General features: G+C 40.0%; 5 protein-coding genes across 7 annotated transcripts in view; 4 read left to right on the top strand and 1 right to left on the bottom strand.

Moving 5' to 3' along the window:
* agtr1b (angiotensin II receptor, type 1b) overlaps positions 1-1,418 on the top strand; it is a 14,112-nt gene extending 12,694 nt beyond the window's left edge. For both annotated transcript variants that reach the window (XM_074693280.1, XM_074693281.1), the window contains one exon: positions 1-1,418. This exon is cut by the window's left edge and continues 1,045 nt beyond it. In XM_074693280.1, coding sequence (XP_074549381.1) covers positions 1-164 — 164 coding nt within the window. In that variant the 3' untranslated portion in view covers positions 165-1,418.
* A 379-nt stretch (positions 1,419-1,797) lies between these two features.
* cpb1 (carboxypeptidase B1 (tissue)) lies at positions 1,798-7,641 on the top strand. 2 transcript variants are annotated; one of them, XM_074693278.1, is made up of 11 exons: positions 1,798-1,862; positions 2,457-2,532; positions 2,826-2,950; positions 3,047-3,146; positions 3,235-3,336; positions 3,438-3,542; positions 3,625-3,735; positions 3,836-3,926; positions 4,099-4,301; positions 6,947-7,031; positions 7,287-7,641. In XM_074693278.1, the coding sequence occupies exons 1-11, from the start codon at positions 1,798-1,800 to the stop codon at positions 7,472-7,474; spliced, it is 1,251 nt and encodes a 416-aa protein (XP_074549379.1). In that variant the 3' UTR covers positions 7,475-7,641. The 2 variants fall into 2 exon arrangements, with proteins under 2 accessions (XP_074549379.1, XP_074549380.1); XM_074693279.1 differs by having other exon boundaries at positions 1,800-1,862; positions 2,826-2,954.
* Positions 7,642-8,916: 1,275 nt separating this feature from the next.
* LOC141807342 (glycogenin-1-like) lies at positions 8,917-21,415 on the top strand. The gene is made up of 7 exons (XM_074693282.1): positions 8,917-9,063; positions 10,313-10,448; positions 10,573-10,747; positions 10,828-10,990; positions 17,286-17,412; positions 20,277-20,493; positions 20,613-21,415. Exons 1-7 carry the CDS (start codon positions 9,057-9,059, stop codon positions 20,745-20,747), a joined length of 960 nt encoding a protein of 319 aa, XP_074549383.1. The 5' UTR covers positions 8,917-9,056; the 3' UTR covers positions 20,748-21,415.
* Positions 21,416-23,603: 2,188 nt separating this feature from the next.
* Positions 23,604-25,448, top strand: LOC141807492 (elastase-1-like). Its single transcript, XM_074693564.1, has 7 exons — positions 23,604-23,637; positions 23,721-23,815; positions 23,923-24,029; positions 24,142-24,270; positions 24,504-24,640; positions 24,728-24,873; positions 25,287-25,448. The coding sequence occupies exons 1-7, from the start codon at positions 23,604-23,606 to the stop codon at positions 25,446-25,448; spliced, it is 810 nt and encodes a 269-aa protein (XP_074549665.1).
* A 2,747-nt stretch (positions 25,449-28,195) lies between these two features.
* Positions 28,196-41,302, bottom strand: csrnp1b (cysteine-serine-rich nuclear protein 1b). The gene is made up of 5 exons (XM_074693563.1): positions 41,043-41,302; positions 34,285-34,477; positions 32,400-32,659; positions 31,646-31,942; positions 28,196-31,544 (listed from the first exon to the last, which is right to left on the bottom strand). The coding sequence occupies exons 2-5, from the start codon at positions 34,457-34,459 to the stop codon at positions 30,567-30,569; spliced, it is 1,710 nt and encodes a 569-aa protein (XP_074549664.1). The 5' UTR covers positions 34,460-34,477; positions 41,043-41,302; the 3' UTR covers positions 28,196-30,566.
* Between the last annotated feature and the right edge of the window lie 30,000 nt (positions 41,303-71,302).

Below are 71,302 nucleotides of genomic sequence, written 5' to 3' on the forward strand. Positions count from 1 at the left end.
GGAACATTTTTCGCAAGAACCTGCTGCGTCTGCTATGCTGCTCACCCAGAGGAGCAACAGGGCAGCACCCGAGCATCAGCTCTAAAATGAGTGCCTTCTCATTCAGAGCCTCAGAGGCTTTAAGTCTCACAGTGAAAAGTAAAGCGTCATCTGATGTTAAGTGATAAAAAGAGCAAAATGTTAGCATCCCTGCTCTTTCTGTTGGCCGGTAAAGGGTCAGGGATGAAGACATTCCATGCTTTAAAACCCCAACTGTATAATCAAGCACTGAACCATGCAGAATAGTGAAATGTTGTATTCATGTCCCCCTGTGAGTCAAACCAAGAGATATTTTGCTGAAGTGAGGGATTGATATCCACAAGCATCATGTCACGCAACCAACATGCAAATTTATGTTTCTTCCCCTGCCTGTAATAAATGTTTGTCCCACACAAGAAAAAAATAAACAGGAATTTACTGTAATGATGGAGTGTTACCCTGCTGAAAAAAACTATACATAATTACACATAGCTTATCCCATTATTTATGTAAGAAATGCATGTTCTGCAGGATTTTGTCTCCAATGTGCCTCAAGCGTAAAGTGCAGTAATATATTGTCCAGTGATAACCACTCTGTGTGCGCTCAGCAGGTCGTTCACCGGTTGGAACAGTGATCAAGTGCTTTGCTAAGATGCCAAAACTTAAAAAAGAAAAAAAAGAAAAAAGAAAGCAGGTAAAACTCAACAACAAGCATCCCAAGCATGCTTTACTATCAGTTTGAACAAATACACTGCAAAAACTGAAACCTAAGCAAGTGTTTGTCTTATTTTTAGTAAGTAACTTTTAGTAAGTAAAAGTCTTGTAGGACTTAAAATGAGCCACTTTCACCAGGTGGATGTCTCATTTCAAGATATTGAAGGATGTAAATGACCCTGGCATCATTCATATTTCACAATATCTGACAAGCAAATGTTCTTACCCCATCAGCAGGTTTTTTTTTACTCTTTACAAGCAGTTCAGGTATCTTTTTTGTCTTTTGATATTTGAAATCAGACATTTTTTTCTGGTGAATGTGGCTCACGGTAAGTCTAACAAGACATTTTCTGCTAAGAGAAAAAGGAAAAAAGGCCAAACACTCCCTCAGATTGAAGTTTCTGCACTGTAGGAAAGTGTAGCAGATGTAAGTTTGTGTCAGCATAAAACCCCCTGTTTGACTTTGATAACGAGTATCTGCATGCTTTATGTGGTAGAGTCAAAATATGTGCTTCTTGTGAAAATGTTTGTGTTTGCATAAGATTGACTGAATCGCTGCCGACTCTGGGAGTAACATGCTGTACAAATGAATCACTCCAGGTTGTGTGATCATTGTCAATATATATATTTTGGTGGTTGTCTTGTGGTATTTAAACATGTTCATAGTGTTTGTTTTTCTTACTCTTCAGCTGTACAGTTTGTAAATATATATGATTTTATGAATAAAATGTATAAAATCAACATTATTCTTGTATTTTATCTTTATTACTAATGAAAACATGTCAGAAACAGTTAGGAATAACTGCTGATCTCACACATAAAGAATCAAAATCAAGTAACCTTGGCCCTTATTTTCACCAAGCACCTCTCCCATTGATTAATCATTGACTTCGTCACATCAGTCTCAGTTCCTCCACGTAACTTCTGGAAAAACAGGTGCACAGCACTGGCTCATTTTGGGAGGATGTATTACATGATATTGCATCGCAGACAGGGATTGGTGGACAGGCAGCAGATCAGGGGTTATAAGAGCTGTCAGGAGACCAGAGGAGCCTCACTGCCAACATGAGGATCCTTGTGCTTTTGGGATTGGTGGCTGTTGCCCTGGCCGATGTCACTCGCTTCGAGGGGTAAATCTGTAGTATTAATGTCTTTTCTTCAGTTATATAACTGGCATTTTGTTTAAGACTTTAATCAAAGAAGACAGGGCAGTGGATAGAGCATGGGGAACTATGTGGCCCATATCAACACCTCTGGCTTTTGAGACACGTTTAATCAACCATTTGTTAGAGTTACTATATCAATACATATGACTTAACACTAACTAGAAAACTGGTTTCAGCTTGTTTACAAGTCATTCAAGGGCTCATATTTAAAAAATAACCAGAACACTCAAAGAGTTCAACATATGCTAGTGTGTCACATCTATATAAACCTGCTGTGTGTTGAAACGTGGTCAGTTGCAGCATATATGGCCATAATTTTATAAAACAAAAGGCTGTGATTCTAACAAGAAAAACTTCTAATGGAGACATTTTTCAAACACATTTACTCCCAGGCCTTATAGAGCATTTCTGCACTGTCTCATCCAGTTTATCCAAAATTATTTTGAAAAAATACTAGGTTAAATGGTGGAATTGTACCACAAAGAACAACATATTAAAAAGGAGTTCATATATGTGATTATTAAACTGTATCTATGATTCCTCCTTCTATGTCACCAGAGAGAAAGTCTTCCGTCTGAAGCCCACACTTGATGAGCATGTGACCCTCATCAAGGGCCTCGCCAAGGACATTGAGGTGCACCACACTTACAGAAACCTACCTACGTCGTTTAACTGTTTTATATATATATATATATATATATATATATATATATATATATATATATATATATATATATATATATATATATATATATATATATAAATAAAGCAATTTAAAAAATGTAGACTACTTACATAAAGATATCTTACTTGAGAGTATTTACCCAGAGAAAGAATGTCTTTCAGCTTCTCAAAGAGCTTCAGCTTCTCTGATTGAGGTTTCCAGTCTCAGTACGTTCAAGTGTTTGACTTTGGCGCCATCTGCAGGTCGACTTCTGGAAACCCGAGAGCCCCGAGCTGGTGACCATCGACATTGATGTGGACATCCACGTGCCTGCCATCTACCTTGACATGGTGTACACTCTCCTGCAGCAGAGTGACATTGAATACGAGTGGGTCAAACGGCAGTTTTTCAAAATAAAAACATTACACAGACTTCCAGGTGGACGATTAAATCATCTTTGACACATTTTTAATCCCTCTTTCAGTGTGCTCATTGAGGATCTGCAGGAGGCCATTGAAGCCCAGGAGGACGGTGGACCCTCTCCCAGAACTCACAGCTACACCAAGTACAACACCTGGGACAAAGTAAGAGCCAAGAGGATCAGGATTGTCTGTCTCTTTCCTGGCTGGACTGCTGTTTCTCACTCTTAACTGCTTCCTGTCCATTTTTCAGGTCCATTCTTGGACCGCCTCCATTGCCTCTTCCAATCCCAGCCTGATCAGCAAGCAGGTTATCGGAAACACTTACGAGGGACGCCCCATGACTCTCCTGAAGGTAATCCAAGTTGTCGTCTATATCAGCCGTTTGCTTTGTGAAACTTTGGATACACCTTCCAGTTACATCTCATAAATATTGCTTGATGTTTGCCACCACAGCTTGGTAAGAAGTCCAGCTCCTCCAAGCCTGCTATCTTCATGGATTGTGGTATCCACGCCAGAGAGTGGATCTCTCCTGCTTTCTGCCAGTGGTTCGTCAAGGAGGTAAATGATACATCTAAATGGAGATTGAAAAGTTAAACAGAGTTTCCAGTTGGTAAAAGTTTTTTATTCCAACTTTCTCCAGGCTCTGTCCACCTATGGCAGCGACTCTCAGATGACCAGCCTGCTCAATGAGATGGACGTTTATGTTCTGCCCGTCTTCAACATTGACGGCTACGACTACACCCACAAGAGCGTATGTTACATTAGAGTGATATTCTAGACTACTAATGAGACCATTGTTTATCAAAAATAATTTGTCTGACATGACTGTTTCGTGTGCTCTGGGGCTTTAGAACAGGATGTGGAGGAAGACCCGCTCCAGGAAGTCTGGATCCAGCTGCACTGGAGCTGATCCCAACAGGAACTGGAACGCTGGCTGGTGCTGTAAGTCCGACAGTACACATAGTTGGATCTCAAAGGGGCATTAAACAAAATATACCAAAATCTCTATTTCAAATTAAACGACTCCAGGATAACACCACAATAGTTGTTTCCTATGACAGAACTTCAGTGAAAGAAAGATTAGTAGTAAAGCATATAATATATTTTCTCTCAGCCATGGGAGCCTCCTCCAACCCCTGCAGTGACACCTTCTGTGGTTACTCTCCTGAGTCTGAGATCGAGGTCAAGAATGTCGCCGACTTCATCCGTAGGAACAAGTCTGCCATCAAGGCCTACCTCACTGTCCACTCCTACTCCCAGCTGCTCCTCTTCCCCTACTCCTACACCTATGAGCTGGCTGCTGACCACAGTGAGCTGGTGAGTCAGCATTATCCAATACACAGGGCGTTACCATATGTTCAGCTGAATAAGGGTGATTGCCATATAAACTAACATGCTTAGTCACAATGACTATATAATTATACATCATGGCAGTGTCACATGTATCGCTATAGTGTGGTAGTGTTGTGTGTACAGTACTGATGGAAACACAGGGATAGGTCATGAGATTATAGATACTTAATTTTGTTTGGCTCATAATTTCTTTTAGAAGCTGTATTAAGATTTATCCGGCTTTATAATAATTTTTTGTTTTTGTTTTTACATATTGAAACCACTGTCTTTTGCACTAAATGCTACACAATATAACATATTGCAATTTTTTTTATGTAAAGTTTATTTTTTTCCTATGAGGAATGATGTAGTTAAAAAACAAAACATTTATTTAATTATACATTTATTTTAGCTGCATTAACATAGAAATACAGTTACTAGTGATGAGCATTTCAAGCCAAAACACTATTCTATAGTTACTGGTGATAAGTTGATAAATTGACAAAGTGATAAAACAACAATTTTTAACCCCAGCACACAGACTACATACTAGGGCTAATCATTATTCAAAAGAAAACTTTAATGCAACATTTTGTTATTTAGGCTTCATATGTTGGGATAAAATTCAGAAGCTTGTATTGGGAGTGGGGTTAATACAGTCTGATTTGTTGTATCAGTAAAGGATTCTATTTTTCATTTGTTTGACAGCAGTGTTTAACTGTACTGGGACAATGTGCTGCTACTATCGGCCACCGCAAGCATCAGTCTCCTTCTTTGTCCTGATGTTTTTGTGATGCAGTATAGTGGCATGTACAGTCTCCCGCCATTTTTGGTCCTTGTAGTTCACAGTTTTTCTCATAGACTGTGTAATGGACAGGGTCTCCCTGACATCACCTGTCTGTTTCTGAAATGGACTTTAAGGCAAATCGGCTGGCGCGGCCACATTAGAAGTGGGACGGGCTTTGAGTCTCCACACTAACAGCTATAGGGCGCCTGTCAGTCACATGAGCTGAGCTATGCCTCTGATTGGGTGAACTTGCGATCCTAATATCTTCTAAACTGCCAATTTGGAAAAAAAAACATGTTAATTTCTGCTGTTAAAACTGCTTTTTTTTGGCTTGGTGTGTATGTGACTTCCAGTACATCAGTGAGTCAACCTCAAGCGAACACTCATGAAACAGCAGATTCGTTTCACATTTTTAAACTGGACGTTGCAGCTTAGTTTTTCTCCGTCTCATAGCTCTACAGCCGTATCCCCAGCAGGTGTCCCTTAAGTTGTCTTCTTCCAAAAGATATAATATAGTTACCATTTTTCTTCACCTGTTCTGTAATACAGAACAGCAACTTTAAAACATGCTCATCTGTCAGGAATACCATATCAATGAGGAACTTTAAAAAACAATAAATTTTGTTCTTATAATAATACAAATCTGCACTTGTTAATACGACTTTTTGTGTTCTTAATGTAAAGTTTTTCACATGTTTCAAGAAAACTAAGACTTCAGCAGCCAGTGTGGAAGTCAGAGTCTCATTGAGTTGCATTCTATTCACAGCAAGGGGAAAGGATGATATTCCCATTGATTTTTAACAAAACAAAAAATATTTGAAAATTTGAAAACCATTATCCATCCTTAATAGTAACACAAAAGTCCCTTTCAGATGTTAATCAAACAAAAATCAAACATTTATAATTAGAAAATCCATGAAAATAAAATTGAAAAGCACATATTAACTTTAAAAAATGTCTGAGTTTCATTAAGACATCATTTTGCTAGATAGGAAAAAATGTGTATCTGCACAGGAATGCCCAAGAAATAGTCTTTTAAAATGTGAATGAATTGATAAAAAGTATATATTATTAAAGGTGTTTCCAAAAGCTTGAGCAAGAAATCACCCTAGTCCCATTATGTCTGTTATCTAAAGGCCACACTTAGCTGCTGCAAATCATTTACTCCCTGCTCACATGCCTCACTCTCATGGCTCTTTTACCTCTCACCAGGGTGTCCGAGGGCTGCACAGTTAACACTCACACCCCGGCTCCAGCTCTCGCACTGACTGAGTCACATCACACATCTCTGCCTCTCTATTACTCACATGTAATTTAAGCTCTCCTCTGACACTTTGCACATCAAAAGAACTCCAGGGATCTGTCATAATTCATCTGTGGGACCAGAAATATAATTTCCTGTTTGTGCATTTCTCTGAGGGACTTCATTTCCTCTTGGAGTGCACAAAAGCTTTAGTATTTTCTATAATATCTGGAAAAATGTTTCGTTTGATGTGTAATGGATGTTAGATGTTGAAGTGCAGAGAACATATTTTTATCATTTTATCCAGCTTTGTCTTTTAACCCTGAGGCCAAACTATTCAATTTGAAACAATAACTGAGGCGTATGCTTACTTCTAAAGCTGCTTTCATGACACACAAATCACCCAATTAATAACACTCAGATGCACAGAATAACTTGAGTTATATTAACCGTTAGCTTTCAGTAGCTAGTTTTAACTCATGTTTGCCAACTGGGGTCATATCACTCTGCTGTAAAGACATGCTTCTCAGTGCTCCTAAGGGTTCAGTGTTGTTTGGTGCTCATTTTCCTTTTAATACATCTCATCTTTCTATATTTTAGATGAAGGTTGCTGAGGGAGCCTCCTCTGCTCTGCGCAGTCTGTATGGTACTCGCTACACCAGTGGACCCGGTGCTACCACCATCTGTAAGTGAAGACAACACTGCTTTATAAAGAAACAGTGTATTAAGATAAAACTTGATAGCATTTTTTAAGCTTATGCTAATGTGCGTTATGTTTTTTTTTTTTTTAGAGGTTACAAACAACTGCTTACAACATTTTTTAGTTTCATTATCTGTTGTTTACAAAACAAAGAAATTTCAGGCCTCTAAAGGCAGTATTCATCCCAGTTCATCTGCATATTTTACTAAAATAACCCCTCCCTCCTTCACCCATCCCTAGACCCCGCTGCTGGAGGCTCTGACGACTGGGCCTATGACCTGGGAGTGAAGTATTCCTACACCTTCGAGTTGCGTGACACTGGTCGTTATGGATTCCTGCTGCCTGAGTCTCAGATCAAGCCCACATGTGAGGAGACCATGCTGGCCGTCAAGTACATCGCCGCCTACGTGCAGAAGAACCTCTATTAAGGAGCTGAACTGCTGGGACCCCTGCCAACTTGGCCCTTCTGTACCAGCCCCCTGCCCCTCCAATCGCTCAGCCATCTTCAGCCTGTAACCATGGATACAGGCACCACCCGCCATGTTTCCTTGCTGTGCTTGACAGAATATCAAGATGAGTGCAAACAATAAAATCAATGATCCATTCCCACATGCTGAATCATTTTTATGTGTATATGATAATACAGTGTCTGATGGGGTGAACCTTTGTCGTTTGTATGAAAATATACAACAAAAGAGGGAATTTGGGGGAATAAAATAATGATTATACTTTACAGGGTTTTTATAATAGGCTGCAAAACTTGTCTGCTGCCTTTATGATAAAAAAAAAACACTGCATGGTCCAAAAATGTTTTCAAAAGATCATACTGTGAGTTCCCTGAACTAATTCAGAGAACACGTACTTGTTCTCAACAACCAAAAAATACACAATCCCCCAAAACACCCACTTATATTCTGTATCATCCACTTTAAACCCTGCTTATCCTTTTTGTCAAGCTGGCACCACTCCAGCGGTGGAGGTCTGGCGGGTGGGGGTATCAGGCTTTTAAGATATTTAGCCCAGCAGCACAGCACAGTACGCGACGACCACAGAGCACTCCTTGGCAGCGTCTCCACTCTGCCAAGCATCTGCCCAAGTGGAGAAAATAAAGGAGCCAAAGAGCAGCAGGGAGTTTAGCAGCAATGGCACACATTTGTGAAGCAGACAGTGAAAACTGCCAAACAAGCAACAACAAAAATAAGTTTTATATAATAACTAAAATGTGTTTTTATCTTCATGTGTGTTGTTTTTGTTTTAGTGTACAAAAATAAAACAGCTTCATCCATCTCTCTCCACTATCTCTAAAAGTAACACCACTCGCTCTGGGAATGAACTCCAGACCTCCTGGGAGACCACTAAAAATAATCCCCTGTTGTGTAACACAGTACAAGATGACCAGGAGGAGCTTTTACCACACAACTGCTTCTGTTTGTCTTGACACAATCGCTGCTGTATCGCCTTTGATCCAACAGATGGCGACAAAACTCGCTGTGTATTTTTAGGAACATGGTGTTCCTAATCTCTGCACTTCATCACAGCATCATCACCATCCTTATATTGTCATCGCGGAGGAAACTGACACCAGACAAGGGGGATGGCTTGCAGTTGTTGGAAAGGTCATGGCTGCGGAATGTTGTCTTGAGAATGTGAAATTATGTCAGTTTGAAGTGAAGGTTGAAGCCGCCCTCTCCCAGAACAGCTGTCAAAGAAAAAGATAAAAAAAATAAATAAAATTGCAAAATATGAAAAATAATTAAAGTGCGTCACACTAGAGCTTCTGCTTTAACGTACAGTTATTGTAAAGTAGTGAACCCCTTGACCTACAAGGGGGTGTGGAGTCTCGTGTTAGGAGCAGGTGGGTGTGTAGACACGTCACGTGACGCTGCGACTTGCTACTGTCATACTAGTATAAATCCACCTCTGTATGTTCAGTCAGTCCTTTCCTCTAAGGAGAAAGGTGCCGTGTCGCAAAGTCCAGGCTACAAAGTAGCTTCGACTTCTTCCTCAGTCATGGCTGGTATGTAACATTTTATCCTTTCACCTCGTTAGACTGCGCACTCTTTTTCCACGCGTCTTAAAGTTTTTACCAGCTGAGTCTCGCGAACTTTGGTGGTCGTGGATATTTCGTTTGAAGCCTTAAACACGCTGTCGTTGAAGCTTTTACTTTGGTTGTTTGGTGAAATGTTTGTGCAGCAGCAGCAGTAGCGGTAGCAGCCTCCTGAAGTGGGCAGAGCGAAAGAACATTCTGTCTCCATGTGTGTTAAGCTGTCCATCATACCGACCACCAGCTAACTTAAAGGCACGAAGTTGGCAGCCATGTTTGAAACATGATAACTACATTTGACAGCCAGGGATGACCGTTTAACTTACTATTTGACAACCTGTTGGCGTTTGAGAAACTTAATTTCTTTCACATCAAAGAACATCAAACTTCTTCCTCTAATCTAATTTTTCTGACAAGTGCATAAAACTTCAACATTTAATCATACAGCAGGGGTCTTTCTTCAGGGCCCTTTAAATCTTAGCTTTGGGAACCCTGTGCTAAACATTTGTCTATTTGTGTTGCAGTCTGCTTTGAGGAAGTTGAAGGGGGTGTGTACAGCATGTACTGTACATTGTGGACAGTGGTTGAACTATTTACCCCCTTTTTTAATGCACCATGAGACTACAGGACTGTATGTACCCAGTGAAAAGGACAGTTTGGGAGACAGGGGGTGTGGCACCCTCTGCCTTGGAGAATGCACAACTTTTCCAACTTTTGAATGACCAGCCCAAAGCTATGGAAACTCAACCCCATTAGTCTTGGATACAAACTGAACCTTCTAGCTAAAATTTCCAATTTGTGGGACTACAGTTCCAACAATTTGCAATCCAAATGGGAGCAATGTTGGCCTACAGTCTCTCAAACTCCCCAGTGGACATGCTGACTTCATCATCCAATTTTATATGCTCTCTCACAGGCTACTCATTGTTCTAAAACATGACTTGGCAGCAACCTGACAGATTTTCCTGCTTGCCACTAGAAGTTGTGGTACAGAAAAGGCGCCTCGCAGCAAATAAAATGCACCTCAATGAGACTCTAACTTCGGCTGCTGAAGTTTTGTTGAAAAAAGTGAGAAAGTTTCCATAAATGCACAAAAAGTAAGAATTAATCAGAAGGTTAAGTCAGAGATAATTGGCGTCAACAGAACTAACCAGGAGTCGACTGTTATAACTTTCTTGATATGTTTTAGGATGATTTTCATGTTGGTGTTCTTCCTCTCTAGACCAGGCTTTTGTGACGTTGGCTACCAATGACAGCTACGCTCGGGGAGCCATGGTTTTGGGCAAGTCCCTTCGCAACCACAACACTTCCAAGAAGCTGGTGGCACTCATCGGTCCACACGTGTCAGAGCCTTGCCAGTGAGAACCACAAAAAAGTCGTGCAACATTTCTGGTTAACACCTGCTTTACAGGTCATGCCTATTCTTGTTTTCTCCATGGTTAGTTCATGATGAATCATGTGTTTTTTATTGTAAATCTTTAGGCATGTTCTGAAGAGGATCTATGACGAGGTGAGGGTGGTGAACGTCCTGGACAGCGGCGACACGGCACACCTAGCCATGATGAAAAGGCCTGATCTGGGCGTCACCTTCACTAAACTCCACTGCTGGACGCTGACTCATTACTCCAAATGTGTTTTTATGGACGCAGACACACTGGTGAGAACAAACTAGCTGTGAAAACATTTGAGATGTTTTACAGGTGTGCCTGTGTGGACATGTTTGTCTCTGCATCCTAGGTGCTCTCGAACATAGACGAGCTGTTTGACAGGGAAGAGTTGTCAGCTGCTCCTGACCCTGGTTGGCCTGACTGCTTCAACTCTGGTGTGTTTGTTTTCCGGCCTTCCAACGAGACATACGGCAAACTGCTCCAGTATTGTACAGAACACGGCAGCTTTGATGGTGAGTTGTGATGAGCACATTGGGCCTCTTCAGTTTTGTTGTTATTTACAATACAACACCTGTTTCTGCCATTTTGAAGTCGTATTGCTAAGCTAAACTGTCAACCTACCTGTAGGTTCAGTTTTAGGGCACGTTTGTAAATTCAACCCCCAACTTGAGGTGGATTATCCCATGTAGAAATAATCTCCAACTTTTAAAACTCACTAATGTAGCCTTAACCTTTAATCTTTTACTTGTCACAGAGTTTTTGTTTATAGATAACATCTATTTAAGTCATTCATGAGCGTACCCCCACTAAATGTTCCCCATTCCACTGTTAAAAAGAAACTAGTGAAGATAAGGTATGTGTGGACTTGAGAGTATTTATGCTTCACCAACACTCAAAACTGATGTCATCGATCTTTTCACCGTCCTAAAACAAATATTTAGGCCTTGCGTAACGTCCAGTTCTTGGTAGAGTGATGTTAAACCTGGTTTGTTTATCCTTGGGTCTAAGTAAGGCATTCATGAAGCCCAGTGCCCGGGCACAAGGCCCTCCTGTCACACACACTGTCCAGCTCCCTCAGCTGAGTTATTCTCAGGGGTTCACCAGAGCAGGGTGGGGGTTAAATTTGAGAGGCCCTGAGCCGCACACAGCTCTGGTTGACATTCAGCAGCTCTTCTAAGTGAGGCGTACTGTAACTGAATTGTGGTCATATTGGCTCTGGATCAGGCTTACAGATCCAGTTTAGTTTACAACATAAATTGCAGAATTTTTAGAACATAGCGGAAGACAGAAGTCCTATCTTAGCTGGAATTTCTTTCACTGATCACAGACTTTTTAATATCTTTATTACATTATTGCAGCAGGCAAAGGGTTTTATGTAACTTCGCTTGAGCTGTGAATACTTTGTCAAATAGGTCGTCTTAGAGCTGATATACGTGTGAAACAACTGTCAGTAGTTTAAAAATATAAACCCAAGCCCCAAATATGTAACAATACATATTCAAGATTAATTTATTAGTAGTACTGATATATTAGGTAGGGCTACACAGAATAAATTAAATAAATTGATAAGAAAAAAAATTATCGTATCAATCAATGGATTGATTAAAGCTGACTGTACTGCACTCTGTGCAGGTGTACACACAGAGTATTAACATTTACCCTCCTCCACTTCACTCTGTACTTTAAAAACTCACAGTAGTAAAGCCTTGATTTTCAAGTGGGAATTTGATCTTAAAAAAAAAAAAGAATAGTATTGTTAAAGAAGATTTTTGCATAGCATAATTGCCTAACTCAAAGAAATCCAAATAAGATAAATAAGTTAATAAGATTAACATAAATAATGAAACCAAACAAATAGACATCAATTTTTTTTCTTGTCTGAAAATTTTTAAATATGACTTAGGAGATAATGCTATGGGGCTAACAAAATGAAAATATGTTTTTGGTTTAAAACAAAGGCTTTATATTTCTAAAACAGGGCTAAAACTGTAATCACAATAATGTATTACAAGTAGAAATTCTTGTATTTCTTATTTGATTGCTCAATTAATTGCGTTATAATTATGACTTTATTCAATTAATGTAATCATTTATTACTGCAGCCCTTGTATCAGGCAATTTATCAAACAAAATAGTCCAGATTAGAGCAAAGAGATGTGTTACAGCTGTAGAAATAATGGGGGGACTATGCCGGTCTTACGCCTGACTCCACCCCCCGGATGACTAGAGTTGTGAGACTGGGTTCCCACCTAGATGATGAACCTGTTTTTACTCATGTTAGGCTGTTATGTCAAATTGTTGCAGTGTATTTCATTTTGAGAGTCAACCAGAACACAAAGGGGTGGAGTCTGTGTTGATTAACCCATTGACTTGATTTGAGACAGATCTGATATGATTTAGCTATCAAACTCAAGATTCATTCTTAGTTTGTTTCAGAGCATGATCCACAATGCTCACCCAAAGAGAAACCATGTTGTTGTCCTTACTGGCTCTCCGTGTCCATGACAGCACCTGCTTTGGGTTCATGCTGGTTCAACTCTAAACAAACTATTTTCTCTAGCTGCTGTGACCTCAAAAACTCCACCCAACAAAGGAAATATTTGTAAGATAAACAAGACAAATAACTTGTAGTAGGGCTTGGGACTGCCATTGTTTGTGCTTGTTAGTAGTATCGAGCGTCTTTAAATGCAAATGACAGGCTGCTCTCCCCTCTGTGATACTGTGTGAGATTCCATCAGGGGGAGTTCATAGGAAAATCCAATTAGTGCACCGATTCGCAGCCAACACTTTTAAGTGCCGTCTCTTCCTGGCTGCTGCAGTGTTTGTTAGCAGGAATGTTTTAATCACGGCCACAACTACAAATATATTTACAGCAAAGAAAGACTCATTATGTTCATTTAATGCAATGCTGGAATCTGAATGCCTGATGGGCTGCTAATGAATTAATGAATGAATCTGTTGTATTTATAGCCATGGATGTTCTCTTGAAGAGCTTTGACCTTTAGCACTTTACTTCCAGGAACACATGATGCACACCTGCAGCAGTCCATTTCTCTATACTTCATGGTCAGTTTTAGAGGAAACTCTGAGGAAAGACGATAAGAAATTGAATTCTACGATTGAACCCAGAGGCACTTTCTCCTCATATGTAGCTCCACTGCTGTCTCTGCCAAGACAAACTGGCAGAGTCAGATGCACATTCTTGTTGAGCTCCTCTCATCCTCTCAAAATGAAGATCCTCTCCTGCATATGAAGTTATGAAATCCCCAGAGGAGGTTGTGGCTTTGGACAAACAGCTGACATGCGCCTTATTTTAAACTGCAGCAGTCTGCGGTGTCACTGTGTGTACAGTGCTGTGCTTTTAGGAGCTTCATGTGAACGTTATGGTAGAGGCCAACTTCTCATCTTGTGCCAGCGTCCGTCCAATGACTGACCATTTGGCTTCAAGGTGAAGCAATTCGGGATGAATGGACAAAGAGCTTGCGTCAGGACTTTGCCTGGCTTAAGTCCAGTGGTCTGGCTGGGCAGTGACAGACTTGATTATGTAACAGAGGAGATGTTTACTAGACAAAAAGGGGTTTTGATAAGACTGAGTCAGATCTACTTATGAATAAAAGTGTATCTGACCTACTTAAGAACAGATGCACCTATAACTCTAAGATATCTGTCTACACACACACACACACCTCAGCATCCCACTTTTACATGATTTAGTTTTAGATGCAGTCTAAATGTTGCTTAAAAACAGATTGTCACGGTTTGTGAATTATTTAAGTCTCATAATTTAACATTTTATTATTTCAGTGGTAATGTACTGAAAAACTGTGTGCTACTTTCCATAGACTGAAGGACAAGGCTGTTTTCCAAACTGCTGCATACTGCCTACTGTTTTTGCATGTAGTATGTCATATGACTGTTCTTTTGGATCTGTTTTGTAGCATGCAACTCTAGTTTTTAGTTTCAGTTACAGTTTATTGAAAAAGCACTTCCATACAATCCATGTATGGTTTAAAAAAAGTAAATAAGTAGTTTCTTAGCTTCTGTTAATTTATAGAAGTAAATATCTCTTTTACGACTAGAAGTGACAAGACTTACTTGTGTTTTTATTGCATCTCCTCACTTCAATCCCACAAACTAACATTAATGCTGTTGTGTTGTAGTTAAAAATGCTGACTCATTTCAGTAGGTGGCGTTAATTCACCAAAACCTGCCACCCACACAGACAAACAGCGTTAGCACCTTGCATTGTGGGAAACGGTATGCTAGGTAGACTGGTCTGTTGCGTACTAAGACATTTTCCTGGAAAAGAAGGACATCTGGAGATTTTTGGCATACTGCAGACTTTGCAAGTTTGTGCATACTGTGTACTGAATACTGAAGTTCAGCTGAATTAGTAGGCACTACTAGTGTGGAAGGTGGTTTTAAAAACAGCCCAAGTTTGTTATTGCACAATTTGGGAAACATTGGCCTGACCAGTACCATACAAGAAACTGTCTAAATATACAAAACCATGCAAAAAGGCCAAACTGTACAGTTCTTTGAGTGTCTGCTTGAGGCTGGCTCCGGTGTGTGTGTGTCACATACATACCAAGACAAAAAAAACATGTTTACAGCCTGGTACGAAAAAGGACTTAAGTCCAAATAGCTAATTTCTCTACATATTGTATGGGGGATTATTTTTTTGACTTGGCAGTCTAGAAGAGGCACCGCTCAGCTGATTGAGAGGCAGGCACCCTGTAGCTCTGCGTACTGAATTTCAGCTAAAATACTAGCCACTACTGGCATGGTAGGCGGTTTTAAAAACAGCCCAAGTTTGTTACTGCACAATTTGGGAAACATTGACAAGCAACTGTCTAAAAATATAAGACCATGCAAAAGTGCTAAAATGTACAGTTTGTTGAGTGACGCTTGAGGCTGGCTCTGGTGTGTTTGTGTCACATACATACCAAGACAAAAAAACATGTTAACAGCCTGGTACAAAAAAGGACTTAAGTCCAAATAGCTAGTTCCTCTACATATTGTATGGGGGATGATTTTTTTTCTGACTTGGCAGTCTAGAAGAGGCACAGCTCAGCTGATTGAGAGGCAGGCACCCTATAGCTCTTGGGCAATGTCCACACGCAGCCGGGTATTTGGGAAACAGCATATATTTTTTTTACGTTTACGCCTGTCATCCACACGGAACTGCAGCTTTACGTCACTAAAAAAAGATGTTTTCTGTAAAATCCGGCCAAAGTAAAGATTTCGGAAATTTCTGGTTTCATGGTTTTGTGTGGACGCCGTTAAACAGAGTTTCTAGTTCTCATACGTCACAGCTGAATGACGTGGGCTCATTCTGATTGGCTGGCACGGGTTTTACGTCTGGAAAACACTGCTAAATATGGGTTTGACATGCCTCAAGCTGCACTTATCGGCTGATTCGCCCGCTGTGTGTGGCACAAGTATTTTTAAAAACAACCAAGGGGGTGAAACTCATTTTTGAACATACCTGGCTACATGTGGACATGGCCTTAGTGTGAAGGTTCAAAGCCCATATGATTTCCAATATGGCTTACGATGATTTGATTTAAAACTCTATTTCAGAAGTAGACTGGTGATGTCACAGAAACTACATCCATTCATTATACATGCTGTCCCTTACTATTTGGCATACTGTTGATTTTGTTCAGTTTCACATACTTCATTGTACATTTTGGCAAAATCAGTACATGTCTTCATGTTATTGGCAGTTTCCAAAAACAGCCCAAGAACTTTTGAAATTGGAATGAAAGAGAAGTTTTCAGACAATGAGTCATTCAGTCTTATGCTTGAAAATCTCTTTATCCACTTGGCTCATTTGTTGCATGCAAACTTCTTTCTTGTTAAAGAGCAGACAAGCTAGCATTGCTGTTTGAGAGCAGCCTATAACTGTTCAACCTATAGGCGCTGCAGCCTCTGTTCAGAGCTAAAATCTGGTCAGTAACAGCAGAGACACGTATTGTATGTCAGTCAGTGAGTGAGCAAACAGTGGCAAATAAATCTTTTGTCAAACCTGGTGATGAGTGAGTCCTCTCTGCTGTGTGGATTAGCCACAAGAACCCAGCCCTCCTATATACTGAATTTAAATATAGCCTCAGACCTTTGTGCAACTCCCTGATCTTTGAAATGTTGCCATCGTTGAGAGTAGAGTGTCACAGCAATGCACATGTGACAGACATGTTCTGTACATCCTGTCTCTCTCAGCATGTGCAGCTACTGTCAATCTGTGCTGTGCACTTCCAGGACTTCATGTGACGAGAGACAAAAACCAGCTGAGAGACTCTTGAGCTCTGGTTTAGCCTGAAGTTAATTTCAAATAACTTGAGCAATTTGGATGGAAGGAAGTGACTGTAGCCCCAGGCTCCGAGTGTGTGAGAACATCTCTCCTTCATCTTCATCTCAACGTTCTGCTGATCGCTGCAGACCGAGCGGAAAACGCTAATTAATGTCGCTGCCACAGGTGGGCGAGCATTCGTCTGCACGCTAACCCAGCTTTTTCGCCTTTGAAGAGCGCCATCCAGTCGTACGCTAAACCAGTCAAAGAATTTAACAGGCAGGGTTTCATAAGCTTAGTTAGCTGTTATGCAACCATATCAGTGTTTCTCACAGCATGTGATGAGAATAACGTCAAATGGAAATTGCTCATAACACCCTGTATTATGAGTTACATCACAGGTGGAGCTGCAGATCTGCATCAACACTTCTGCTTCATTTTGCTGATTATTTTTATACATTAGTTCATTAAATTCTTATTGAATTAAAGTTTTTTTTCCCATATTTGTCTTGCAGGAGGTGATCAAGGTGTTTTGAATGGCTTCTTCAACACCTGGGCAACAGCGGACATAAGCAAACACCTCCCCTTCATCTACAACCTCAGCAGCATAGCCATCTACACCTACCTTCCAGCGTTCAAGCAGTAAGTGTCAGGTCAATACACAAATCCTGTTCCTCAAAACATTCACACAATAGTGGATTTTTTGAGCTATCGTTGCATATTTACACGGTTTTCCTCCTCCACTGTGTCTCAAACCTCATGTATGAGACAGAAAGCCAAGCTGTAAGCAGACCCTCCATCACAGGTCACATGTCGCACCATGACATGACATCAGGTTACGAGCGAACCGTAGGATTCCAGCGGCTCTGCTCTAGTCTCCCCCTGCAGGCCCCAGCGCCGGGTTGGATATCCAACAGCTGAAACCAAATCCTCAAATAGACGGGGTTTATTTAAACACCTTTAATGTTCTCCACCCTGACTCGTCATTGTGCGCCCCGTTTTAAGCCCTCTCCCCCTCGCCTCACCCAAACCCCTCTCCACCATAGAAACAAACTCATCAACAAGCTCATGGGTTTGGCATTTCCTGGCGTCCGAATCAGGTTGATGGGGTGATAAACTTGTATTTACTCGTTGGTAGATGTCAGCAACAGTTGTTTATGTGTCCTGGGAAACACACAAAAAGCCCCGATCCCCTTCAGGGACAGACTCCAGCTTATTTGTGTACATGTGCTGTTTGCCAGTTCTGAGGAGATATCCCTTTCTGTTGTGTTTGGCAGGGTCTATGATTGAGCTTCAAGTGTAAAGTAATCTAGCTGAAGACAAGCAGGCTATTCTGTTACCACTACTGCAACAACAGAAAGAGAGTCATTAAATCTTATTTTAGGACGTGATTTTTGTTGTTAGGGGGATGGCAAAGCTCCCTGAAACTCCATGATAATATCCCTCAATTAAAATTATATGGCCATGCCGTCATAATGAAACATACTGAAACTGCAATTTGACCAAACATCCCACCCAAACAGAGTTCTAAGACACTGAAAATGGAGGATTTCAGACATAATGAAAACTTTAACTGCGCTTCCAGGCCTGAATAATGTTGTTTGTATGTATTGTTCATGCACTGCAAGTCCAAAGCTGTTGGTTTGTTTATATTAGCCTGGCACTGAACCGTTGAACCGCAACTTCTAAATGAAACCTGGCCTTTCTTGACCATTATACTGTGGTATCACAGCAAATTAATGTTACACTCAGATTTTAACTCACTCGTCTGTAAAATGTCACACTTGCAACTAGAGATGGGTACCTTTCACATTGAAAACGATATGGTACTGTTGCCCTGTACCTGGGTGATCGGTATCAGTACACAACAGTACCAATTTTCAGTACTTCTGTGTGTGTTTATGTGGTAATTAATATGAATTTGTTTAATGATAAAATGTCAAAGTTTTCCAGTTTAACATGTATTTCTCAATACATAAACTTTCAAAGCTGTGTTCATGTCCAGCATGGACAATTGCCTTCACTTCCACCGCCTCACAGTCACAAGGATGCATTTAGGTACCGAAAGATGGTACCATTTGATTTTACATTAATTGGTACCGGGTACTACAGACAGACTTTGGTCCATACCTATAAAAGTACCTAAATTGGTACCCATCCCTACTTGCAACTTGCTTAAGAAGGCTCATTAAGCATTAGCCATAGACTGTGTAAGGTTAGCATGGAGGTTTCAAAATTCTGCTTGAGAAACAGATGAGTGACATCACAAAAACTATGGTGACAGGTGCCATAATGAAAATGCTGAAATGAGCTACTTTGACTTAATTTTTTTACTTATTTATTTTTGTATGAGGCTGTCAACATATTTATTTTGCTAAGATTTCATTGTGGCTTTTTTGAATATGTATGTTTTATGGTTTGATTGGTTTCTGATACTCCTGGAGCTGGCCTTAAGTTGAGGAACTGTGGGTTCTGCACTGGCTTTATTCCCCAAAGCTGGAGGTTCCTGCTTGACATAAGCATGTTGGTCTTTTATTTACGTAACAGGCTAAACGTAAATTATCACCACCTACTGGACAAGTGCCCCAATGTTGACGTTTTCAGTTGTTTTGGGATACTTCTGCTCTCCAAAAAAATTAAGAAAAACCTCCTGTTATATATGTATTTAACTCTATAGAGCCCAGCAAAGTGCTGGTGTGACATTTTACCCAATAGTTTGTGATAGGTGGTCAATTTGAAACTAGAAAAGATACGTGGATCATTCTTTTTGTATATAAAATCTGGGGAGTTACACTTTCATGTTGCTTTTTCAACATGTCCCAGAGCGTGTGTCCTTCCACTGATGTCTCTACAGAAATCCAGTCATCATGCTTTTTTTTTTTTTTTTTTACATTTTTGAGGGATACAGACATGATGTTTCTGTATTTAGAGAAAATATTTTAAAATGTTCATTGTGTTATGGTTTATTGCACTTTTTTAGCAGTTTACCAAGTTCTGTACATAATTCTACACATTTTTTTAAAGTTTGCGATAGAAAGGGTTGTACTGATGTATAGCCAATGTTTTATGCAAAAAATGACACTACAGCATGTTAAAATGTAAAGATATTCTCTGGCACTTGGTATGTTCAAAAAGGGTTAATGGAAATGGAAGAGAAGATATTCTTTGAAAATATCTCAACTTGTAACATTTTTGATAATCAATATTTTTGTCCACTTTTTTAAAGTCAAAGAACACTCCGTTCTTAGTTTTTTTTTCCATAGCTAATGCTATGTTGGTCATTAAAAACCATCAGTGTTTTTGGCCTTTCCTTTTCTAGAGTTTAGTGTCTGGGTTGTAAAGGATGTTTTGTAACAGAGTCCATGATTGTTCTTCACTTATGCTACTGCCATGCCTCAGTGGACACAGCTCATGCTACTTTATACATGTGAGGAACTTTTAGATCAGTAGTCTTTCTTTCAAAAAGATTCGTCAGTCTTCCTCACTTGCTTTGTTTCTGGTTTCAGATACGGTGGTAATGCAAAGGTGGTCCACTTCCTGGGGAAGACCAAGCCATGGAGTTACACGTTTGACCCCAAAGCCAGACAGTTTTCAGGCAGCGTGCACGAGGCCAGCGCACATCCCACCTTCCTTCTGGACTGGTGGACCCTGTACTCTAGCACGGTGGTGCCTCTGCTGAAGGAGCAGTACGGAGACCAGCCTTTCCACTCTGGATGTGTGGAGGTGAATACACAGATTCTACAAAGACTGTTATAAACATGTAGAAATCCATCCCGTGTCCTCTTCTGTACGTTTCTATTTTCTGTGCTCACTTTGGCGTCTTCTTTTGTATTTCTTCTCAGGGTGAGACGCAGGCCCTCGGGCCCCAGCTGTCTTCAGAGGAGCGGAAGCAGAAATGGGAGCAGGGTCAGGCAGACTACATGGGAAGGGACTCTTTTGACAACATCCAGAGAAAGCTCGACACTTTTCTTAAATAAAAAGCAATGAACCAGGATGTGAAGAGAGTATTTTTGGTATGATATCAGGTCTTGCAGTATAAAAATTAAACAGGAAAAAATTACGCTTCATTTGTTTTCTACCTGTTTAACATCTAGAAATGAGTAAAACTTCTCCCTCCACCAGCACCATCCCTTAAATACTCCAAAGACAGAGCCGTTAAAAAGGGAGAGGAGTTTATGCAAGACTTTCATTCAGATGATCTTTTCTGCTACACTGTGAAGAAAAACAGGGAGATTTGTTACACTTTTTTTTTTTACCTGCATTATATTTTTTCAGTTTTCTTTTTGTTCAACACAAACTGGGCCTTGTATGTCAAAGATTTGCAGTCATTTCCATGTCGATTTATCCTTCCTTTCTTGTTTTCTACGCAGTCATCGATCAGCAGCTTTAGCACTTTTGTTTGATTTTTCTAAAAGTAAAATTAGTCCTTGCTTTTGAGTTAAACATCTTTTTAACAGCATAGTTACAGCACTATTAAAGGCCACAGCATGGCCGTTGAGCCATATGTGTACACTTGATCTTAGTGCCTTAGTGCGTTGCTCACTCCTTGATGAATTAGCTTTTCTGCCACTGGCTAGGTTTTTAACTGTCTTGCATTGTACTTGTGAAGGACGTTGGATATTAAGGACGAAAATTAAATCATTAAAGTTTTGGATTTGATCTCACTTGAGTATGTTTGTGTGAAAGTAAAGAATTAAAAGATGTATATGCAACTAAATTTCAGTCCATACCTGTCTGGGATGTACCCTCCTGTGCCCAAAGTCAGCTCCGGCCTCTTTTGGCCCCCAAAATGAGCTTTTCAAACATAGGGTAGACAAATAATTTAAGAAACATCATAGGAAAAGAATTTTTTGTTGAAATTTTCTTACCCTGTTGGCAGATTTTTTTTTTCTGTTTTCAAGCAATTCAGGTCTTGTTTTGTCTTTTAATGTCTTAAGGTAAGACATTTGGTTTACTTGTCAGGTGAATGTGGCTCATTAAATCTAATAAGACATTTTCTTTAAAAAAAAACGAGACAAACTCTTAATTTGGTTTAAATTGAATTACTTGCCAAGTTTTGACATTAAAGTTTTCCAAACAATTTTTGAATGTATTTTATGACTGTGAAATCTTTTGGTACCAGAAATCCAGGAATAGGACAAATCTTAAAAAAAAAAAAAAAAAGAAAAAAAAGATTGACACCAGAGTGGTTACTCAAGGTCTTCAGCATCATTACTCACACAAGGACAAGAGGTTAGAGATTGTTGGAAAGCCATTCATCACACTTCTTTTCAAGTTGAGGAATCTGCTGCTCCATTATTTGTGCTTTACTGCCATCTAGTGGATGAACTGCAGAACATGACTGCTGTCCACACAGAAGAACAGATAGGTGGTACTTCAAGTATTACTTCGACATCTTACAGAGACCTAGTTGGAGAGCACTTTACTTTAGATTCTAAATTTCACCAATAATTTGGTTTTAAGATTTTTAAAGTGTTCTTTTTGATTTACACAAGATAATCGATGCCTTGCATTTATTTAGAATTTGCAGTTAACACAAACATTTTTGCAGTAGGTGGTATTGAAAAAAGGGTATTTTTGAAACCATCCACTGCATACTATCTAAGAATTCAGTTTGCAACGGGTACTGTGTACTTACTACTGCGTTTGAATGTAGCATGACTGTTCTATTCTGTTTTTGAGTATGCTATGCTAGTTTTTTGTTGGAAAGCAGGGGTACTGCTGATGGAAAAACTACCTCCCCATATCCCATGTTTGATTTTAAAACATGTTAAAAAGTTGTTTGTTTGTTTTTTCCAACTTTGATACAATTTGTCACAGTGAAGACACCTGTTAGGTAGGTAACACCTCTTTTACAACTAGAAGTGACATGAGTCAACTGTGCTTTGTGGTTTTCTTGTAGTTGTAATGCTAACTTATCCCAATAGGTGGTGCTGGTAATGTATCTAAAGCTGAGTGCCACCTGTCATTGACTGAAAAAATAGACGAATGATAAAAGTATACTGGTCTGATACATTCGAAGAAGTTTTCCAGAATCAGTACATTTGGGTATTTTTGGCATACTGCAGATTTTAAGTCAGGCACAGAGGGGACCCCCTTCTTAACCACCCCTGGAAGAAAAAGACCTTTTTTTGAGAAAGGATAAGTGAAGAACTGGGGCTATTTTACGGAAAACTTAGAAATTTGAATTTCCTAAAGCAAGGTGTTCAACTGTTTTCATTTATTACAATATCAATAATAAAAATAACAGTATCTTGAAAAGAACAATACAAAATGACTATTACAATGACTAAAACCAAATTTCACAAGTGAGTCTGAGGACTCTTTGAAAAAGTAAAAATGTTTTGTACATTTCTATAAAAAAAAAAGTCGTGTAAATAGACTGAGGAACACGATGTTATTTCCAGTTGTTGATCAGCTAAAACACTTATCTGTTGGAAAATTTGTGTTTGAGTTCTGCTCTCTACACATGGTTCACTTCACCTGCCTGGTAATGCACCTGCTCTTTTCCCACTATGATAACAAATTTAAACTCTTCTTTTAACATTTTTTTCAATCCAAATTAAAATAAGTTACAAATAACTTTACAACTTTTTTTTATGGATCTTGAGATTGATCAGGTTTCAAATTGGCTATGAGGAAACACTTTCCCCATTGTTGCTTATTCCTTATTAAGACACAAGAGCGTCTGGAATACATTCAGGAGTTATCCACATAGATTGCTGAAATTGGCAGGTAACTTAATGGTTGCTCAACACTTTTTGAAGGTCTTCCAGTCTCAGAGGGTTATAAATAGTTAAAACCAAACTTCTGCAGATCCTAACTGCTCCAAGATGATTGGGATTGTGACATTTCTGTCTTGTGTTGGTAAGTCCCTCAAGAATCTCACTCAGAGTATTGGATTAACTCTTTGTGTGCACAATGTCACTGTTTTCTCTGTTCATGTCCAGGGCTCATTTGGGCTGAAGAGCCTTTCAACCACAAAGTGCACAATGAGAGGGTCATCGGAGGCAGCAATGCTGAGCCCAACACCTGGAAATGGCAGGTAAGATCCTTCCAAAAAAAAAAAAAAAAAAAAAGATTAGTAAAACTTTTAATTCAATTTTAATTCAATTTTTACCAAACCAGTTTGTACTCTCTTTTTCTTTTTAGATTTCTCTCCAGTACGATTCATACAACGACGGCTCTTACTATCACATGTGTGGTGGCTCGATCATTGATCCTTTCCATGTGATGACAGCAGCTCACTGTATCCTCAGGTTGGTTCTCTCTTTTGGCTGAATGTGTCAAGCTCAGGTTTTGTTCACAACCCCATCTGCTGAAGAAAAAAAAACATTACTGTCAACATTTTGTTTCTGTTCTCCCTCACAGTACAAATCCTAGCGGGTACCGTGTGGTCGCTGGTGAGTACAACCTGTATGAGTACGACGGTAGTGAGCAGTTCATCGGTGTGGACAGAATCATCGTCCATCCTCATTGGACTGGAGACCTTGGAAATGGGTTAGCAACTACTTTCTTTAATTTTGGCTTGTTTTCTAAAAATAAGCCATTTGAATATTTCATTGAGTGAGTGTCATGGTTTAGAGAGTATAAACACTTCCTTTCACCAACACAAGAGGGCAATATCACTTTTATATCTTCACTTCTGTGCCAACCAGGTCTGCCTCTGACGATAATCACTTTTTTTTTGCAGATGATGTGATTCTCTTCCTCATTTTTTCTTCTTTTGTTAGTAACGATATCGCTATCCTGAAACTGTCCGATCCTGTGTACGACAACGGCTACGTGGCTATCGCTGACCTCCCCCCTCCTGAACAGATGCTGCCTCATGACTTCACCTGTTACATCACCGGCTGGGGTCTCATGGACTGTGAGAAAACAAACCCACAAACGGAGACAAAGTCCTCTGGATGCATGATACTGATGTAGTTATAATAATAACGGTCTCTTTGCACAGATTATGGAACCACTCCTGAGATCCTGCAGGTGGCGCCCATCAGGGTGGTGGAGCATTCAGTCTGCTCCACTCCTGAGTGGTGGGGTAGCCTTGCTCTGAAAACCATGGTGTGTGCTGGAGGAGATGGAGTCATCTCCGGTTGCCAGGTATGACAGATAAACGTGTGACCCACCTTAATGCAATGCAGACTTGTGCCATGTTCTCAAATGTTCTCCATCAGGGGGCGATATAGGGAAAATGTGGCAGGATTCTTTAGAGGCAGGATTGGGATCTGGGTTATATCATGATTGTGTTTATGTTTTTATGACTATTTTGACCTGCAAACAACATCTTTGGCCCAAAATATTTATCTGGCATTCCGAATACTTGTAGCCTGTGCACCTGCAAAACTTAGCTTTGAGAGACTTTGTTAGATGTTCTCTGGTCTTGTTTGTGCACCTGATTGAAAATTTCACAACAAAATACAACTGCTACTCGTCCTGAAAGGTATTACTAAAATTGATGAGGTATCTTTGACGGCATGGTCTGAATTTTCTCTCTTATCATTCCCTTTCATTAGGGCGACTCTGGAGGTCCCCTGAACTGCTTCACAGACGGATCCTGGAGGGTCCATGGTGTCGTCAGTTACGGACCAGCTGGCATGTGCAACCAATGGAAGAAGCCCACCGTCTTCACCAGGGTGTCTCTCTTTGAGGACTGGATCTATTCAGTAAGCCTGTGACCTCTATGATGTCACTCTAAGTGTATTTTGTTAGCATATGTTAGCCTCCTGACCTTTCTTTCAATGTATTTTGCAGGTCACCAGATAAAGTTTGTTGATGGAAACATGTTTCTCCACACTGTCACATGAAACCAGTGAAATAAAATCAACCTGCATCTCATGTTAGTGTGTATTGCATTTATTTTCTTGCAGGTTTTGGTTCTCCCCATAAGGTGGCGGTAGTGTTTCATGATGTCGTTTTGATGGTAGACTGGCTCCTAAGAGACTTTAATGTGTTTCTTGGCCCAGTGTAATTTCACAGATACATGTTGGACCAAATTAATTCTGGTTCTTGCAGCAAGTTTGCAAGTAGGGTCATGGTTGTAGGGAGTTTGGACGAAAAGAAATAAAAGCAAAGTTGAAAATCTTGATCTCTTGACTTTAAACACCTACAGGCCTTCACAAACACCTCTTCTTAACGGTGGCCAAACTTGGCTGATTTATTTCATTATTTGTTTTTTATTTATTTTCCATGTTTTTGAGGTCGTGTTCAGAAGGAGTGGAAGTAACTCCTCACATTTACTCAGGTTATTGTAATTGAAAAACATAGTTTTATATACATATACATGTACTTTTTAAAACAAGTTCTATGACTTTTATTTTAAGTTTCATCCGTTTCTGAATAAAGAAAGTAGAAAAAAGAAGAGCAGAAAATATAAAGCCCATCAATAAAAGTATGACTGCCATCTGATTTGCTGACATCTTTCTTCCAGTAATCAGGTAGAGGAGAAGAACATGTATCTGCAGGCTTTCCCAAATACTATCACAGGTTGGTCCCTCTAATTTTTGAAGCATAACCTTAATAAAGCTGTCTCATCTTCCCAACCATGGCCAGGTTAAATGTGCGCTACAATCTGGTTTTATTTAAAAAATAAATAAATAAATAAAAAAGCTGTCCTGCAATCCGGGCACTTCACAGTGAACGCTCTAGACGTGCAGGCTATGACTTGATATAGGGACTGTTAAGTGCAAAATGAAAACAAAGAGTAACAAAAATACCAAGTAACTGTCCAAAAATCTCTTTTCATACTAATGCTTTCCTGTTGGTTATCATTCAACTATTATCTTTTAAAAATACGTTTCGATTTTATTTGGAGGTCACATCTGACTTACACCATGTAAATGCATTTCTTTTTTTGACAATGTATTATTTTTAGCTCTATAAACTCTTCATCGGGCTATCTTCTTAAGATTTAAGACCCTCTGTGACCTCCTAGTCTCAGTTTCATGTTCTCCATTGAGTCACTTGTGTGCCTGTGTTGGGTCAGTATGGCCCAGGTTTTCATTATCAGAGTTTTCATTATGTTGTTGTTATTTTACATTTAGGATTTGGGGATTGGGGTTCTGTTTAAGTTGTTTTGTATCTTAGGTTCTTGCTGTAATTTGGTGTACATTTCTGCTTGTTGTTGGAGCACTTTGTAAACCCCTGTTTTTAAAGGTGCTATATGCATAAATTCATTATCATTACATTATCAACACCACCTGATTTAAAAGTAAGTAACCAGTATTTAAAGTACATCTTAGAGAAGGTCATTTTTTACATTTACTGAAGTCAAATTTCTATTACACAACTGCACTTGTATTTGATGTGATTACTTTTGTACTCTTGCAGCTCTGCACTGCATAAAGGGAGCCTAATTTACATAATATAACACTTAAGTTGATAAGGCAGTGTTTTAAAACTAGTTAAAACACTGCCTTATCAAAATTTATAAGAAATCTTGAAATAAGAATGTTAAATCTAGAAATAAGTGTCGGAACATCAAAGCTAGAAAATATCTAATATTTAGACTGAAATACATGGTAACAAGTGTGGAACCTAAAATTGGCACAATAATAAGTGAGACATACTGAATATGGGCAAAAAATATATTCTTATTGCAGTCTTAATTTTAGCAAATGAATATGTAGCGGAAAGAAAGTTGCTCTAGTTCATGTTAGATAAACTCAGTATGACTAAGATGATATTTTTCTGTTGTTAAAAAAATGTGTTTCTGCCAAAAAAGATAAAGTTTTTGTAATATTACTATAAAATTGGACCCAACTGTTTGAATGTCTGTTCAAGGATTTGTGGTTTAGTTCATGTAGTGTCTCCTCCATAGTGTTTTTTACATGTATTTGTTCCAGTCTGAATCATTCAGTTGCTTAAAATGTTTTTTAAACTGATGCACTTTGTCTTAGTCTTATATCAAGCAACTTGAGGGTGTTGATCTGGGTTTTCTTTTGATGAGACTTTAACTTTAGTGTATCATACTCTAATTCAGACAAAAGACATTTTTATGCCCAATTCAAGGTTATACTCAAATATTTAAAAAAGGCAGACACTTTTTAAACAGGATTACATATGCAATGTTTCTAAATCAAAGAGTTTCAGTCCTGGCAAGAGCCAAATAATTTGCAGCGTGGTATTCAGGAGACTGCAGCAAAACATCTCATAGTGTTTTCTCCACACCATGGAGACCATAAACCACAGATGCATTCCTGTGGTTGACGTTTCATGGAAAAATAAACCCAAACAGAGAAAAGTAGAATTTAAAAACATTTTACAGAGAAATTTCCCTTTTCACAAGGGGCAAGACCCATGCTGCACGGGCATGTCTGCTCATTAGCTGCCTCTGACGCTTCAAAGATGTGATATGGAATCAAGTTCACGTCAGTGGATCAGAATAAGAAAACAACAGAGTCAAGTGTTTAGAAAATGTGTTTTTTTTATTATTATCATTTGGAGGGACAGGCTGTCAAAATGGCTTGGATGAAAGAAACTGTTTTTGAACAGCAGGTTAAAGTGTGAATATGTAAAAAATAAAGCAGCTTTTTTTTTGCTCTGCAGGACCATTCAAGCAGAAATATGTACAACAAAAAGGCAAAAAAGTAAGACACGTTCTTTGAAAATAAAATAAAATAAAAAAAAACTGTACTGTAATACATTACATTGATAAACACTCACTGTTGCCATTTCTTCATGAGATTTGATGTTTTGTACAAGAGAAACAAACGTTTGCTTGGAAAGAAATTCAGTGCCCTCTTCATGGCGTAAGAACATATATCAGATGGATTTCAAACGTAATCAAAAAGGCAAAAAGCGAATAATACATTTCTGATGTGCACGCTGCACTTTTCAAAGTATACAGTTAATCAGAACAAGTTTTAACAAACAGGACCTGCATGCATAATTTCTAAAGGGTCCAGAAAGGCTGCTGAGTCAGCTGTAGAAAGGGTGAGATATGTACATCAACTCTCTAGTGTCCTCAACTGTTCACACAGGCGACAGCACAATCACCTTTGATAGGGCTTGTTCTGAAATCAATGAGGCAACAATTCAAATTTCAGGGTTTAGAGCGCAATAGAACTGTATAATATATGCAGTTTTATCCGGAATAACCCTTTATTTATAATATAGTGTAACCCGAGTCACAGACTTCCAGAATACAATCAAATTGATCTTCGAAATTTATTCGGTTTTAGTGGCATTTTTACAAAGATATTAAACGTAAGACTGCCTATGAAAAATACCTCTGAATGCTAGAGAGTGATAACCTTCATACATAGACATTTCTCTATATTTCATATATTACAAAGGTTGTCCCAAATTGAAAATTATTCATTTTGCTTCTTAATAAAATATTCAATTTGTCAGTGATTAGAATTCTTTCGTCAACCTACATAAGTTAGTTATAAAATATTAGTGTAATTTTCTATGGTTACATTATAGGCAGCGATACAATAGACCCATCATTTAGTTTCAGTGATTCGGGAGATCCACAGTTTTCAGTCCCAAAGCTTAAATGGAAGCACTGTACGCACACCATCGGCTGGCAGGGCTCCCCTGATAAGCAGGCACATCCTGTAAACTTCACAACACCCCATTGTTATTGCCAAAACATCTTAAATTAAATAACTAAATGAAATGATGACATAATAACTTACCAAATAAAACAAAAATGTATATGAGTATAGATATTAAATACTTTCTGGTGGACTTGTGGTCCCGTTTCCCGTATCGTTGTCTAAATGAGATATGGAAAAAGGAAGAGAGATTGCACTTCTAGGTGAAAACATCAAACCACAGTGCTTCTTGAGTGAAAGTAGGCGTTATCTGAAATAAATAAAAATAAAATCATTAAGGAAATAATTTAAATCAAGAGAAATAAAGACAATACAGTTACAGCTTCAGATGGTATGAGCGTCACTTCCTGTTACCCAGCTCATAAATAAGGAACTCCATAATTTAGCGTTGAACTGTTGAATCGATCCCATACAACCAAAACAATGCCTATTCATTCTTTACTATTTTCACAGATAAAGTGCTGATAGAGGAGCTTCTTAAGAGGGATTTTTTTGTACCATTAATATCTTGCGAGAAATCTCTAGGAACAGAGACTTTTTCCTAAGGAGAAAGACTTCACAACATTTTCCAGAGGAGAAAGTCTTCTCAGCTTTTTCCCAAGGAGAAAGACTTCTTGGCTTTTCCCAAGGAGAAAGACTTCTTGGCTTTTCCCAAGGAGAAAGTCTTCTGGGCTTTTTCCCAAGGAGAAAGACTTGTTGGCTTTTTCCCGAGGAGAAAGTGTCTGATAGTGTCAGGATTTAACACGGGGGACCCGACCATCTTAAGGACACAAACCGGACTATGTTGGTTTTCATATGAAGGCCATCACAGCAATGGTCATCATACATTGCCTCCAAAAGCTAGAAAGCTAGAAAAAAATCCCTGAGGTTCACATTCAGCTGCGTTGAGATTCTCAACCTGGCCCCAGTTACGGTTTAAGATTACTGTTTCACATCAAGGTTGGTGATCTTGGTTTGGTTAAAAGAGCTTTCTTAGGAATCGAGAGCCATCATTGGTTTCTCTGGGCCGGGTTGAATTAGATTTCTTTTAATTTGTCTTTTAACACTAGCTGCCATCTCACACAGCAAGAATCCCACAATGCTTTGCTAACATTTTGAAGGCAAGTCTGGAATTTAAACATTATTTTCAGGCAAGAGGGAAATCACAGCTTCCTCATACATCAACTTCTTATGTGCATGTTCAGTCCCCTCCCAAAGAAAACCCCTGTTTTGTTTTGTTTTGTTTTTCCACTGTCAAACTTTCACAGACTCCATCACAGACAGTTTCATGGCTTCCTCCAACAGCTGATTGTCCGTAAATGTTGCAGGGGGTTCTGGGACGGATTCTGAAAGGCCAATGAGTGACTCCAGGAGGCACGTCCCTGGGTCGCTCACTGGAGGGAGACTGGGGTAACTAGGCAACTGAAACTGGAAAAAGTTGTCCATGTGCTCGTACTCCTTAAGGGAGTTGTATAGTGAGCTGGGTCCCAAGCAGGGGAAACCATCGAAGAACTCCAGATCGGACTCTGATGAGAGGCTAAGGTCCATGTTGTAGCTCGCGGAGCGGTCCACTGTTGGTGATGGCGTTCGTGGAACACTGCTGTGAAATAGAGCGTTGCCTTGGTTGGCATTCTCATCTAAAAGTTCTGAGATCGCTGTTGCTCGATTGTCTGTGTGATCGACTAACAAAGCAGCGTCTATATTGTCATTTTCATCCGCGAAATCCACCATGCTAAAGCTGCTGAAAGCCTCCGTGGACGGCTGTTGCTGTTGTTCTGCTTGCCGTTGATCTTGGCAGCAAACATCTTTACCGTCCCTGCTGCTTCTCGAGCAGTTCTCTGTATCGCTGAAACTGAGGATGCGGCTCAAGCCTTTCTCATCGACGTCCAGCTGAGTGCGATTCTCACACAGGCCCTCGCCTCCTTCAGAGTACTCACTCTGACCAGAAGAGTCCGAGTCTGTCATATCACTACTGCAGCTGTTCTCCCCGGCTGCTGCCTGTTCGGAGCTGAAGGGAAAAGAGGGCACTGCTGGTAAAGTGTTGGCCCCTGCTGTGTTTTCGTCCTCCTCTTCCTCGGTGCTAGACTGCTCCTCCAGCCTCTTCTCCAACTCCAGCTTCATGATCGTGTGGATGTAATGCGTCTGTACCCTGGTGGAGTTGAACTCGATGCGGCCTTCAATATTTCCACAGCCATCCTTCGTACAGCCACATGGGAAAGAGGAATGATCCATCTGTAGGAAGATAGAGGAATTTGTGAAATCAGTGAAATGACGTTAAAATAAAGACAAATCCTAATTGTTTCCTCAAGTCTTTATGCTGATTGAGCCCTTACCTGGCACTTGATGCCAGCCAGACTGCAGCTACATGTCTCCGGCTCACAGAACCCCTGACAGTCACATCCACAGTTCTCCCTGGAGATCCTCAGGTCGTGCAACTGCCTTTTCTCCTCCTTGTCGATCTTCTTGACCCCGGCAGCTTTGAGAAGGGCATAACGGCGTTTGGGTGGGTAAGGCTGAAGGAAGGAACCTTCGTCCAGGTTTGCCCCGCTGATGTCGATATCCTGCTCAGGGATGTCGTCCACTGTTAGTTGCTCTGCTTCTTCGCTTTCTTGAGTTCCATTCTTAGTCAGCTGAAGGAAAAAAGACAGATTGTTACATTGAATTCATGTAGCAGAATATCCAGATATTCCATACTGTTATTGGATTAGGTATCATCATTTATACTGGTACTGATCAAATAGTATAAAGTAAACTGCGGTGTCCCCCAGGGTTCGATTTTAGGTCCCACACTTTTTAACCTGTATTTGCTCCTCTTTGGCAATGTCATCGGGAGAGACAGGGTCAACTTTCATCATTATGCTGATGATACACAGCGACTCATTGTAATGTCTCCTGATGACCCAGAACTGATAAACATTCTTTTTTTCAACTTTATTTTAGATATTAATCTATGGATGGCAGAGAACTTTTTACAGCTCAACCAGAACAAAAGAAAAATGTTTAGGATCCTTGGTCTATCCATTAAAGTCAGGGTATGGGAATTGGAAACAGGAAGGAATAAGTAGATCTTGGATTAACCATGCTCACCTTCAGCTTGAGAGCCTCCAGCTTCTCCTCCCTGAGTCTGTTGAGGAGTTTTTCCCGCCGCAGTAACCGTTGCTCTACTGCAAACTCAGCGAGGGTGTACGTTTGGAGCACGCTGTGGCGCTGCATCATGCCCAGAGTGCATCCTCCCCGACTGGGAACACTGGTGAAGCCTTGGCATCGAGGGAAGAAGAACACGGTCACCTGGTCGAAGGTCACATTACTCCGTCGTGCTCTCTTGGATTTCTTGAGAATTGATGTTGCTGTGGATGGAGAAACAAGAGACTTTGAATGAAACGTTTTGATTGCATCCACACACCACTAGGTGGCATCATCCTCCTGTACATGAAGCCCTGGGCTGAGTACAAACCCTGCTGAACAGACTGTAAAAGGAAACCCCTCTGATTCATTGCCCTAGTCTCCAACCAAGCCTTATCATGTACCCAATTAAAAGACACGGCCAACAGGAGTTCACACACTTACATCCTGTAAAGTGAAACCTAAACCATCAAGAATTCCCTCACAGCCTCGTTTCTTGTCCTGCCACAAAACCACCCTGCCCAGGAATTTCCCCTTGGTGGCCGGGACTTGAGGAAGCAGAGCTGCCAGGATCACACACACACTGGTGAGTTAGTGCAAGGGGCTTCCGGAAGAGCGGGAGGGTGGAAGTCCAGTGGAGCCAAAGTCGTTCCTCTGCTTGAGCATTCAACAACCAGACTTCTCTCTATAGGCAAATACAGTAAAACCACGTGGGAATTCAAGGAGAACCATATGTGTGAACAAACCCACAGTTATTCCAGCATTATTGTAAACTTTCATCCTTTGCCCAGCTTTGCATGGAAACAACTTTTCTTTCCTTTTTTTTTAGTGTACCAGAAAAGTCTGACGAAACTCCAAATGGTGGGGATTTCCTTGAACACTCCCTGAACAACTGCCTGAATGAGTCCCAGAAGTCAAACAAGGAAATTTGCGTATCTGTTCTGATAATTAAACCTCAAAGGAAGAAACCTTTTACTCCAAAGCAGCAACAAAACAATCGCTGCGCAATCTTGTTTAATCTCCCCGCTCGGGGTAATAGAGATGAAACAAACTGCCAGTTTCAGCGTCGCATCCATCAAATCCAGTCAGGCTTACGACACCTGCAGGAGACAAATGACACCTTCTCTGCTTCTGCGCTGCTTTTAAATGGGAACGCTTTGCTGCCCGTTTCCCCTCCTTTCATTTCACAATGGCATGCAACTTCGCGTCCAACACAAACACCAGATTTATACTGGTCGGCTCAATCTGCCGTCTTTTCTTGGTAAGACCTTACCTCCCCCCCTTTCTCTTTGTATCCCTTCAACCAGCCTCTTTCAGCACCTGTGCTGGGTGCATGCCCAGGCTTCAAGACAAGGCTCCGTGTGTTCCTGGCTTTGGCAACCTGCCACGCTCTCTCCTCCTGGCTCGCTGCCCCACCATCCTGGAAACCTCACAACTGTTTGCCCCCCCTTCCAGCAAGACCTTTGCAGGCCAGCTAGTAGCACCCCAGGCCCAGACAGAAACACCCTGAAGAAGCTCGACCCACATCTTTAGAAAAAGAAGGTGATGCTTTTTTTTTCTCAGTCTATGGGACTGAACGAAGGTGAGCAGTCACTGCATAATGCGATTAGCCATTTTGCAGCTTTAGGGTATGAAATCAAAAGGGGTATTCATTGCAGAAGTCTGAAATCATTTCTGTGAAGTGTTTCATGAGCTGCCAGCTGCCTAAATTCCTTAACTCTCCCCCGTTTTTATGGGTTTGTTATCAGAGCCCTCTGCGGAGCAGTAAAGACAAGGCGAGGGAGCGCGTTAAAAAACATGTACCATCAGCTCTTTCTATGATTTATCATCGCAGGAAGAGGACACTTACTGGTGAAATGTGTTGCTGGGGAGCTGGGGTTGCTGGGAGTGGAATCGAGGGTGTCTGAGTAGCAGCTCTCCCCCTCCGAGTCCCAGCCTGAGCAGGCAGAGGAGAGGGAGGAGGGCGAGGAGTAGCAGGGGTCCTCATCCACCTCCTCAAACTTCCTCTTGAGAAGCCCACTCATGGCGCTAACACGAACGATCTGAAAAGAGAAGAGCAAACAAAAAGGGTTATTAGCAACTTGAATGTAAAGTTTCACCAACAGAGGCATGTTATCTGTGTTGCATTGAAGCTATTTACACGCAGAGCTCTTCTTTGTTTGTTTTTTACAGTCTTGTTTGTACAGGAGAGTCCTGTGCTCAGCCATGTGAGACCATAGGCATCCAAATCTCGTGCTGCACGCAGCTGAGAGTGGAAACAAGCCACAGCACAGGAAGCAATCAATCAGGCCTGTTCACACAAGTCAACAATTATTGGACCTTTTGCCCTCCTCCAGATCCCATCAGCTCAGCAAATGCATTGATTAGAGAGAAGAAACCGAGCTCAGAAGGTGACCAAATCATAGAGACACACTTATGTTCATCATCATTTCCTTAAGGCTGCTCGGATTTCCCAGTCATGGCCGGGGCAATTTAAAACGCATCCTGTTCATGGTAAATGTGTACAGATATGCATGGGTAGGATGTTTTCTAATGCAACTCGTGCATGTGTTCTTTCAGTGCTCCCGTGAGAGGAGCTGCTGGTTCAGCGATAAAAACAATCAATCCTTTGAGGGAGACAGGCAGCGAGGCAGGCACAGAGAGAAGGGAGGGAAAAATGATCCCGAGTTCATGAGAAAAAGAAGAATGGCTCTCTAATTTTCTAAAAGAGTTACCTGTATAACACATTCAGTTGTATGTCTAAGTGTTTAAACAATGCTTAACGCTGTCCATCTCTTCTCTTGTTCCAGGACAAACAAAACGTGAAAACTGAACACGAGCAAAGAAGGACGCTTCACAGCTCCGGTATTTTACAGTTATGGGAAAATAAATGTGTCACAAAAGACCCGACAAACAACAGACAACACTCCTCGCAACTTCTGCGAAAGATGGGTCATCATCGCAGCTCGGGGGTTGAGTTCCGACTCAGTGAAACAGGGAGGGACTGAGAGGAAGGAGGGAGGGAGGGAGGAAGGAAGCGGGAAGGGGAGAGGGAAGACATGACTGGGCTGAAGTCCAGCACAGACACTCCCTTGGATGGAAAAGGAGGCTTTTACTTTCCCCATAAAGAGATCATTTCACCATCAAACTGTTTACTGTCTGCAGAATCACGGCCAAATCACTTACAGCTGCTGCAGCTCCGGTTTGTTATGAACACACTCGAGTTCTGGGGTTATTCTTAGCTGTGTTTGACCAAATATTTGCTTTGTTGCACCTTGAATTTTCAAAACTTCAACCTATTTTCCCTCTTTAGATTCTGTAGATTTTAAATATATGCTCCAAGAACAGCAATAACTCAGCTCGCTCAGACACCAAGATGTCCTGCCAGAGAGGAAATTTTGTCACCACACTTCTTGAGAAGGCAGCTAAAAGTGTCAGAGGATTCTTCGAAGGCTTAAGACTTTTTTAACACCACGTCTGAGCCTCATACTGAGATATTATGCAAGCGTCACTGCTCAGGGAATGGGGTTGAAGAAATGAGCAGGTATCCAAAATAGGGGTCAATTCCAGCAGGCAACAGGGAGCAATTATGCAAAAGCAGTCATGCCTTATGAAGAAGAGGAGTCAAGGGCAAGAGGATGACACCTTTGTCGCAGGCGAGGTTATTGTTATTGCTGCAGTCAGATATTGTTGTCCCCAGTGCGTATATGATGAATGAATCACCTTGCGATAGGTCAAGCATGCACGGCACTGTCTATGCAACAAAAAAGGCATCCACCTGAGGGCTTGAGAGTGTGGAATGTTAGAAAAGCAGCTTTAAATACCTCCACATTGACTGACAAAGTTGTGTATTTGGGATCTGGAAACACCTGGATCTGCATCTGTTGCTATGTGCGCACCGTTCAGACAACAAGTGTAAGCACACATGGGTTCACCTTACATTTTTGCCTCCCACTTACGCTTGAGAAAAAATGAAAACAAAGCTGTGAGGCATCCTCGAGGGAGTGCAAGAGCGCCAGCTAAGCAAAGTCTTTTTAATTAAAAGCTGCAGTGAGGCAGAAGTGGGAGGAGAAGGGAGCGAGGTGGAGGGGGGCCGTGGTGTCAGAACTGGGTCATTGTCTCTTGACTGCAGTCTACCTGACACATTGATTTGTTAATCCTGTTCAACGGGCAGAAACAATGGCGAGAGGTTAATCCTGGTGAGGGGGACGGCTTGTAGTCAATCTGGAGCTTCTCAGCCTGCTCAGCCGCTGCACCCTCAGAACAAGGCCAGGAGAGAAGATAGAGAGGATAGAACATGGGACCAGGGGTGGAGATAAATAAAAATTTATGCAATGATTAATTTAGGAAAAAAAAGGTGGAAGGATGTAGCATAAAAGGGGAGAATCCACAAAGCAGTGCCTGTTAATGCCTGCTTCCATCCGGAGAATGGATGTGATCGGACAGCCAGAGAGAGCCAAAGAAGAGAGGGAGCACAGCATGTTTTCAACGCGTGCTAAATTATGCATCACTGTCATTCCATCAACCGCACACAGGCAGGCAGATAAAGGAGGCATCCGCTGAGGTGCTCCCCAGCCAGTTGTCACGGAGTTGGGAAGATAAATCTCAGGCGAGGAGATTTGTCACCAGAAGCACTACACAGCTCAAGTCAGATGCATAACTATGTCAGTCGAATAAGATTATCTAGATACATGCAGATAGATATCAAGCTGGCTGATGACGTGAAATCACACTGCTAATCTATTCTTCTATTATACATAGACAGTTACTCAAGGTTTTATTCAGGAACCTTTGATTGATCAAACCAAGAAGTGACATTACGTTATTAACTTATAATTACCCTATAAGTTAATAACGCAAGCTAACACTGTTAAATAAGTGTTACATATTGCTTAATAAGCTAATAGGGCTGCCCTGTAACTAATAGAATTGCTAAATAAACTGGTAACACTACCCCATGATGCTATGAATGAAAGTATTAGAATTATCATTATTATAAGCTAATAAAATGAGTTAATAAAATTGCACCATAAGCTAACTAAATTGTTAAATTAGCCCATCATAGTGCTGAATACACTAAAATTACTGATAAATAAGCTAATTTAACTGATAAATAATACTGCTAATTAGCTGCTAACACCACTAAATAAGCTAACATGGCTGCTAAACAATCCAATATGACAGCTAATTAAGCTAATAACACTGCTAAATAAGCTAATCACACGAATCACAAGAGCTAATGACAATGCTGAGCCTTCTGGCTACAACTAAAGATATGTATTCACTTGGAGGCCTTTTGATGCAGATGACAATATTGTTTAGAGCTAACTGTTGCAAAAAACATACATGTTTACTAATTAAAACAGCCAAGCAACAACAGATATAAATTTACACTTTGCTTATATGCCCTTAACCTGTTTTATCTCATTAACAAAGAGATAAAACAATAACTTTCCCCCAACAACTTTCAACAAAGTGATAATGATCAGAATTGCTCCTGTAATAAAAAAAAGGGGAAACTTGAGGCACTGCCTTGAGGTACTAAAATAGAAACAGTTTTTAAGCTTTAGTATTGCATAAGATTTAAATGGATACCTCCACTTTTATTTTTTTTGAATAGGACAAAAAAGGTAGAGCGTTTTTAATGGAAGAATCAGGCCAGGAAATAGGAATTTCAGTATTGATTTCAAGGCTAATTTTAACTCTTAAAGATCTAAAGGAAAAACTTGTGCATCCCTGCCAATGATGAGTCAAAGCTCAGGACCCTCTTTAAGCTGCTCCTGTCTGCCCTGCAGCCTGACAGAACAAGTCTCAGTTGACTTTACCCCTTGTCCAGCCCTGTTTCCCCTGATAGCAGCATGGGTGGGTGCCACAGGTCGCACCAGACTCAGCCAACAGAGAGCATTTAAGTGGCGCACTGACAACCCTGCGCTGTGTCTGAATGAGTGACTGACTGAGCTGAGTGCTCATAAAATGTGATAATGATGAGCCTGGGAGTCTTCCTGCATGTGGGGAAGGAGCGTGTCCGGGCAAGAAACCTCCCTTCCTCCTCCTCCTCCTCAGAGCTTCATGGTATTACACCTCTAACTTCCAGCTCTGTCACGAAGTAGACAGAGGTAATTGATCAGAGCCATCAAGGTGACAGCTGAGGAGGGGGGGATTGGCTCATTTCTTCAGCTGTGGCTCAGAAGCGCTCCACCTGCTGGAACAAAGCAGGGAAAGACTCCGCCACTGCTGCTGCTGCTGCTTTCTCTATGAGTCTGTTGTTCCAGGGCTCGCTGTGTGCGACTGTGCCACAGAAACATTCTGTTCCTCTGCCTCGGTCTGTGTGCACACTTATTCCAAAAAGGAGAGGTAGTGGGAGGAATCGTACAAAACAAATAAATAATGTCATGTCTCCAGGCCGCAGGAATTTCATTCTGGCAGAAACACTCTTGCTGTAATAGTGGGAGAAGAACCCAAGCTCTATCTAACCCAGATGTGTTTTCTACTGCTAACCACTGGAATGTCCTGCTCCCATGACGCGGACAAGCGAGCCACCTTTGCAGGCCACACCTGACAGGGTATTAGCTTGCACGTGGACCTCACATGCCCTCAGCTGTCATTAATCTGCCATACAGGCAGGACTTGAATGACCAGGTGTTGTCTGCAGGACTTTTGCTTATTTGGGTTAGTTTGCTCAAATTTTGAACAAAGGCTTTAAAAAAAAAGAGAGATGAGAGAAAGGGCTGTCATTCTGACAGATTTGCATGTATCAGAAACTGAGACTGCTGAGAAACTCCCAAGCGTAAACATTCCTTTGCATAACACGCAGCTTTCGGCATGTGAGGAGAGGAAGAGAAGGAAAAGAAGAAGGAGGTGGTTGTAGGTTCAGGGGTCATGCTCCAGTCTGGGACACTTGCAGTGAGGAATGCTGGGAGAGGACAAAGCAGATGGGAGCGCTCCTTCTCTCACTCTCTCACTCCACTGCTGTGTGGGGGACCGTCAGCAGACTCCCTGCACCCCCCTCCTCTTTCTTCCCTCATTGCCCCCCCCTCACGTCTCCAGGCACAAAAGCGTGGGGCCATCCTGCGTGACCAAAATGAAGCAGGCACAGACAACCTTGTCTGAACTCTGCACTGCTGCTGCTGCTGCTGCTGCCTCCTCCTCCAGCTGGGGAGACAGATACTAAAAGTGTGTGTGTGTGTGTATATGAGCTTCCTGAGGTTGTGAAACATACACTGACTGCAGTACACAGGAAGGGGCCATCCAGATTATCTGTGGTGTGACAGCTGCAGGAACAGCAAGGTTCAGTAAACACAGAATCAAATAAAGAAAGAGAAAACCCTTCAAATTTAAACAAAGCTTTTGTTGTCTTTTCTGTTTTATATATTAAGTTGAATATTTATGACTGGCTGTAAATCATCTGTTAAGGTTTATGGGGTGAGCTGCATTCAAAGCTGTAATTTAAAGAAAGGGGAAAAAATCAAAATGAGTGTTATTCTACTGCACAGCATATTCCTGGGAAAGGCATGCCACATGAAAAGCACAGCATACACTGCTGCTGTATTCCCTTCCTGTAAACAAAGGATCATTCAGCTCTCTCTAGCCTAATTCCAGAAAACATGATTCCAAAAAGGATCCGGGTGAGGTCGCGCTAGAGACGATAGAAATTATTGAGTCGCTTCATCAAGAACAGATTGAGTCCGCTGCTCTTTAAAAAATAAAAGCCCGGTAAATCCTGGAAAATGCTTTATGAGCAGCTACGGAGCGGAAACGTAATTAAAACAGAATTACGTCTCAAGTGTTCAGGTTAAAGAATGAAATATTAATGTTTAGTGGTGTAAAAAAAAAAAAACAATAAAAGGGTTTCCACACCTGTCTTTTGTGGCTTGAACTGTTAAGAGACTCGCGCGAGATTTTAAATCATTAACACCGAATCCTTAAAGAGAGCTAAACGTGCGCGTCGCGAGACCACAAGACGACCCTATCATTCCTCGTGATTAATGCTAATTCTAATGACAGCAGCCCCTGTCTGTCAGCTGTGTGTGTGTATGTGTGTGTGTGTGCTCACATGTAGTGCCTTCAGGAGTCGCTCGAGTTACAAGAGGCGCACCAGCACCGCTGAGGTGAACGAGAACAACTCCAATACACAAAGCCGACCTCATCAACAGTTCACAGAAATGAATCCACACACAAAAAAACCACACACACACACCGCAGTGTAAAGTAGTACCATAAAACTCCTGGTGTGAGCTGGGAAGCTTTAAAAAAAATCTTAATTTTCTGAAATCGATAAATGAATCAATAACTGAATGAAGCGGTTTGTTGGAATCTCGCCTAAACCAACAAATCATTTCAAATCATCCACATTTTAATCACATGTACACACTAGGGTAGTTAGTTAAAACTCATTTTAAGCAATCAGCTAAACGTGTCAATATTTACAACAAAAGCGTCAAGTTAAACGACTTAACGCAGCCTAACAGAAGCAAGTCAACACCGTTAAGATTAAACTGTGACAGCGTTTCCTCACACACAGACCAAACTAGCCCCTTTAAATGACACCAGAGTAAGAGCATTCAAACTATTTGGCTCCCCAGGTTAAACACATCAAATACGCGAACTCTCCATTCTGTTTGTACTCACCAGCAAATCGCGTATCCGATATTCATCAGTGACAAAATATCACCGGGTTCAACAACCGAGCGGGATAACAGTGGAAGTAATCCAAAATGGCACGAAGAAATAGCAGCTTTAATCCAGCATACAGGCTTCACGGCTCTCGCTTTCTGCTATTGTCTGTGTGAGTCCGCCGTACGGAGGCTCCGTACCAGCTGAAGCGCTTCCCTTGTCTGTAGCAGACTGCCGAGCAGCGCAGCCTTTTTCGTCAGTGGAAAACTCCCTCCTGGCGTCTCTGGTCTGACGCAGGCGGTGACACAGGGAGGCTGCCCACGCTGCTTCCTGCCCGTCCTCCTCAGCCACTCTGCGATTACTATACCTGCACTAGAAACACAGACTTCCTATGGTCATTAATTAATTACACAGGATATTATAATACTGTTACATCAATATATATTAAAGCCAATTGTCCCTACTTAGCCTTTAAAGTGCCTCTGGTGGCCACTTTGTGAGAGTATTTTGATGTTTGGTCTCTGTTATGGAGCTAGACAAAAGTCATACATAAATATACAATAAGCACTCAAAGATCATCTATGCTATAAAAAAAAAAAACCAATACACACAACCTACCCATCTCTTCTATTCTATTTTCCAAATGTTATATTCAAAACACCAATTTTAACCCTTGTGTCTATTGTTTTAATTTTAAAGGCACATATACAGTATGTCTGAGTGCTTTTGATTTGTTTTCAGGGACAGACGTTTTTCTTATACAAATAAATAAAAAATAAAAAATTAACTATAAGCCCTTGACTTCTTAAATATGTAGTTTAAACCCTAAGGTAGATATTTATTTAAAAGTGATATATCATTTCACAAGACTGCAATGAAACACTGTATACAGATGTTAAGATATATAGATCTATGTATAAAAAGATGTGTATGTATAGTATGTCCTACTTTGTACTAAGGTTTATAGATAGATGCATAAACAGAGGTTTAGATAGATATGTAAATATTTCCAACGAATATTATTGCATAATTTATTGTCAATTTATTGTAAAAACAGATCTTTAAATTGAAAAAAAGATGTATGGATAGACGTACAAATGGATTTATTAAAAAATAGTTGGGTTTTTTTTTTAGATTTATCAAAATATGTAGAGATAGAATGATGTTCAAATAGATATGTAAATAGTTGTATATATATGTATAAAAAGATTCAAAGATCTATAAATACAGAGACACAGTAAAGATAGATGTTTGCTGGAAGAAGTTGTATCACTGCTGGACTGATATCATCGGTAATACTGTTGTGTACTGTAATGTCGTGGGTGGTGCTGTCATGCTGTGTGGTGTGGCTGACTTCCAGTTAAAGGAAAACACTGACTAAGCTTTATGAAATTGTGACTCAGTTTCTTTTTTATGGAACACAAAAGCGAAGTAGAGTTTCAAGGGAAACGACAGCCTTTACTATAATAAACCAACACAACTATGTTCTCTTAAATGAGTCATAGCATGCTGTAGAGACACAGCTGATGTAAGATCTGTAACCTTCAGTTCAACATCATGCTGACAATTTGGTTTGTAATTGCTCTTGAAAAAAAAAACAATCCCAAGTTAATTCAGTTGCTCAGGGTGCCAAAAGATAACACAGAAAGGCTGTCTGTGGGTATTGGGGCAGATTTCTTCCCTGAGATACTGAAGCCATCTCCTCTCTATTAATCCAGCATTTAAAGAAAAGCTTCAGTAATGGTGAGGAAATTCTGAAGTTTCAACTTTTGTACTTTTATCTCCATATTTTAGATTCTTTAAAGGTAAAACTTCCACACACATGCCAGTGTAAACTGATTGGTGTTCTCACAGATCTGCAATAGCGTCTCAAAATCCTGCTGTATGCATACCTGGCCAGTAGTTAGCAGTATAACTTTAAAACGGAAGAAAACCACATGACTGAACCGTATGAGTTCTTCAAAAGTACAAACATTCTGAAAACTATGTGTTTGTTCGATTCATGCTGTTTTCCCAGGATTTGTGTATTACAATACCACGCAACGGCATTTTCAAAAGATTCTACCTTTGAGCCGGTTTTTGAACGTTTTCAGCCAAAACACTGTTTCTGTGTATGCGACCCCTTAGCTTAGCTTAGCCCAGCTTTCTTTGGCATGAGCACTGAAATGTTGGCGAGAAGTGGGGGAAGTAAAAATCTAGCTATTTACAGCTCTGATGCCTCATTCTTGATTTGACATTACTTCATAGTTTGTAAAAACCATAGACTGTATAAAACATGGACGTAGTCTCGCTGATGTCACCCGTCTGTTCCTGAAACGGAAAATGAAGCACATCGGCTATAGCGGCCATATTGGCAGTGGCAAGGGCTTCGCCTACGGCAATAGGGCGCCTGTCGGTCGCGTGACCCTCAGCAGTGCCTCTTATTGTGGGAGCTCACGATCTTAATATCCTCTGAACGGCCAAGTTAGAAAAAAATTCACCCTGTACAGTTGGAGCCTGTAGTAAAATTAGCGACTCAAGAGAGGAGACGTTTTTTGAACCAGGCTGTAAATAGGTTAATTTCTGCTTTGAAAACAGCTTTTTTTGGCTTTGTGTGTAAGTGACTTCCGGTACTTCCTGAACCAGCCTCAAGCGAACACTCCAGAAACAGCAGATTTTAGCACTTCCACATTGTCTCATATTCTTAAACCGGAGGTTGCCGCTTGGTAAAAACAGGTTCAAAGTAAAAATGTATTTGTACAAAGAGAAGCTCTTTTGGTGTTGCGAAATGCTAGTTTGCTACTGTGCTACCTCTATCTCACCAATTTCAAATGGAAGAACTGAGACTTAGAACTAAGTGTCTCTACTTTTCTTTGCTTTCTTTTCACTAGCACAGAATTGAATAAGTCTGAGAAAAAGCAATGTAACAGGAGCTAATCCAAAAGCAAAGCAGCTGAATGTTTCCAGTTATTTAATTTTGATTCGCCTATTTTGGCCAACCAGCAGTGGGTGATCTCCAAGACATAATAAAAGGACCATGGGATACCAAGCTAACTCAAAAAAACTCACCATCTCAATTATTCTGATGAGAACAATGAATAACCATAAAATATATATTTTCATGGGGGACTCATTACCCGTGACTTCAGGATTTCTCCAGTACACAAATGACGTCTTCTTCAACTGAGTTAGCAACTTCACGTCAGCACAAATTTGAAATTCCACCCTGCTGTAAACCACTGATTGATTCAACACCTCTCTCCAGAAGCAGCCCAACCCCCCAAAAAATCACACCCCCTCCCCTCTACTGCACTCCTCTCAGGTATTTACAAGTCCTGCGCGCACACTGAGATGTTTTGCTTTCATTCTCAGCTGGACCTGAACACTGAGTCAAAGTGTTCTCCAAATGTCAATACAGGTGCTTGACTCAGATATTTGGGGATAGGTTTTCCAAAGCTGTGTGCGCACAAGGCTTTGCTAATTGTCTCCTGCTAATAGAGGGCCCTTTCTCACCAGCCTGTTGAGCCTGAGGGCCTCATTTAGGGAGGCAAAACAAGCACATCAGGCTGAATGACAGCAGAAAGTAGTCCCTACTCCCCAGAGAGCTTCTGTTTTTGACTTAGCTTCTATTCTCAAAGTTAATATCTGATGAAGAAAACACCAGATACAGTTTGTAAGAGTGTGGGGGGTCAACTCAGGTGTTTGCTTTGGAGGTGCTAGTTTCGCCAGAGTTGTAAATTAGCATTCAAAAAGGAGTGAACGGCCTTGCGTTGAATATTTAAGATAAACAGAGCCATTAGCCAGCCTTGCAACAACATTGGTAAACTCAAAGCTGTTGTTTCATATATAGATTACTGTATTGCTGTTCATAGAAACTGGAAAACAATTAGTGGTGTAAGGAAAACACTAAACCTGATGCTAATCTTCCTCTTTTAGTGATTCACTCACACTCATGACTTCCTCAGTGAATAGAAAAGACCAAGATAAACCACTTTATCACACATCGTCGTTACACCCTGATGAACTGTTATTAAAGTGAGAATAGAGGGGGCAATGGCAAGTGTTATTGTAGTTTTTGCATCTTTGTTAAGAAATGAAAGAACGTCTAGAGAGTAGTGATTGTTGATGGTTGTGAAGTGAGCGTGGGGGTTGTTGCTAGATAATGGATAGAAAAGAAAAAAGGATTTTAAAGCATTTTTTTCTTCAAAAATATGAAAACTTATAGATGCCTCCTCAGGCACTAACATATCAGTATCATTTGTGGCATAAAAAGTTTCCTGTTCCAACAATATTTGTTTTATGTTACAGTGACATTCAAAATCATGACAGTATAGCGCAACACTGCTGGATTTATAACGTGACTTTTTTTCTCGTTACAGCGTACATTTTTTCAAACTGTAATATAATCAGTTATGACTTAAAATGTTTCTTATTATGATGGCATTTATTCATATATTTTGATTAAGCTATCTGTCTCTGTTTCCCTATTCAAAAAGTTTAAAAATATAGGTAAATGCATAAAAACATGAAACCTGTCATGTTTTAACAATATAATTAATTACATTAAAACAAGACAACTTTTACATCATAACACTATGAGTCATCATGTATTACATTATAACTAAATAAACACTGTGTGGCACAGATCTTTTTTTCTTTTTTTCCTGTCGTGGCAGCAATGGGCTTCCATACAAAAACATTCTGACCTTTAGTTTTGAAATCCTTTAAACTCAAACTCAAACTATGATCAGTATTTGAAATCAAGATATACAATCAGATGATGATTGATTATAATATAATGACCCTGATTAAACTGTTCACAACATATTGCTTTGCTTTTCAGACATTACATTAATTCAGAAAAAAAATCTTAACTTAAAAAAACATTAAAGAAGGATATCTTAGTAGGGTATCTTTGTTGATATAATGTTATACATGTTGCAATAATTACACAGTGACTGCTTTTGGTGTTGCTTTTTCATGAATCCAAGGTGTGTTGTAGCAGAGGGGAGGGTGTGTTAAAGCTCCAGTATGCGCCCAGGAGTCAGTATGTCCAGACAGACTCCTCCCAATTAGCTGTCGCCCTGCAACTCTTAAAGTCCCAACAATGAAGCATCCACAGCCCCAAGGAAGAAACCGACAGTCACATGAGTGGCAGCAGCAGTCACAGCCATTTACTGAGGAATTCTGCTTTCTTCACACACATACACACACACACACACACAAGATACCTAATAATCACCAACATTAACAATTAGCCCTCTGTTTGACAAGTCCCAGAGAGAGCCTGGAGACATTCTTCCTCGCTCTGCCTCCTCGGTGGTTTGGGTCAGAGTAAAGCTAATTATAGCTGTAGCATTAGCAAACATCATCTCACTGACAGGTTCAACAATGTTGTTTTGATGGACAAACATTATGTAACAGGAAAATCTTGGAAGCATGAAGGCTTGTTCTTGTATTCTTAGTCTTTGAAGAAGTGTCCTTTATAAAGTTCTCTTGAGATAAACAGGAAGTGTCTAGGCGGTGGAATTTATCCTTTTTTGTGTCGCTCTTTGAAGTCCCCTGTCAGGCCCGTCAATTCCCCTTTCTGATAAACAAGAAAAAGTTCCAGGGAACAGTGCGACTCACACATGTTTACCCTCTCTTCTCAGAAAAAAAAAAGAGCTGCATGTGTGTGTAGGATGGGGGGATGGTAGTGCCAAAGCCACTGAATCAGGCCTGAATACATTAAGGCCACTCTCTTTAAAAGTGTGCCAGAGAGTTCATGGTGGAAGACGCCCCTCCAAGAGCACAATAATGGGCTTCAATGCTTTCCATCTGCAGAGGGAGAAAGGCCTGTGACTGCACGTGCTGCGTGGAGTGGCCACAACAATGTATCAATTTATAGCCATCACAGGCATCATAAAACTGCTCCTATTCAGCAAATTCCTATTTAGGCTAGTTTCTCTGATGTCCAACTCCAGACGGGACACTCAAACCCTGTTGCAAAGCTGTTGAGTTATTTGACATTATCACTGCTTTTTAACTTTTAGCAAGTGGATCAAACTACAAACTGATAATTTTAAATGGTGCACAGCCAAAATTTAAAGTGGAACAAGACAACCCAAAACTCTGTAGCTACAATCAGAAAACTGCTGCAAAAACATTTGATGAGTCAGGTTTTCGTTAGCCCTAGCTCGGTGACTGAGAGCTAATATCACTGTTTGGAGGCATGACACTCCCAAAGAGACGGTTAAATCACAAACTAGCATAATGGTTGATAACATCATGTTCCCTGGTACTTTAGCCCTTCATAGCTAACATGAGCAAAGGTGTAGCCAAAAGTTAGCATTACTAATAATTAAGCTAGTTACTAGATTTTATTACATCTAGCTAGGCAGTGACCAAGAGCTAATGTCATTTTTAGCAGTGTTACACTATCAAAATGAAAGGTAAGTACCATAACTAGCTTAATGTTTGATAACAAGATATCTCAGGAATCTACAACTCCCTAAAAGCTAAATTTTGCCAGAAGTGGTTGGATTTTAGCATAAGTGAGTAACCAAAGCTAGTCTCTAGGTTTTATTACCTCTAGCTAGCTTGTGGGTAAGTGCTAATAACATTGTTTGGCAGTGTAACACTCTGCAAAATGGTAGGTAAATTCATAGCTAGCCTAATGTTTGATATGTGATAACAACAGCTATAACATTAGCTATAAACAGAAGCTAGTGGTTTATAAAATGTAAAAGCTAATCACCCGCTTCGATCTAGGATAGCTGATCAAATCAAGAAAGGGATACTGACAGAACACTATCGATTCACCACGTCTTGATTGATTAGTGATGTACATGACAAAAGATAGTTTTTTTTAACCAAGCCAGCATGTTTACAAGCCCATTAACAAGCTACCTAAGTCACAACTGCTAAAGTTGGGAAATCTTAGCTGCCGTGTTCTTTAGCTATCTCGCTTTATTAGCACTTCAGGATAATATGGTGAATGCCTCTGCTTTGTAATCCAGTATTAGCATCCATCTTTATTGTTAGCTCCTTATGCTTGAGTCCAAATATTAGCTGTTGTCAAATGGCAGCTAATGGGTTAACTAGTGTGTTTTAATATGGCCCCAATAATCCCATTATTATTCCCATTCTCATATATATTTTACAGATTATTTTGGCAAAAATAACAAAACATAACACTGTCCCAAGTAAAAAAGAACAACACAAATCTGATTTAATGGAGTGAAAATTTCGGAAAGTAACGCATGTTTTCGAGGCCTTAATGACTACTAACATGTCATTGTTTGTTTTAAATAATCACCAAAGTTGCCAAATTATTACTTCTGTTCCAAGGTTTGTTTTTTTATGAAATCATTTAGACATCTCTGTATGTCATATCATTCTATCACTCCAAATATTTGATCTTTAATGCCAGGTTTGTCTCACGTTACAGGTTAAAAGTTGCTGAGGGAATAGGCTGAAAAAGGGGGGTGATTGGAGCAGACAAAGGCTGCATGTAAAAATATTTTTAGAGGTAGTCGTAGGGTAAGAACGTCAGGTGAAGTTTTCCAAACCTTGTCCTGGAAATAGACAAAGTGTAACACAGAGAAACATTAATAGAAGTTGAAAGTGTCCCCTGGAGGAGCGACACACCAGATGAGACAGTCTCATGTTGTTGTTGTGCCGGTCAGGCCGGAGCAGACGGACACATCGGGGCTCGGGGAGGGGGGGCTGATTGATGGCTCCAGCTGTCCCAGAGGAGAGGAACACAGGCAGACAGCTGGTCACCTGTAGCCCCAGACACGGCATTGTGTTTCACTGCAGAGGGCAACCAGTGCAATGCAGAGTTCAGGCCAGTGTTCATGACAGCCGAGAGACAGGGAGAAATCAAAGAGCACTCGAGGAAACAGATTCAACCTAAGAGAGCCTGCATACAGCTTCTTTTGACTGGATTTGAAACATTTCATCAAGACAATTAATTAGTCTGCAACACACCTACACACCTGCAGTCCTTGAATCACCCAGTGTGACTACACTTGGAAAAACTGTTGTCTTGACGCGTTACATGAGAGAAGAAAAGAAAAGATGAGCTCACTCAGGCACAGGGATTAATCCAGAGGCAAGAGGGAAAAGAAAGAAAAAAAACACCCTCCCCCAGTTCCTCGCAGATGACTGTCAGCCAATCAGCACGCAGAGGAGCTGGTTTACTTGGAGACCAAAGAATCTGTGTGTAGTGATATGACATCATCAGCTGCCCATTAAGGGAGAGGTCACTTCTTCTTCTCCTTTACTCCTAATTTTCCTTTACTTCAGAGGATGAAGAGATGTGATAATCATCATCATATTAAATCCATGTTACTTCTCAGGTTAATCTGAACAGAAAAATGACTGCTGTGACTCTCAGTTGTTTAGCTCTGAGACAGGCACGGTTAACACTTCTTTTTTCCCCCTCCTTTGTCTCCACTACACTGACTCAAGAAATGCTCAGTTTTCAATGCTCCCATTCATTCCCTCACAAACAGGCACTATGTTTGGGTTGCCCTTGCTGCATACAGCATGTGTGTGTTTGCTCTCACTGCATCTCTGCACGATGTGTCTTTAGCTTCAGGGGGAAAATAAAGCTGCCAGTTTGTGTTTTGTTTACTTGGCAACGTCACAGCGCAGTCTGACTAATGCACTCTGGATTGTCTCTCCCAGGACGTTTGTTCTATGTTTTATTCATTGCTGCGATGTGCTATAGACTTACCCCCTGACATAATATTATTGATTACCTAATAGACTATCAAAAGAGAGGCCTCACTCAATGCATCAAGAGTTAAGGGGAGCTCTATTGTTTTCTATGGATAATTGGATTTTAAAAAAGCAGTGCTGCGTGTTACACTTAGTTTCATGATTGATTTATCTGCGGGACATTTTGTCAGTTACATATTGAACGGATAACATGGAAAATGATGAAAAATACGCCAAGAGATGAAGCAAAAGTAAAAACCACAAGGAAATTGAATTTGTTTGAACAAAATATAAAGAAAAAAATCTAAAAGGCCATTTGTTGAATTAAAAAAGTTGACAAACATAAAAAAAAAAATGCATTTTTTTTTATAATTGATTGAATGTTTGTTAATTGAACAAATATATTACAATATCTCTCCTTCTATCTTTTGAAACATTTGCTTTTACATTAGTTTGGCAGTATAAAAATGAGAATCATTAGAGTCTAAACTCATTTATAAACAAGCCATAAACATATTAAGTGTTTTACAATAAATATGTAATTTTAATGATTTATTGTTTTTTAATACTGATGAGTTTAGGTTGACTACAAAAGCCAAGCCAGTGTACTTTAACTTATGTTGAGTAAAACTAATTAGACTTAATATGAGGCACAACTTACAAAGATAATAAATATTTATTACAACGTTTCACTGCTAGGGTTGCCTGATGAAGGTCTAGCACCGAAACATTGCAATAAACATTTATTCTCTTTGCAAGTTGGACAGCGTGCGGGTGTTTACCTTTGAATTGTTTGGGAGACAAAAATCTCTTCCATCTGTATAGCTAATTTCTCTAACCTTACACACTGTCCAGGGGGTGGTTTTTGTCTAACTTGTCAATTTATAAGATATTAAGAACGTGAGTTTGCCCAATCAGAAGCACAGCTCAGCTGATTGATAGGTGGGTGCCCTTTTGCAGCATTCCATTAGTGCTCAAAACTGGGAAGTCAGGAGTGGGATTGACATCATCTCTGAGTAAGATGTTACAGTTGCCAAATCAGAAAAACTTGCCATAACAGCAGTATGTAAGAGTCTGTCCATGAACATCAAATAATACTATGTATACGGCTGTTTTACTGCGACAAACACAAGTCAGAAATTAGATTTACAAGTCGGAAATTGTGACCTTGGGTCAACTGGGTGTTCCCACTCGGAACTCGGAAATTCCTACTACCAAGTCCAAATGGAATGCAGCATATAGCTGTAAGTGTGAAGGCTCAAGGCCAGCCCATTTCCAATATGGCCCCTGCCAACAATTTCCTTCAAAACTCAGTTTCAGAAACAGATGGGCGACGCCACGACAACTACGTCCATTATAGCTGTTTGATTCCCTAAAAAAAATCACATTCTTACAATTAAGAGTCTGTCACTACACTAAAAAAGACTGTACCAATTAGCAAAGTATCTATTTGTGATTCATCTACTTTTATCCGGCTATAAACATGCCATTTGGCAGTTGTTTCAGTTAGCTTATTTTGGTTCAATATAGAGACACACCTCCAGATAATCCTCCTGTTTCCAAACCCTGACATGAGACAGATGGCACTGGCACCTAGAATATTAATAGGCTGAATCTATTATTGCAGCATTTTGCACTCTGAAGTGAAACAGGTTTGGGATCATCTCTCTCTGTACACAGGAAACATCCTAAAACGTTGGAAGCACTGCCACAGAAGTGAAAGTGGGAAAATATGAGGTGTGTAAATCTGGTGCTGAAGAGGTTAATCATAAGTGACACGGGTATTAGAGAAGAGGCCCTCTCGTTCATCCAATCAGATCCCTCAGTGATGCACAGGCATGTTATCCACAATGCTGGAAGCTGTACAGTCCTTTATTAAAGTGGACTCTATCATCAAAAAGACTCAGTGTAGACTCCTAAACTATTATCACACTCAATCCTCAATTGCTGTGAAACTACTGTCAGCACTCAGGCTGCAGTTTTGTCGAGACACACATCTTAAAGAATTTACAGCTCTCAGTTTGCTCCCTGCATTGCCCAGAAATCAATACATGGCAACCTGTGCTTTATGGCAACATAACAGTTCTAAAAGATGTATCGCACACAGAGATATTAGCTGGGTAGACTTCCAGGCAATAGAAGAAAAAACCCTGATCGGCTTGTTTTCCTTTTACTGCAGCACTTCCTCATTGCAGTGTTTTTATGCTGCACACGTGCTTTCAAAGAAGGACAGAGGAGTCTGAGACACGGAAGCGTGTGCTGCCAATGAGTCCTATGATAATGAAGATAATGACACTCATTTATAACACATTATATGACTTAAGCAGTGAGACTGATGCAAAATCAGCTCAACTTGACTAAAAATGACACTAATTTTGTATTCTCTGCTCTGTCAAGAAATGAGTTACACATTAATCTGATCAGTTGTGAATATGATACTATTTAATAAAGTTGATACAAGGAAAGACATTTCCTTTTACCGAAAACTACAAAGCTGTTTCACCACAACAGAGGGTGAGAATCAGACTGAATGAAATGGAAGTCCCTTTTCACGTCACACTCTCACTGATACAAGAAGGAAACCACACACACTGCCAAGTTTCCCGTCACAAATGGAGCACTTCCTCCTTTTTGTTGTTCTCATAGTCTGTGAGAAAATTTTAGAAGACTACAGTGGAAGACTTCAAAATTGTTACCGTTGGGGAAAAACAAAACGCAGTAACAGTTTCCAGCAACAGCATAGGCAAGAGGACGATTCACAAAAAGTATCTCTGAGCTTTGTGACTCAACGGCTCGCTCTCAGAGAAAAAAGGAAGGTTAAAAAACATGACTTTAAAGGAAAGCTGATCTGCTTGTCTGTGTTTTTTATTCTTTTAAGTTATGTTCCTAAATAAGCCCAGGGGAAATTTAGCATTTCTACCTATCAGTTATTGTCAGTTATGAATAGGGTAATGATAAACTAAGCTGTTCTATTCTGACCTAAACAAAACTGAGTTCAGCTCAAAAAAACTAAACTTGATGAAAAACTAAGTTATTCTTTACTACAACAAAAGGAGCTAAGCTATGCTAATCTAAGCCTGACTGAACCAAGCTAAGCTAAAATAAACTTAACCAGCATGTTAACCAAGAAAAGCTGAGAAAAACTGATAAAGTATAAACACAACCAGACCGAGCTAAGCTACACTGACCAAATAACCCAATTTAAAAAAGCTGGGGAAAAAAGACAAGCTAAGAAAAAACATGCTAATATTAATAGATTCAGACTAAGTCAATTTAGCTAAGCTAAGCTTTACAGAGCTAAGCTTAATTAAAATAAATCAAGTGTAAGCCATCAGGCTAAACTAAATTAATCTAAGACAAACAAGGCTAATATAAACAGAGCCAGAGTGAGCTAAGCTAAAATAAAACAGGGCTAATGCTATCAAGCTTAACCAGGTTAAGCTAAGGTAAACCAGGCAAACTCAGGTTAGAATGCCCTAAGCCACACCTAGCTAAGCTAGGCTAATTGCATTGAGTTTGAGAATGCAAGCAAGTTTAGCTAACAGTGAATCTTTAGTGCTTAACAAACATAAAAATGAGCACAAATTTTACTAAAAAAAACAAAAGCAAAACGAGCAGCAACAAAGTATTTTCCACTCAACTAAAAAACAACCCAGCTACGGAACAACTTTCTTTAACTTCTCAAATGTGAGTAAGGGGCACATTGTAACTGGGGCACGCTAACGAACAAATTCAGCTTGCTGAATCATGTTTCCAATTATTAGCTTTGCTGTAATTTTTTGGCATTGTTTGTTCATTCCTTGTAGTGGATTTAGTTTGTTGATTAAATTTCAGCACTCAGCTCTACAATATTTGATTGTCGTCAAACAAAATCAGCCTGTAATGTCTAATGAGTGACATTTTTTCACTTCAAGCAGAGGGATGGAGGACAATGCAGTGTTGGTAATGGGGGAACGGCAGGGTGGGAGCAGGTGGGGGGTCGGCTGGGGGACTTGCAGCCGCCGAGGCTCAGAGAATCAGCATCACAGCATGCTGCTGTTACCACGGATACAGTGACATGCGGGCCAACTGCAGGTGCCAGGCCGACAACAGTGAGGCCCAATTAGAGACCCTGGGAGAGGGAAGATAATGAAATTCAGCCTCTGAACTGACGTGGGTTAACTAAATAAGTTGAGAGTCGTTAAGTGTTAACAAAAAAGACAACAGGGTGGATGTCAGGGCAGGAGAAGTGGTCAGCGACCCCTGGAGTGTCGATCAGATACAGTGACTGACAGGATGTGAAGTCAATCAACTCAATGGTGTTTATGTAGAAATTTAAGATCCATTTCTCAGCCATAGTTGTGATTCTTATGTGTCTTTCAACTGTATCTCTGTGGTTGGAAAGCAGTTTTTCTTTGATCAGCTCATTTCAACTTTTCTGTGACTTTAATTCAACTATTCTAACACATAGACTTCCCCAAACACACACATACACACACCACAGCGTCAACCTCCGGGCAGAATGGCCTCAGAATGTGAGAAAGGGACAAGTAGCACTGTTTACCGAGCACTACTGTCCACACATCCGTTCCCACAATGGCCCCATTGAGGGTGGGCCCAGGTTAAAGCCTGTTTAAAAGGCTTGTTTAACACTGAGGAGAGGGGGCTGCATACCCGAAACCGCAGGGAAGGGGAGGTTTAGGGGTGGGAGAGAGCGGGGAAACACAGCAGGCTCCTCACCCTCCACCCTGGCCTTTTCTTCAAAGCTCCAGCTTGTGTTGTGCTGACAATTCGCTTTATCTCTTCTTCTTTTTTTTCTTCTGCACTTCTGCTTTTCTTTTTTCCTGTGTGTTTTCAAAAAATCTGCTCTTGCACTGCGTGTCCATGTGCACGTGTGAGAGGCCTGTACATGTGGAGAGTTTGAGTTGAGGAGAGGACAGGGGGAGGAGGGAGAGAAGGAGGTGGGAGTAAAAAGTGGTTAGTTTTAGGAGGGGGAAAAGCAGGACGGATGGGCAGAAGGGGAGGAAAGAGAGAGTAAAGGACAAGTGAGGGAACATTTTCCCTTCCACCCTCCCCTCCTTCCCGCCTTTCTCTCCTCCTCATGTGAAGGACAAGCCTGGCGGGGCTGCGGTCTGGCCCTGCGATTGTGTACGGCGCCTTGCGGTGCCTCACACAGGAACCCCATTAATCACTGGAGCAGGTCTCTCACTCCTGGACACAAAGACCCCACACACTGCGTACACTTGCACATGCAAACACACAAGCACGTTGCAAAGTTGCATTTCTGCTGGTGGAAAAAAAAAAGAGCAAGTGAGGGGACGGAGATATCTGAGCCTTTTCACAGAAGTACACGTAATTATTTCTAAAATGTTTTGGCAGTGCTGTGCAGAAAGAAAACTGAGCAAGGAATGCCAAATAGTTTGGAATTACACCAAAAGAGCGGTCTTGAATTGGTTTAGCATTTAGTCATGGAGTGAATTTGCTCCTACAACACCACTCAGCGCTGGTATTAAAGAGAAACTAAAGTGTCCTGATCCTGTGGTGTCAGGAAAGCTTATCTCTTACTGAAAAATAACGCCTTCTGATTCCATTAAATAAGCAAGCAAATAGCGAAAGATGACTCCACTGTCTTCAGTTATTAGAAAGACATGCAGGAGATACACATATTATCCCACAAGTCAAGCAGGCAATGTTTTCCAGGTCATTTGGTGGAGAAATCCCTGCAGCAATTCTATTTCCATCAGCCGCCTTGAGCACGAGTCCATGTGTGCACAGTCCGTCTATAGTGGGAGCCCAGGAAAGGACACAGCTGAGGTCATCCCCTATATTAAGACTACAGGCTCCTCTTACTGCCATCATGCACTGTAAAAAAAAACAATAATACAGAAGTTAACAAGTCCTTTAAAGAGATTAAATGTGATTGTGCTAGTTCCAAATGAATAATTGGCGGATTTGTGTCATTTAGAACAGTGATTGTTAATTTGCATGTGCAATAATGTGTGTATTATTTACATCTTGAAGAAAAACATTAATTACAGCAGAAAGTGAGTATTCAGTGTAAATGAATGCAAAAGAATGACTATTTTTCATTGCTGTTTTAAAGAAGACTAGTTGTATTTGTAGTCACTTATTGGCTTTGTTGCCATGTCAGAACACACATACCTTGAGATTCATTTGCTTATCTGCCTGAGTGTGTAAGTGCAAGATGCTTGTGGAAACCTGTGCACCAGAAGATAAGAACTACTCTACAGACTCTTGCAGGATTTTTTTATTGTTACTATTATTATTACTACTATTATTATTATTATTATTATTATTATTATTATTATTATTATTATTATTATTATTATTAAATTTATTATCATTATATAAATATCATTATAATAATTTAATTTATTTTTATTATTAGACTTATTATTATCATTATCGTACAGTTAAAGAGTAAACAAGTCTTTCATCCATCCCTTTGCAGTCAAACATGCTCCAGTGTGGCTGAGACTTCCCTTTGAGTGTGTGGCCTGGTTTCGAGTCCAACCTGTGGCCCCTTACCAGCATATCGCACCCCTCACCCTGGCTCCTGTCCTCTCTGAATAAAGGAACAAAAGTTCCAAAAGAAAAAAATAAAATAAAACCCTAAAGTGTGAAAATCAAATGAACTACTAAATTGGAAAAAAAACAAAAAAAAAACCAACATAAAGTAAGTTACAATTGCAATATTTTTTTTACATCTAAAAAGAAAAAAAAAAGACAAAAAAAAGACAAACATGCTTTTATGCTGGGTAGGTGAATGCTAATATTGTTTCCATTAAATGGGATATTTCTCCTTTTGTTGAAAATTTGAATATGTAAAATTTAAAGTATTTGCACTTCCATAAAATTTTGGCTCTCCACAAGTATAAGGTGACTTTTCTGCCCTTTCTAGCAGAATGTTTTTTTTCTGTTTTCCCCATGTCAAAAAGGGGTCAGTTAATCACAAACTTAAACAATGTTTCAGCCATTGTCTATGATAAATATTTTCCTCTATGTGCTTAAAATGTATAGATGCCTCTAGAATATCCAGACCCGTGCATTTGCAAGCATAAAAAGTCAGGTTGAAAACAAACAGGATGTTGGATTGATTGCTTAATCTGCAGGTGTAAAGGGGGAGGAGTAAAATGTGCAGCTGTGTGGCATACGAAAAGACAATCATCCATATATATGTGTGTGTGTGTGTTTGTTTTCTTGTGCATGTGAGTGTGTATCCTCCTCCTCCTCCACTGCTGCCTCTCAGACATCCCACTCTCATACCTAATCCCAGCTCCAGCCGCCGTAATTTACTGCCCCATCGGTAACTAGCCATCGACAGGGAGGAGATGAGGAGGAGGGAAGGAGAGCGGCAGGAGCCAGCGGCGGGCTGAGGGTCAATGGCTGTATCGAGCACATAAACCCCCATGTAATGAGCAATATTTGTGTACCAGGAGGAAGGTCGACGGGGTGAAATGGAGAGGGAGTCTTGCGTCACGCGAAGACACAGGACGCCATTAGTCAAAGCTATAGAGCGCATATGTTAAGCACTTTCAAGCATGAAAGCACAAGTGTGCATGAAAAACTCAGTATTCTATTTTCTTTCCCAGCATTTTCATGGTGTATAATTTATTTATGTAATGTTTTTATAGCTTGTCTGATGTGCTGCTTGTAAAAGAGATTTCTGATCTTAATGAGACTGATGCAGATAAGCGAGGATGAAACCAAAGCTAGCTGCTAAAGAGGACATTTGTTTGTGTTTGTCGTGAATCATTATCCTAATTATGTATTATTGCATAATCAATGTGTTTATCATGATGAGGCAGATCAGTCTGTGTACAAAACTCCTGCATGTGATGAGGTAGACGTGTGTGGTCTGGAAATGATGTCATAACAGCTGATGTAAACATAGATCAGAGGGGCCAAACTTTTTTCAAAGAGGGCGTTCTTTGATTTTCCGAAAATTATCAAGAACCAGCGGCTCTTACTGATATATTTACTGTCTGTGACAGTCATCTATGAATAATATATTTATTATAGCTCTCCATTTGGGGGCGCATAGGGAAAATGTGTCAGGATTTTTTTTATGTCAGGTTTAGAATCTGGATTTAACCAGGATTATATTTCATAATGTTTTTAGGAATATTTGACCTGCAAACAACATTTTTAGCCACAAATATTTATTATCCTGCTTTCGAAACTATTATTATAAATCATAAATACATTTATTTAACCATTTAGAGCTCAGTGTGATATTAGCATTAAAATCTGGTTATTAGATTTCAATTGGTGGTGGATTTAAAACTAGATAAGAGAGATCAATCATTCTTTTTGCATGAAATCTGAGGAGTTACACCTTCATTTTGTGATTTCAACATGTCCCAGAGTTTCCTTCCACTACTGTGTTTGCAGAAAACTAGTATGAAGCAAAAAACAAAAACCTCAAGGTCCAGACTGCTCACGTCTCCTCCTGTGTTGAATACATGCACATTTATTTCATTTACATTGTTGAGGGATGCAGCCATGACATATCTGTATTTAGAAAAACATACTTTATATTTTATTGTACTTTTTAGCAATTTATTTAATGAGTCTGGACATAAGTCTATACATGTTATTGAATTTTGGGATATAAGGGTTGCATTGATGTATAGCAAAAGTATTATGGAAAAAACGACACTACAGCTTGTTAAAATGTAAAGATATGCTCTGGCAGACTTGGTATGGTAGGTCATAGTAAGACTAATTGAGTTTCTGCTTTGGTTCTATACAGGTAGCCTATGAAAAGTCCAAATGTAGTTTCGCAAGATGTGACTGGATACACTTTGGTTTTGCTTGTGTGCTGAAAAATGTGATTGTGCACATGAGTTAGAACAGGGGTAGGCAACCTTTTCCATGACTCGTGCCACTTGTAAATGCTTTTAAATAAACTCATGCCCAAAGTACCAAGACTTAGTTCTTTCATAAAATCATCCGCAGTCGATAGGAATCACTCCTTAAATGGTTTTCCATGCTAAGCTATGCAGTGAGAAATGCTATAACTTCCTTCTGTTGGCTGGTTTTTAACAATACAGGAAGTTTTGAATGTGTTGCTTTGTTTCATATACTTTCCTAACACTAGCCACGTATACATGGACCCAAATATTCTGTTAGCATTCGGTTTATTTGCTCAAACAGAAAGAATTTAACCTTTGTATACACCTCATTCCAAAAGAAAAGTGCCAATCTGAATGGACACTTAATTGGTTTCACGGAGGTGGAATATTCCTTTCCCTAAACCGATTAGGGTATCATGTATCCACTCAAATGGAAAGTTGTCAGGGTGCGTTCTTTCAGCGCATGCTCAGATATGACGTAAGATGCAACCAGAGACGTTCTTTGATATATCACGTGATGTTTACGTTTTTATGCGCATGCAGCATTGACTATTCTGTTTGTTTATAGCCACCAGAGACTGGATTATTCCTTTCCATGTATACTATTCTTTACGGAAAAGTCATTCAGAAAGATTCCATTTGGAAAGACGAAAAACTCCTCATGTAAACGTAGCTAGTGATGCATGTTTGGTCAAAGAGTGCATGTTGCTTCATCTTTGGCCATCTCTAGCAATAGATCCATACTACTACTACGATTGCAAGCTAGCATACTGGTGTCCCAGAGATTTGCAGCGACCCACTGGCGAGACACATTTGAACACTTGTAACCTCATGATTTAAATTAATTATTTCATGTTTTTTGCTAAGCTGTTACATAAGTACATTTATAGTGTGCTCAATTTCTTGTTAAGTGTTAAACAGAATTCAATTCAATAGTTTTGTTATTTATTTATTTATTTTGCTCTCTGCCTCATTACTCTTTGCGTGCCAACAAAAATAGCCTTACGTGCCAGCTATAGCACCTGTGCACTGGGTTGCCTACCCCTAACTCAGAACATGATTAATTTCAGTGTCACATTTGATACAGTGAAGCTTCAAGCTGGAGGTTGTATGGAAATAGATCTCATCAACTGTTGGCCCCTGAGCCTGACTTCAGACATGCTTGCTTAAAAACATTTTCAAAAGGACTTTACTTTTTGTTTGTTTGTTCATGGAGGAACTGAGGATTGGCGGAGGGATTAGGGCGATGTATCTCGTGGTGTGTTTGAGATTTGATGCACATTGTGGCTACTTTAATCATCTCACTCCTAACCTGACCTCACACTGTAACAACAAACCCAGTGTACAGATTTTTTTTTTATCACCCTCCTCCCTGATCTCGAAAACCCTGCTCAGATCCGCCTGAACACAGCCCCCCTTCCCCCCATTTTTAAAGTGATGGGGCTCAGGAGCGTGGAGCTCCAGCATGTGTTTCATAATGATTAAACGCTAAGTGAGGAGCCCATCAGTGACCGGGCATCACACCTCCAGGTGCTGTTAATCATCTGAACAATACTCTCTCACTGACGCACACACAATGGATCCATACGCACAGGCAATCAGCCATTAAACCCATCAGCGGACGACTGTGATACCACTCATGACAAGTGTTTTTTTGGGGAGTGAAAATCAGAAGCTGACTGATCTGAATCAATGTGCTAATGGTGCATGTTACTCTAATTAATTAAAGCAGGAAAAGCAAGCAGTGTCTTTGTATTTAAGACTTAATTGTTGAGATTAGAAAACAACACAAGATGTTGATTGAATTCGAAGCTTTAAAAACATTCACAAGCAAATATTTAACAGAAGCAAACAGGAAAGGTTTGGAAGTAGCTGCTCGCAAATGTAGTTATTCAATAAAGCCGCGCATGCATTAAATATGCAGCCTGTAAATCTTTTATAATCTAATTATAAGCAGTCTAAAAATCCTGCACAATCATTTAAACGTGCAATGTGAATTCACAGTGTTGTAACCAGACTCAGTTTAGCTGCAGCTTGATTTAAATCCAGCTAAAAGAGGTACATTTACAAGGACTTTTTGTTGTTGTTGTTGTTTCTAGAAGAGAAAGCCTCGTGACCCATGACCACTCCACAAAATTCAACAACAGTGGCTTACGATAAGAGGAGGCATTACAGAATAACATGTTTCCTTTCTGTCTGATTAATGCATCAGTGACAGATGCTGAGGGGATTAGGTTTAGATTAGTATCCTTTCCACCGACTCTGTTTTCCTCTGTTTGCCACATTGCTTTTTCCAGTGTTCCTTTTAAGAAACAAACAGGATCAGCTTTCTCCGGTTTCCCTCCCTTTGAGGCAGCTTTTTTCTTTCTTTTTATCAAATAGATTATTTTATTCACTTTAACAAGTTGACTTTTGCTCACTTGTTCGTGTTGAAATGTCAAACTCCTCTCTGTAAGACAACAGACTTCCTCTCCTGCTGTTTCACTTCACTGCTCTGTGCTCTTCTTTTCAAACATGACTCATTATTTCACCTTTATTAATCTGATTCATCACTCTCGCTGAGGTTACAGGAAGTTAGTTTTTCTACTGAACCTGGCATTGAGAGCTCCTGGGCGGATTCTGGCGCCTGTTTAGCCACCCAGAGATAAAGCTATCAGCGACAGGGGTTGTTCTCCATTGTTGAGCGCAACACCCGCTCCCTAATGAAGTGCATGTAAGCGGCATAAAGGGACCAGGGTGTGTCTTTTCCTCCCTAACCTCAGCTACGCCGGTTTTCTCAGGGCTCCCTGAAACTGCATTCATAAGCAGATGTCTGCTGGCAGGGCCTGTCAGATAATGACAAAGGATTAAATCGCCTGATTCCCACACCACCAGCACACTGTTTGTCTACCCTCTTTAGCCACAATTTATGGGCGCTGCAGAGCAGAGATAGATCGGCTAGAGGAGTATAAGCCTCTGAGGAATAAAGAGGGGCGCTAATCGGTGAGGAATAATTCCAATTCAGGGGAGTGATTTGGGATTAATAAAAATGCAAATTTACAGAGATGTGATGGAATGATTTCTTGTGTTCATGACACGTTTGCTTGAGGAGTTGACATGTTAAGCTAGCCACACATATAAGCTAAGTGGTTTCATCACTTAGTATCTGAGAATTATTGGCTAGTGAGAGTTAAAACAGGCAAAAACTCTTTGATGATTCGGTCAAAAATGAAGAATATAATTGGAGATTTTGAGCATACTGAAACCACTTTGCTAAAGCTAAAGCTAGCAAAGCTTGGAGTAAAAAATGCAATGACTAAAAACTACTAGCTTAAAACTGTTCAAAGCTGGAAATATGTTTGTTTACCAACTAGCTTACCTCAGAGGGTACAATTAATAAAAAAAACTGTGTGATAAAAATTTCCCTCCAAAGCTAGCTGTTCCCCTTGGCTTTAGTTAACATATTCATAAACAATGGCAAAAAACTACGTCTGGATCTGTTCGAAAGGCAAAAGAGCTAACACTGTGTTTAATCATCGAAATGAAAGTTTATCACATGTAAACTCAATGAAAAGACAGGGGTACACTTAAGTTTTTGTCAAGTGGCGCAAATGACACAAGCTATTGGCGAATTGTAATAAAATGGCAACAACTTGCATCATTTTCAACTCTCTACTTGCTTCATTTGCTTCCTTTACTTATTCAAAGAGCTGGGAAAGCTGATAATTCGTACCAAAATAGCCAATTAATGTGGAAATACCCCTGTGACTAATGACCATACAGCAGGGGTGGCCAACCAGTCAGAGAACCAAGAGCCACAAAAGACCGAGATACTACGGAGAGCCACATCACGCACGTGGTCTTACAAACACACTTCCTCTCACACATAAACGAAATGACATAAAATGAAAATCAATACATTTCCAATTTTCAAAGTGAGATTTACTGTGTTTGTGTGTTTCAATTCGTACTAGACAAGAGAATATATATAATATATTATATATATATATATATATATATATATATATATATATATATATATATATATATATATATATATATACACATAGTTCAGCTTGATCGACACACCACTACTCATAGCTATATATAATTTTTTATGAATGGATCGAAGAGCCACATGCGGCTCGTGAGCCACAGGTTGGCCACCCCTGCCATACAGACTAGCAGAGGTTCCTTTTTCTGAAAAAATGAAGGACAAATTGGTTTTGGCGGGAAAATAATATCCACGACATTCTATGACACAACCTCTATTTAATGGACTCCCCTTCAGTAAGATTTACGTTTCTTGGTACTTAAAAGTGGAGCGAATTATTTGTGCCAATCAGGTGAGTAAACACAAGGCTTCTAAGCATTTAAATCAAGGAGGCAACATCCGGCTTATAGAAAATGATGCACACATACACACCATCCAAAATATGGACTTGAACAAAATTAAAAAATATTTACAGCCCGGTTTAAAAAAAAACAGATTGGGTCTGAAAAGCTCATTTCTCTATCAGCACAAACTGTGCAGGGATAATTTTCTTTTCGTAGTCAGCAGTTGAGAAGATTTTAAGATCACAAGTTTACCCAATCAGAGGCACAGCTCACTTGACTAAGCTTAAAGACTGTAGCTTAAAGCCCACCTCTTTAATCAGCATTTCTAACACGCCCCCCAGCTGATGAAAGGCTTCATTAGTTATTACTACTTATTTATTCAGGGTGATGTCACAGACACAGTCGTTACAGTCTAAGTTTAAACACATGTAAGTTAATGTTTTTATTTGAGTCTGGTGTAAATGCAGCACAAGTAGATAAACATATTTCAGTTCAGCTCTGTTAGCTAAGCTAGCTGTTCTTACCTAGGTTAATTTAACTCTTTTTTTCTCAATTTTGAGCAGCACACATATTTTTTTTCCCGGATACACCCAAGCTTCACGTTTCAAGTGAGAGGAGCGAAACTCAGGGTGTAGAGTTCGCTTTAACCTTGTCACAGCTGAGTGTTTTGCACATTAGGTAAGCTGGGTTTTGGCAGAGGTCCAAAAGTTGTGAGGGTTCTCTGAGGTCGCAAAGGCAACAAGATATTTCGACTCTAATCATTTGTCAGTCAAATAAAGGAAGAGAAAACATGGATCAGATCGTCTCTTAGAAGTCACTGCTTGAGTTGTGCTCATGATTTCAAGGATTGAGAAACACAGGTCTCTTTTTGATCTTAATAACTGATAACAACTGAAAAACTGTTAAGGCCTGATTGTAACATCACACATCTCTAAGTTTGCATTGAAAAGGGCAGATTTGTGCTGCTTTTCACTTCAGTATGTTTAATTAGAGAGAGAACTCCTGGAAAACTAATTTACTGACTGCTAGGAGTTATGCTAACAATAGATGAAAATGGATGAGCAGTTGTTCCAAAAATAAACAAAAACCCACCACACACGATAACCTGCAATTTTCAATGATGACACACATTTTTGTGTTTTATTTGTAAAATACAGAGATGACTTTGTACACACTGGTTATTTCTAGAAGATGATTTGTGTACTGAACCTGTCAGACTGTCATTTGTGTGTATTTTAGCGAATAGTCCCACTGGCTCCTCCAGTTTTTGTGGATCACCCTAAATAACACAGTGTGTTTGTCATTTGGGGATAATGTAACTGTGTGGTGAAAGAGTGTGGAGAGGCAAAGCAACAATTAGAGATCTGTTCTCTCCGGCTCTAACACGAGACAAGGGGAGGTCAGTGTTTTCATTTCTGGTTTGGTGGCGGTGTTATAATCAACTCGTAAGACGAGGCAGAGTTGAAAGCAGGACACATATTCTCACCTCAGGGAAGAGTTGAATCAAGGAGAGGTTCATGTTTCTCTTACTTTCACTTTTACCTTTGTTGACGCCTTTACCCAACCTGTCGAGCCATGAATTATTTGACCTCGTTCTGACATGTAATGTGGAACATTTCCTGGATGAGACGGGAATAGGTGTCCTGACAATCCCTGTCTTTGTTTGCAGTAAACTTCAGCACTCACCTGTGACTGCGGCGTCATTGGCAGCCTTCCAGGAGTGTGTGTGTGTGTGTGTGTGTTTAGTGTCTGTGCACACACTTAAACAAAAAAAAAGATAGAAAGGGAGGGTCAGTTAGGCGCCAATGTGTGTTGGTTTGCCTGTTTCCACACAGTCTGGGCCCCAGAGGAGGATTTGCAGGCCAGATAGGATTAGACTCCCTCTCTTTACACAACAGTGATGGGGATAAGGAGTCCACAGAGCTCGGGAGCACTCCAAAGCCTCTTTTAATACACAGCAGCAGAAAACCACACAGATGAGTACCTTAAACAGCTGAGCCCGCTCTGGCCATGTTTGGTTATCGATGCCAGTGGTCAGTTCTGCCCATAATCTGCACAGCATGCTGCAAAATTCTCCAAACATCAGGAGGATTCTCCAGATACTTGAGACGATTTACCCCTACAGGGGAAGAAATACATCTGTTGGATCATCACAGCACTTAATAAAAGTTGGACGGACCTTTGGTGTTTGGTGCAATCGAGATGAGTTGTGTGGCAATCTGCAGAACACACATTGAAATTTCCCAGAGGTTCCACTGCAATGATCTCCCCTTAAACGGCCTAAAAGACAAAAAACAAGATTTAAACCAGGAAAAATCACTTAATATAGACTTTAATAAAAGCAGCAGAAGATTTAACTAACAGGAAAACGTCTAATTGTGAATACTTCTCTCCCGATTATGTAACAAAAGCTGACATTGACAAGCATCCCAGTAGCACCAACAAACCACAGCTTCCACACTGGGAGCTTACTGGGCAGGGTCACTCCCGCCCTGTAACAGTTCAAGCAGCCTTAATCACATTAACACAAGCCACTTGCAGCTAAGTTCAATCTAACTGCAAACTCTCTGAGCTCTGATAAGAACTCCCCAGTCACTCAGACTCATCAAGCGCCGTGTTTGCCTTCCTTTGATCCCCTCGTATCACTTCCATCATGTCTTTATGTCAGACAGCATGCAGCACATCGCTTATTCCACCATTAGTTTTACTGGTTTTTGAGTCATAAGTTGGTCATAAAGACACATTCTCAGCGTTAATTCACTCCCTCTTCCCCTTCTTCTTTAGAGCTCATCATTCTTTCCATCTCATCCTGCAGTCGCTTCTCTTCATCTCCTTCATTTGCTGCCTCCTGCAGAGCAGATCGATCTCTTCGCAATCTGGCAGTGACACAAGGCTGTTAGAAGGACAAACTGCTACCAGATGTAAACTGTGTGGAAAAGAAAGCAATCGTCCACACATTAATGCTTCCTTTAAGTTTTGATTACTTGGATGTTGGAGTAAAAATGTATGAAGCTCACTCTTTCTGGATGTGGATCAGATAGAATATATATAAAAATCAAAAACAAAACAAATTGAAGAATTAAAGAGTGAGGCACAAATAAAGTCAGCACTGTTTCACCGTTATAGTGCTCTTGGATTTCAAGTTCAGAACTTCTTATGTCCCAATTTCCTGTGTCAAAAGGAGGGTAAATAAATCTATTGAATGCCAATGGTTTAAGATATCTGTGAATTTGTGTAGATGAAGCATCTTAGCCCTGGCTAACAAAGTGTCAAAAGCTAACAAATAAGCATTCCTTGAAATTCTTGGCCAAAATAAATCTGTTAAATCTGCTTCAAGTCAGTGAAACCTGAAAGTTAAATTTCCAGGTCTTTGACGCAATCTCTGTGTGACATGCTAACACACACCTAGCTAGAAAAGACAAATCATGCTATTAAAGTTATGCTAACTGTGGTACCTGCTAAATTTAGGTGGATGAGACACCATTAGCCTTTGCTAATGAAACTTATTAAGTTCATTGTATGCTATTTCTCAATTTGATGTGTTTTGAAGCGGCTAAACAAATCTATTAAAAGCTAATAATAGTTAATAGTATCTGCGAAATCTGTGGAGTTAATGCATTATTGGTCCTAGTTAACCAAGAATAGTGATAAGTCACATTATTTTGAGGTCTTTCATGTAATCATTGCACAGGGCATTGCTATCAAACACCTGGCAAGGACTTTTCATACGTAACAGTTTAGATAAGGTCTACGAGAAAGCATAAACCTGGGAAGCTAACCATCACATGTACAGTGGAAACAAATGAATTGATGTTAGCACATACCTAGTTATTTATTTGTTAGCCTTATTTCTCCAGTCTTATCAAAATTTTCATCTTAGTTTATAATTTTGTGTTTTTTTTACTTTTCTAATGTAGCTTTTATTTAATTTCATAGATGTGTCTTTTAGATTTTGCTCTTTCTTATTTCAAGGTACAAATGAAGTAATCTAATCTAACCTCCAGGAAAGATACCAAGGACTGGGTGTAAGAACAAGAAATCCAATGGGGGATAAGCTCACCTGGGCTACTGAATCAGGTGACCAAGCGACAACCTCCGGTCTAAGATTATGAGACCATGTGGAAGTGCTAAAATCTGCTGACTCTTGAGTGTCTGCTTGAGGCTGGCTCCAGAAGTACTGGAAGTCACGTACACTACAAGCCAAAAAAAGTGTTTTCACAGCAGAATTAAACATATTTACAGCTTGGTTCAAAAAACATCTCCTGTCTGAATCGCTAATTTCCCTATCAGCACACTCTGTACGGGACGTGAATTTTTTTCTAAGACGATATTAAGATCGATAGCTGATACATGGCCGATCTGCTTCAAAAATCTGTATGAGAGACAGATGAGTGATGTTGTGGAGACTATGTCCATCAATTATACAGTCTATGCAGGTTACAAGCTGTGTAGCAGCATTAAGGGAAGCGACCAGCCCAAGTGTTGTTGTTCCCATAATTTTTCAAAGTAAAGTTTTAACAAAAGAACATTGACTGGTTTCAAATCAGTAGTACAAGATGTTTGTATTATCTGTGGAGTCTTGATGTTGTAGCACATCCATCACATTGATTTCCCCTTTCCTTCACAGCTGGTGCTGCATTTCTAGATAACAATGATGACCTAGAGGTAACTGAGCTCCCGCTCCAGGAATGATACGTTCAGTGATGTAAGACAACCCAGTGACTTTTCCACACCACTTATACCAACACTTAATTTCTGTTATAAACCAATCCAAAAGTATTTATTATATAGGAGAAAGAAACAGAAATGTAGAAAAGAGAAACAACGGGAAAAAATCTTTTATCATCTATTATTATTAAGTGACACAGGCATAGGAGGTTACTTCTTGATTTTCTGTATCCATGGGAAGCTAAATAAATCTGGCAGAGTGTTATTACCCTGTGCTAACAAAGTATTGTGATACATTACATTATTTTGAGGGTTTTGGTACAATCCATACATTGGCCATGCTAATACAAACCTAGCTAGAAAAGCTAATATAACTTGGCTACTTTGCTGGCAGCTAAAAACATGCCAGAATTGAATGCTAACAGTGGTAGCTGCTCAGTTTTGTAGCGAAGAAACTGTTGGTCCAAGCTAACAAAGTGTGATAAGTTCAAGGTTGGTTAATTCTCAATTCCATGTGTCTTGACGAAGCTAAATAGATCTGTTGAATGATAAGAACAGTAGATCATCTAACATAAACAGAATTTGAGGAAAGTGGTCCTGAATTAATGTAATTATGTTTCCATTCAGTGTAGAGGAAACTTATTTGTGTGGTGTGATATAAATGCTAACAGGCCACCCAACTCTCTGCTATTCCCGGAGAAGCCTCCATTTGTTGGTTGCTAAATTCAAAATTTCATGCCACTAAATGACTCGCTGGTGGCAGAGCGCTGATGCTCAGTGTTCACATTGATTCAAAGGAGAGGAGATTGACATGCAGCCAGTTCAGACAGCACTCGGCTAAGATTACTGCTGCTCACAGTCTGTTCTGGTGTACAAGATTAGAAAATAACCAAGTGTGGACTATGATAACTTTATTAACCAGTTCTTTGGTAGCACGATGTGCTCAAGGCTTCACTTTCTCTCAGTGTGTAAAAAGCTGTTTGGCCCGACTCACTCTGAGTCTAAACAGGCATAGAAAGGGTGTTACAGAGATGGCAACCCATGAAAGAGGAGGGAGGTCGTAAAGAATCCTGTTTCCGCCAACACAGAGTAGCTTTTACAGGGTCTCTGCCACAGATCAAGGGGTCAGGGGGTCTGGAGCTGCGTGTCTGTGTGGTTATTGAGTGGTGAGCAGCAGGGTTCAGATCCCGGTCATGGGTGTTTATAGATTGATAAATAAGATTCAAAAAACAATGCTTCACAACGAGTGAAAGCTCATTAAAGTCGCAGCTGTGGATGGATGGAGGGATGGAAAAAAAGAGGGAAAGGAGGCTACTTTCACTGTCTGTTCAGCTCTTAGTCTGCAGACCTGTAGATGGAGAAGGGAGGGAGGGATGGGTGGAGGGGAGGAGAGGGGAGGAGAGGGGGGTCGGTCAGCTGTATTTAGCAGGAGAAGCTTCCTGTGCGTGGGCCTCATGGCGCCTGAGCGGGGGACGGGATCCACAATCCAACTTGCTGTCTCCACAAAACACCCTTTACTGCAAAACACACACACACACACACACTAACACACACACACCCTCTGGCACGGATTCTGCTCTCAATTTCCTGCCTGTAATTCTGGCTGCTGGTCAGAGAAAAAAAAACAACAACTTCCGAATAGTGAAAGAAAGAGTCCGGACAATTGTTCCTCGCTTAGATCACGTGTAGATAATCATGCTCCACGGAACAAGAGGGATGTTGTGTAACAGGAGAGGAGGAAAAGGAGACAGGCTGAGAAATCTGATTTCAACAATTACTGACACTGATTGATGATGCCGTATCTGGTAATTTTCACTGTCAAAATTAACAAAAAAAAATCTTAAAGCTTTATGAGCTGGTTAAACATATGTCATAAATTACATACATGTTAGTCTGCAGTGTCATCTTTGTGCACAGCTATGGGTATTGATTCCTCCTGAATTATATGCTCCATATCAGATCAATAAGAGGAATTCCCTGAAGGTGCACAGACAACGTGGCTCTAACATCCTGTCATTTGACTACCAGGCCCGCAGAGGAGTTTTGCAAATTAGTCGAGGCAGAAGCCACGTCAGAGCATTAAGGGTGTACAAGTGCAGTAAAATAAGATGCTGAATTGTCCTTTATTGGTGCAAAGTTTAACATGTTGTACTTTATGGTTGTTTTCACTCTAAGGCTTCTCTGTGTTGATTTGAGCTGTGTGACTTAACATTTTTTTAAACTTAAAGCAGTTTAACAGATTAATTCTGCCTTCTGTGTACACAGAATATTAACAAACATTACCCTGTACACACATAATACTTTGTCAGCGCCAATAAATTTTATCTATACAAATTAAGCAGAAACTCAACACTATTAGCGTTCACCAGTTATATTTTGTCCTACTCCTGGACACAGCGAGTGGAGAAATGATCAATTATAACCAAGGTTATAATAGTTTTGGATTTGTCATTGTAGTTTAGTTTTAGTTAGTTTTCACATTTTTTCCATTGTGGTTTGGTTTTAATTAGTTTTAGAGCAGGCATTCTAGTTTTTATTTAGTTCTGATTTTTGCAACAAGGCTTAGTTTTAGTTGAGTTTTAGTTTAATTATAGTTTTTTCATACCATATTTGCCAGTCAATGCTGATACTGAACTGTTGGCTGCTGCCTTAAACACAAGAAAATAATATAAACCTAATATAAAAAAATATAAACATAAATTATATAAAAATAATATAAACATAAATTACATTAAAATAATACAAATATGAAATATATAAACAATATAATATGAGCTTAAATAATTAGAAATTTGGACTCTGTTACAATAAAGACAGACTCACATTAAATTAAACTATTACAGATGCCACCACGTTTCATTACAGCACAGCGCACAGCCAGTCAGTACAGTAAACAAGCAGGTCCCAGTACGTCGCTATAATGGTGCCATACAGCACTGACAACTGCAGAAAACTGTCATAAAATTAGTTGGGAAAATGTGTAAGATAAATTTAAATCCTAAAAGCTATTAATATTGTCAGAAACGATAAAACGAAGGATATTTTGTCTAGAACTTTGGTTAGTTTCAGTTGGTTTTGTGAACACAAGATCCAGTTTTAGTTTCCTTATCGTTTTTTTTTTCTTTTCTAGTTTTTATTAGTTGGAGTTAACTGCAATGTATTTTAAATTTTAGATTTTGTTTTTAGTTTCGTTTTAGTTAACTATAATAACTTTGGTTGTAACCTCATTATCGTTGTTTTTTTTAAGCTACGGCTAACAATGTTAGCATTCTAGCACACTAACCATAATGCACAGTTAAAACCCTGAGTATGTCACAGTTTCGCAGATATATGGTTTTAACGGGAAGACATGGGTAAATGAAAAGCAGGAATACATGATGACATACCTGCTTTATGAAGAAGCATTTGTGACCAGGGGTATGACTTTGTGGTGACAATGCAAGAGCAGTCTGGTTCTGGATCCAGCGGCGCAAGATCCAAGCCCCACCCCTCTTGCTGGCTGTAAACAAATAGAGAAATCGGGGGTTTGGTGTTTGAGCACGTGAAGTTGATCAAATGGGCGTCATGAGCATTGGCAACTTTGTGAAGATGATGCAGTGAAAGAAGATGTGATTTAATTTCAGGGGGCCCAAAACTGAACCCAAAACTGTAAATGTGAATCTGGTGGTATTGTTACAGAAGACAATGAAGTCTAAAAAGTGACAAATTTCTGTACACCTCTGTTTGATTGAGCAGATGTGAAGATAT

This window comes from Halichoeres trimaculatus, unplaced genomic scaffold, assembly GCF_033239565.1.
Source record: "Halichoeres trimaculatus isolate MK-OKI-2021-1 unplaced genomic scaffold, fHalTri1.1 fHalTri1_scaffold_18, whole genome shotgun sequence".
Taxonomy (NCBI): Eukaryota; Metazoa; Chordata; class Actinopteri; order Labriformes; family Labridae; genus Halichoeres; species Halichoeres trimaculatus.

Coding starts and splice junctions, on each gene's coding strand:
- csrnp1b (XM_074693563.1), bottom strand. CDS start 34,459: ATGAGTGGGCTTCTCAAGAGGAAGTTTGAGGAGGTGGATGAGGACCCC. Junction 32,660..34,284: donor CCCAGCAACACATTTCACCA/GTAAGTGTCCTC, acceptor CTCCATCCACAG/CAACATCAATTCTCAAGAAA. Junction 31,545..31,645: donor TGGCTGGCATCAAGTGCCAG/GTAAGGGCTCAA, acceptor ATCTTCCTACAG/ATGGATCATTCCTCTTTCCC.
- LOC141807342 (XM_074693282.1), top strand. Junction 10,449..10,572: donor CACGTGTCAGAGCCTTGCCA/GTGAGAACCACA, acceptor GTAAATCTTTAG/GCATGTTCTGAAGAGGATCT. Junction 17,413..20,276: donor TACCTTCCAGCGTTCAAGCA/GTAAGTGTCAGG, acceptor TTCTGGTTTCAG/ATACGGTGGTAATGCAAAGG.
- LOC141807492 (XM_074693564.1), top strand. CDS start 23,604: ATGATTGGGATTGTGACATTTCTGTCTTGTGTTG. Junction 23,638..23,720: donor GACATTTCTGTCTTGTGTTG/GTAAGTCCCTCA, acceptor GTTCATGTCCAG/GGCTCATTTGGGCTGAAGAG. Junction 24,271..24,503: donor ACTGGAGACCTTGGAAATGG/GTTAGCAACTAC, acceptor TTCTTTTGTTAG/TAACGATATCGCTATCCTGA.
- cpb1 (XM_074693278.1), top strand. CDS start 1,798: ATGAGGATCCTTGTGCTTTTGGGATTGGTGGCTGTTGCCCTGGCCGAT. Junction 1,863..2,456: donor GATGTCACTCGCTTCGAGGG/GTAAATCTGTAG, acceptor CTATGTCACCAG/AGAGAAAGTCTTCCGTCTGA. Junction 3,543..3,624: donor GCCAGTGGTTCGTCAAGGAG/GTAAATGATACA, acceptor AACTTTCTCCAG/GCTCTGTCCACCTATGGCAG.